Source organism: Ruditapes philippinarum, unplaced genomic scaffold, assembly GCF_026571515.1.
Source record: "Ruditapes philippinarum isolate M1 unplaced genomic scaffold, ASM2657151v2 ctg1066_1_1_1_1, whole genome shotgun sequence".
Taxonomy (NCBI): Eukaryota; Metazoa; Mollusca; class Bivalvia; order Venerida; family Veneridae; genus Ruditapes; species Ruditapes philippinarum.
In genome coordinates this window covers 1-72089 of record NW_026858147.1, presented here as the reverse complement: position 1 = coordinate 72089, position 72089 = coordinate 1, and the positions used below count along the sequence as shown (strand labels likewise).

The 72089-nt window shown below is 30.4% G+C and overlaps 3 protein-coding genes and 1 non-coding gene across 5 annotated transcripts; 1 reads left to right on the top strand and 3 right to left on the bottom strand.

Annotated features, from left to right (window-relative positions):
• Positions 1-2374: 2374 nt before the first annotated feature.
• Positions 2375-2476, bottom strand: LOC132752285 (U6 spliceosomal RNA). Its single transcript, XR_009628796.1, has one exon. It is a non-coding gene; the product is annotated as a U6 spliceosomal RNA (small nuclear RNA).
• Positions 2477-49707: 47231 nt separating this feature from the next.
• LOC132752282 (ribitol 5-phosphate transferase FKRP-like) lies at positions 49708-57453 on the top strand. Its single transcript, XM_060742598.1, has 2 exons — positions 49708-49840; positions 52400-57453. The coding sequence occupies exon 2, from the start codon at positions 52447-52449 to the stop codon at positions 53929-53931; it is 1485 nt and encodes a 494-aa protein (XP_060598581.1). The 5' UTR covers positions 49708-49840; positions 52400-52446; the 3' UTR covers positions 53932-57453.
• Positions 54658-56134, bottom strand: LOC132752283 (uncharacterized). Its single transcript, XM_060742599.1, has 2 exons — positions 56024-56134; positions 54658-55584 (listed from the first exon to the last, which is right to left on the bottom strand). The coding sequence occupies exons 1-2, from the start codon at positions 56132-56134 to the stop codon at positions 54658-54660; spliced, it is 1038 nt and encodes a 345-aa protein (XP_060598582.1).
• A 94-nt stretch (positions 57454-57547) lies between the features above and the next one.
• On the bottom strand, positions 57548-72074 carry LOC132752281 (dynein intermediate chain 2, ciliary-like; the record flags this gene model as incomplete). Of its 2 annotated transcripts, none has more annotated exon segments than XM_060742596.1 (14): positions 57548-58181; positions 60911-60962; positions 61583-61716; positions 62293-62392; positions 63004-63128; positions 63582-63727; positions 63927-64014; positions 64730-64819; positions 65194-65438; positions 65794-65955; positions 66464-66551; positions 68661-68744; positions 69160-69261; positions 71968-72074. In XM_060742596.1, coding segments are annotated over 14 exon segments (1646 nt in total), but the record flags the coding sequence as incomplete, so codon positions are not given.
• Positions 72075-72089: the final 15 nt, after the last annotated feature.

The following is a 72089-nucleotide window of genomic DNA, read 5'->3' as shown; positions in this document are numbered from 1 at the left end:
GAAATCGGATTTAATAAAGTTACATAGATGTTACAAGGTTGTTACATAGTTGTTACAGTATTGTTACAAGTGTTACGAGACTTTGGAGTGAAATGAAAATTTCACAGATAATTGTTACAAATGTTACAGCTTGTTACAAGTGTTACAGCACAAGCCTTAAAAATGATCAGAAAACGGAATTAATAAGGTTACATAGATGTTACAAGGTTGTTACAGCATTGTTACGGCATTGTTACAAATGTTAAGAGGGTTGAGAATGAAATGAAAAATTCACACATTATTGTTACAAATGTTACAGGTTGTTACAAGTGTTACAGCACAAGCCTTAAAAAAGGTCAGAAATCGGAATTAATAAGGTTACATTGATGTTAGGTTACTTAGATGCTACAAGGTTGTTACATAGTTGTTACAGCATTGTTACAATTGTTACGCCAACTGGGATTGTAATGAACATTTCTACTTACTTTTTACGATTGATTTCAAAACACATATAAGTTACCTTAAGGGTTACAGCCTTTATATGTGTTACATCGATGTTACGTACATGTTACTTAGAGTTATACTTGTAACATATTAGAAGCGTTTCATTAAATTGCGCCCATTTTGTGCCCTATCTCGTTTAAAACGTTTAAAGTTTCTCATAAACATCATTTTGTCATTTTTAACATGAAACCAGTGGAAAATAAAAAATTATTAGCAGGGTTGTTTCATTTTACGCCTTTCCCCAACAGAATTTCAGTAATATAGGCGGGTAGTTTCCTAACCATCGTTCCTGAAGAGTTACACCAGTACTAGACTACCTTCCTCCGCGCTAAACTACAAAAGCATCTCCCGGGGATCGAATCCACGCCAAAAAGGTGACTGGATTAGAAGTCTTTGACTCTAACCCCTCGACCACGGAGGCGGTTGAGAGACGCGCTTAAATGCACCTTTGATATACGCTATTTAAGTCAGTTGTCAAATATTCGCGTTGAAGAACAAAGACAACATTGTTGCAAAATACGCCCGTCACAAAAGCTTTTGACAGAGATGTCGGCTTTATAGAAATACATATAGGATAAATGCTATGGACAATATCCGGACAGTCTCTGGATATTATAAAATCTTTAGTGGCCTTTACCTTGCAAATATTAACCAAAATTTTACATGTGTCAAACTTGTTGTCATGATAATTATTATCTTTGTTACAATCCATCAATAAATAATGACTAAATGGTCCCTGTACACACCTTCTATTTATCTCTATGTGGCATTGACTTTGAAAGCATGGGGTCTGGATTATGCGCGCAATACTCAATACTCAGCATCACAATGGTAAACATTAATGCCAAGTTATATTAAAATCCCGATTTGTACGCCAAAGTTTGACCTAGACCTTTGACCTAGATACGTGGTTCATTCTCCCGACACAGTTTCTCATAGTGATGAACATTTTCTGTGATGTTTCATTAAAATTCTTTTATGCGTGTAGCAGATATACTCCAGACAAAATTACTCCAGACAAAATTGCATGACGCCTGCCAAGGACGAAACTATAATTCCATCCGTTTTTCAAACGGGCGTACAAAAGTAGGGCAAATACTAAAATTATTCTTGTACTCTTCGAATTTAGTATCCTTCTTATCTGTTTTGTTGTACCATGTATCCGGAAAATTTTCCTACTTATCCGGAGTTGTGTCCAAGCCAAGACTTTTTTCTTATAACAAACAAGTATTATTATTGTCTTGTTGTTCAAAAGAGACGGAGACGCTTTTTAAGTAGACGATAGATTCTTTAATGTATACCGTCTTTACATAACTGATAAATAAATATATAGTTCTTTTAGTGTGATTGTTTACGTTGATGAGGTAAAATAAATATGGTTTCAGGATATGGCAATGTTCGTTTCCTTTCATCTTCTAAACAAAGTAGAATTTCCAAGACATAATAATAGTACGAATTTCCAATAAATTAAAAGACATACTGATCTGAAGCAATAATATCGGCGGCAATCCGTTGAACTATTTGGCCGTTACGCAATTGCTTCATTGTGGCCAGGCAGATGTAATTAGTATATAATAAGTCTCGTAGAATCCCAATTATGATCGGATAATCAAATAACAAAACATTGACAATAAGCATGTTGTCTTGTTTCATTACATCATCAGCAATTTTGTTAATGATGTTGATCTAATAATATTCTTCAGACGAAAAACAACATACTCAATACAGATCATCTTATACCAGGATTTTACTTTTTTATATACAATGTTTTATGGTTTTTTTTCTTTCTCTTTCTGCAGCGTAGGAAAAACATTGCTGTAAGATAACATACGTGAGACATATAATCAGCATGAACCATGTTTTATATAGCTTCGAACAACCACTGAATATAATATGGAACGAACGTCTCACGAATGTGCGTGTCATCTATGTACAGGGGTCATGCTTATCCTCCCTTTTTCATCCAATTTAAGTGCATGTCCTGCCAAAGAAAGTATATAAAAGTTAATATAACATACATTTAACTTGCAAATTAAATTGCCTATGTTTTGACTAATGGTGTACTTGTTAAAAACTTTTAGTAGTAAAAATATTCTGATCATTACAAATATTTTCAGAAAGGACTATAATGATCAACAGACAATCTGTTTCTTGCGATGTATCTTGATCAAAACCATTATTATAATGAATGCAATCCTGTGGCATTTTTGTTCCAAATAATCTAGCAAAATTGTTTTAATGAAAATCTACAATGCATCTAATCATTTATCAGGATACATACAACATTACCAACTTTGCCTTCAAGGCTGTTTCTTGAATAATTTTCAAGGAAAATAATAATCTTGCACTGGAATTTACTGGAATTTCATAATTAAGTAAAATGATTAATGATGGTAATTTGTCACAATAGTAATCTAGTTCCCTGTAAAGGAAGAAAATCATTCTTAATAATTATTGCTAGTGTTGACACTAATTAAATAATAATTGTGCTGCTACTTAGAGATTTTTTAAAAACGCCCATGCATTTGTAGAGCGCAAAACTAAGATTGCGGAATACTGAACAGCGTTAATAACAATTCGTGAAACCGAGGTTTGGATTGAACATGTTATGTATGCAAACATTGTTCATGTCCTAAAATCCTCGCTTCATCAATAAAGGGTTTCTGAAATATGAAGTCCTGTTAAAATATGTTTTATTTTATTTTGCTTTTATTTCCGCTTAAAAACGCATTTTGTTTTGCACCTTTATTTGATGTGATTTGCATTGTAACGGCTTTTGCTTTGCGAGATTACGCCTTTTCTTTTGAGATATAACGTCTTTAGTTTCTCATTTTAAAAGTTTAAATCGCGTTAAAGGTATTTATTTGCGTAATTATATCATTTGTTTTGCGCCTTTGTTCGCTTGACCACACGCGTTATTACTCCCGTATTGGGGTTATTACACCTTTTAAATGTTTTATTTCATTTGATAATATTACGCTCTTGTACTATTAAAATGTTGAGGAGCAATGACAACTAGCAAACAATATAATTACGTTTATGAAGATAAAGCTGTAACCTTGTTCTGTGAAATTTATTTTTAATGATCTTGCCTTTTATTTAATTTTAATTCCCGTTTGATATGCTACTTACGACACATTGAAATCTCATGATACTTAACAATTTAAAATGAAATCATGAATCCCTCTTTACAATCCTGGCTATGGCTTCAATCATTAGTGAAACTTTGTTTGTACGTTACATGCAACATGTATAATTGTTGTTTATACGATTCTACAAACGCCGAGTGATACACATATAAAGATATTAAAATTATCAAAATGACAAAAGAAATGCGTATTCAAATTTATCACGAAAATTGTAAAGCAAAGAATATACAGTATATAGGATGCATAAGGATTCGTTCGTAACTTTTGTTTGAATTATACTTTTCTAATGCTAAAAAGCTCTCAGTCACACAGGAAATGTATTTCTGGAGAAAACTGAAAATGAATATATTTCAAATTATAAGTTCAATTATGTTTGAAATGATTTGTAATTTTAATGATATTTATCTGTTTTGTATGTATTGCAAGGCCTATGGTGTGCCGAAAAAAAATGCAATAAAATTTCAGTTGAATTCAATTGTAAAACTACTTAAATAAGGAGATAAAGTCAATGGATGGAAAATATCAATTGATCGCCACGTGTTTATTGAACATAGAAATATCTCACCAAGCTTCGCAATAAACTGTTGTGATGCTTAATGAGGTTTATAAACTTTAATATTAGCATTGCTCCATTAACTACAGATTCAAGAAGCTGTTTACCTAAGTTACAAATACACTAAATTATTGATTTATGTCAGAAATGAAAAGTTAAATATGTGTTGATTAATTTGAATCTGATGTTTTCAAATAAATAATTCATATTCATAGATATTAAGTGATAAACTCGATTATTAGTAAATCATACTGCACATTTGATTGTTGCAATGTATCTATAGCGAAACTGTGTATTTTCTTATATACAATGCGCAATATTTGCGATCAAGAGCTACGCTCGTATTGAAGTATATATATAAAACATCATTCAGTTTTCACAACTGGATGTTCCATCGTTGTTCTTTTAAGTTAACCATATTTTTTAGTCTGATACTTAATCTTATTTAATACCTTATAAAAGGGAAGATAAAATAGAACCCCTTAAATGAATGCTAGTTAAAGCTTAAAATGCCACCAGCTTTCATATTCGCCAATACAATTGTGACATTTGTGAAAAACACTAGACCCAGACAGGATTAAATAAGCTTAAAGCATTTACTTCTATGCTGTTTTGTCAAATCTTTGTCGGTGTCATATGCAAAATCCTTTTTTAATTTCTTTATGCCGATTATTACGCATTTTGTTAGAATGACAACTCAGTGTGACCCTACTAACCGGCTTTCCTGTATAATAAGAAAGGAATTACCAGTTTCTCCGTGAGTAAGTTCATATCTCAACTGTAGATATATTAACAGTCGTGATGTTTAATATATTCCAAAATAGTAATAATAATGGTTGTAAGTAGGGCATACATGATAAGTCGTGCATATTTTCTTTAATGTCCTCATTTTGAACATTTGTCACTGTAATTTGATTTTATGCTCTCCGAATGATGAGCATATAGTCGCCGCTTTGCCCGTCCGTCAGTCTGTCCGTCCGTCTGTTTGTCGTTCTTGCCCGGGACATAACTTTGAAACAACAAGAGGTATCAACATGAAACTTTGTAGGTATATAGATCTCATCGAGTAGATGTGCAGTGCATAAGAACCATAACTCTGTCTTGCCTAATTTTTGAATTATTGCTGTTTGTCTATTAAACTTTGTCCGGATCATAACTCTAAAACTAAAAGAGATATCAACATGAAACTTTGTAGATAGATATATATCATTGGGTTAAAGTGCAGTGCACAAGAACTGTAACTCTGTCTTAGAATTATTGCCCTTTGTTTATTTTAACACTTTGAACTTTGTCCGGCACATAACTCTTAAATTATAAGAGATATCAGAATGAAACTTTGTGGGTAGATAGAAATCATTATGTAGAAGTGCAGTGCAAAAAAGAACATAATTCTGTTTTTTGCCTAATTTTGGAGTTATTGCTCTTTGTTCATTTGTACACTTTGTGCTAAAGAATCATAACTCTGCCAAGCCTAATCTTAAAATTATTGCCCTTGTTCATATTTACCTTTTGAAATTTGTCCGAGACATCACAACTTTAAAACTATAAGAGATATCAACATAAAACTTTGTAAGTAGATAGAGCTCATTGGAGAGAAGTGGATTGCAAAGGAACCGTAACTCTGCCTTGTCTTATTTTGGAAATATTGCCCTTTGTTTTTTTTGTTTTTTTTTGTTTTTTTTTCACTTTGGATTTCGTCCGAGACATAGCTCTGGCATCATTAGAGGTTTGTAGGTAGATTGATCTCATTAATATAAGTGCAGTGCAAAAGAACCTCAACTCTACCTTGCTTAATTTTGGAGTTATTGCCATTTGTGCATTTTTTTTACTTTGAACTTTGTCAGCGACATAACTCTTACACTTCAAGAGGTATAATGTTCTATGTCCAAAACCTACTCGGGGAGCACTACCCGGTTCAACCGGTTCTTGTTACTAATCTCTCGAAACAAGAGCTTCAAATGAACCCTGGCAATTTTAAAAACAAGATTTAGAAAAAAAACATATTTTGAGACTCTATCTTGTTTTCTATAGGATATCATTTTGAACATTTGCCAAAGTAAACATTACAGACATATTTTAAAGCTAATTCATTAAAATGTTTTGTCATACCTTTTAGATTGACATAAGTATTAGACGAACTGTTTCTTTAAATATATTCTAAATTCTTACAGAGTAATTGCATGAATACAAACGCATATTTTATTTCTAATTATTTTAAGTGTGTTTAATGGCGACAAAAGCCTTTAATCCATCATAGTTATTTGAATTCAAATTGTTAAAATCCCGTTTAATATGACTTTTTTTGTTATAATAACAGCATATGAAAAACTCGTCGATTTATGTTTTATTGAGAAGGAATTAAATCTATTTTTTATAAAAAAAACATATTTGATATACAAATATTGCAAGAAATCTTTTGATTTGATTCATGAATATTTCTTTAATAAATTGTTCATAAAAATATTTTGGTAGAATATTTTTCCGAAGCTAAACCGGCATCTGAGATGGTTTTTTTATATTCCAGATAATTTTGCTATTGTAACGGAATTGAAACCTGTTTAATAATATCTAGCTAAGGGATTCAAACATGATGCTTGCGTCAATGCTACATAATCTAACTGAATCCAGCACCCGACCATTACAAGCAGCTAGAAAGAACTACTAGAAAACCGCCCAATAGTGAAGATGATTTCAGTTAATACATGTCAACCTTAAGATGCCGGAGAAACGTTTAAGACGTTATCATTGATCATCTGATTGTCCACAGAATACTGTTTGCTTATATTTGTAATAAAATAACAAATACTTAACTAAAGTGACGTCCGTGTCCGAGTGGTTAATATTAATGACTTCAAGCCGCTTTCCCTTCAAAGCTGTGGGTTTAATTTCCGCCAGAGAATTTGGATTATTTCATGTGCTAGCTTTTTGAACGTCAGTGGTTCTATTTTGGTGCCCATTGGTGTATGACATAATGCACGGAGAGGTACCTGAGGTCTTCTTCACAGGTGAAGCTGGAAAGTTGCCATAAGATCCATACTGTGATGGTATATATGTGTAAACCCCAAAAAAACACAAACGAAAATAACTTTACTAAAATAAAAGAGTCCAGTATATGTTAAATATTTTTGTCAAATGAACAGTTTCCATTTCTTTTCAACATAATAACATTATGGATACTTGGATAGTTTTTAGGCCAAATTCGACAGAGAGACTGAAAGTTTCTATCAATTTGATAAACAGCTAACGAGCCAATGTGTAGCCAGGTTTATCGATTTTGGCGCTAGTAGCAGATCCAAAAGCTTGTTTTGTAGATACTCAAATAAAACGGTTTTTTAAATAAACACATGGGAAGAAATTTTGTCCTTATATTTCTAAAGATTTTCAGAAAATTGTGCAGTTTGCATAACAAAATAAGATTTCCATGTGTAATGTGAAGGCAGAAAAATTAAACGGCTATTGTATGATATTTGCAACTTCTTATTAAGACTGAAAAGCGAAAGACTAAAATGGATTCATAACTATTTGCTGATAACTTTTTCCATGAATCAACAGAACTTAAAGTAAGAAAGTTATTTTTAGTACTCAGTCTTCACGTAATAGCTCAGAAAAATCCTAAATGATGAACGATCAGGTAAAACATCCAATCATATTGATTTCATATTTGTTTGAGGAATGGCGTTTTCTCTATTTAGTCATTTTCACTTTACGTTAGAACTATAATATATATTGCCAGATTGGAAAAAACATTAAATGTACCAATTAATCGTTTAATTATAAATATTTACTTACAGTTAATAATTCGTGGTATTTGAAATATCATTGAAATTAGAAGTAGGCATATAAAATGCGGAAACTGTCTGTCACTGCACGTTACAGTATTTCAAAAAAAGACGTAAAAGTATCAAATCCGTACACAACGTTTACATTCTCACCGTTTAAGGTTCATTATGCCCCAGAAATGTTTGTCTTGTAATTTCTTGAAAGCTTTTAATTTTGTTGTAATGTTTTAGTTTTCAAAAAGTTTCTCATTGGTCAATTATCTGAACCATCCTTTGCTTCTGTAACCTTTTTGGCAATTACTAAATTTACGATCATAGTTTAATATTTGTATGTTGTCAAAATACTACTTTGTATACATTTTGCTACTGTTTTTATTTACTAATAATTTCACATTAGCGCTACTATCTGCAGGTGATAACATCAGATAATTATGAATTTTAAACCATTATATAAACGTTATGCAACCATGTTGACCATTTCTAAAGAAAGAGAAAAATATGTGTTTCTTAAGAGTAATGTGCCTTTAACCATTTTGTTGCTTTTGTAAGTTTTAAATTCTTATTCATTGATGCATTACTTACACCAGATCCATTTTTTCTGAGCTTTCTGATGAAGCTTTTGCGAAGGTTGAAACTAAGAACAACGATAAAAACATGAAATGTATTGCCTTTTTATGTTTTTAATAACATTACATAATCAACGTTTCTTTGCAAATAGTTAAAAGAAATGTATGGTGGCTGATTTTACGCTATGTCGTGTTTTCGCTTCTTCGCTTCAAAATGCGAAGTTGGACCCTGTCGTTTCGCTTTTGTGGATTTTCGAGGCAAAAAGCGAAAATACGACAGACGGAGGGCAGAAATACGACACATAAAATATGTAGTATATTAGTATTCCATCTGTCTTATTTTTGCTTTTTATAGTTTTATAAATATATAGTTTCACCAATAGATTGGTTTTGATCTGTCATACAATATGTATTGTACTATCGTTTTATTATAAAACAGAGCAGAACTTGATTTGTCTGAAGTCTACAGCAGATTGTCATAGCAATCTATTCATACATACAAATCATATTAAATAAGAATTTACATTGAAATAACAGTATTAATATTGAACAAGTAAGAGTGATCTGAGTAATAGTACTTTCAAATGATAAACAATTAAAGAAATGATGGTAATATTAGAAAAATATGCCACAATAAAATGCATTCATAAGTTATTTAAATGATGATTAATTGCAAGACTAAATAGAAATCAGTTCAATTAATCTAAACCTATCCGTTGGGAAATATAAATTCTTGCTACATGTATATACCTTGTTAACAGTGAAAGGTAAAACCAAAACAAAATGGTATATTTAGAATTACAAAAATGTGCACAAAATGAAGTTTTCTTCCAATTTTATTCTGGCGACATACAAGTATCAATATTCAAATTCAGTCTCAATTTAGCAATTATATTTCTATATTTAGCTTTTAAAAGAGCATGCCTCCAGATTCTTTCTAATTTTCATGAAAAAATTGAAAATGTGTTAAAATTTAAAACATTCTGAAGTGAACATAAAACGTAATTTACAGTGTGCAAACGGCACTAACAGTCCATTTAATTTGCCTAAAGTGGGTCAAAACATGCAAAGAAAACCCTAACAATTTGTTTGGAGAACACGAAAAAAATGAACTGTTGAATCATGATATTACTGTTTACTGGTTGTGTATTTTGTAATATTATTTTCTTGTTTTAGTTTTATAATTCAGAAACAGAACGCTTTTAGATATTCGTACAGAAAATGAGATTATGCAGGAAATATTTTTTAAACATTGTTTTAATTCTCCCTCTGCGTACAAAAAATGCCGTCAAGCCTTTAACTTGATTTGTATTCAACAGATCTCATTCCACTTGTCTCTATTTTCCACTTAAAAGAATTAAATTGCTTAAGGCGTGCATAAGTTTTGTACTTTATCCTGAAATTAAATTGCGCAACAATCAATCTTTACAGTACATCAACTGAAATATAAAAACTATAATACATTGTAACAATTGATGAAATAGGTTTGGTCTACCGGTCAGTTTGCACTAAACTAAAAAGATTTGTTTGATCATCTTGATGAGATTATTGTGAGTATTGAGTGGTAATACTTTACGAAAAGATTATTTGCATGAATTTCCTCTAATAAAATAACATTTTTTATATTTGATGACGTAGTTGTCACTGTTATTTTTTAAGTCCCATTTGATGAAAGTGTATGTGATGATTCCAATTTGTATATGATTACCTTTTGAACTTGCCGCGTTGTGTTTATATAACATAGCATAAGACTAGTAGTATCTAGACTCATGTCACAATTAAACAAGAACAAATGAGCTGCATCATGACAAAACCAACATAGTGCGTTTGCGTCTGTTGTCTGACAAAAAAGATTGTATCATAAGGCATGGTTGATGATTTTTTACACAGATATTTTGGAATAAAACGGTTTCAAAAATCATAATATCATTCGTTCATTTTATAAGTGCATGCAGACAGTCTTTTGTTATTATTACAGCAAGTCAACATTCCGGGCGTGTGCTCTTCTGGTCAACTTAACATCCAATTAAGCCTTGTCTGCTTGGCTATCAATCTATTTTGAAGTAAATGGCTAAATGTACTTTTATACATAATAACTGGACGGGTAATTGTCCGCCTCGTTTCAATAGTCAATTGTTATAAGATCAGATAAATTTTCGAAAGGTCTCTCAAATACATATAATACATGTATTGATCTGTGATGCTAAAACCGGCGTCGAGTGATTGTATTTCTTGACTAAAAAGGGGTATTGTTAAAAAGAAACATTTACGAATCAACTTCCGTTCAAGACTAAGTTTCAGCTTTTATCATATTCGCCTGACATCACGGTAAAGCAAAAAACATATTTATAATATTGCACTGAGGGACTTGTCATTAAGAAAAGGATTTGATGATGCATGTGCCTTTTTACCTCAGCTGAGACATGTTTCTGTTGTTTGTTTTTGTTTTTTTGTTTTTTTTGTTGTTTTTTTTGTTGTTGTTTTTTGCAACACTGATATTTATACTGTACCAAAGTATGCAAAATAGAACACGTCGTTAGATTCAAAATTAAGACAGACATAATTTGCATTGAAAATACGGTACAACGAGTTTTGAATATTAATACTATAATATTGTGATTTATGATTGGCGAAATATTCTACCTAACTTGATGTTAATTCATCTTAGAGCTTGTTGCTTTGAGAAAAACATTGAATGAAACATATGAAAATAGGTTCGCACTTATTTTATTTCAGTGGCAAACGTAAATAAAACAATATATGTAAATTATGATATGTTTAAATTTTATTTCTGACTTTACAGACAGAGTTCTTCTATTTTCAGAATACATTACATGTAAAAAGTTATACTCGATATAGATTGATATTTAAAGATTGTTGGATTCTCGATTCGTATTCGACATTGCTTACAGTCGTGAACCTCGATAAATTTACTAAATACGAATTGTAAGAATGTTTAAGTGAATTATGAAAACTCAGCTTTGTATAAGTAAACAAACACTAAATATTATTACAATTTATCAAGAAAAATGTATGCCTGTTGGTTTTTTATTCAATAAAAGAAATGGTAAAGGGAAATCGTCGATAGAAAAGAAAACCACACTATGAAAAAGAAAAACAGAATGCACCGGTAACACCGGTAAGTGCAATATAAGCAGTATTTATTTTCAAATAAATACTAAATAAGTACTAAATATGCTGGAATCAATGATTTCAGAGTACCACAACAGCCGTTAAAATCAGAAATAGAATCTGTTTAATGAAATCTCATAAAAATCAATGCAAAACGAACTATCAGGAGATGTTATATTTTCAAATATTTTTGAATATGTGTTTCAAGGTTAAAAAATGACAAATTCTTTGTTGAAGAATTACAATTCAGTTCAGTTACATGAATGTATTTAATATTCTATTTCACAACATGAAAATGTGTTTCTGTGAAGTATGTTTTATCAAAATACATGTATATATACTCGTTTATCGTATTTGTTCAACATATCTTAAATTGTCTAATCAAACCTAAATAAAGATATGTAGAGAGCAATTACAATACTAGTAATGCAAATAGAAGTGACATTTGCAGATGTCAATTTATTATCTACAATATACAAGATTTACAATTCACTCCTTCGCACTTGATTAAAGAGAGAAAACTAAGTGTTGAAATCAATACATAATTCAATATATCCTAAAGAACAAGGAAATATACCAAACCCCTGTCAACTGGAAAGGTGCTAATTAATGTGTATTTTATCTAAAAATATGGCTATTTAAAAAAAAGTACATACAATATCGTTATTTCATTAAATAGAATTTCAATCAAATCACCTGTCAATTACGTTTTAATGGAAGTTTCGATTTTTTAATAACAGGAATATTTTGTTTGTTTTGAGAGAGCATATGCGTCAATAAAACCGCTGTCTAAGATATTTTCTAGTATAATCGTTGAGACTTCTTTTGTTTAATTTGCCAACTTTCCATTAAATTTTAGAAATAAATGTAAATTTCAATTGAATTTCATATCAAATTTTCAGTTTATGTACATTTACATTAATATTTTCAAAGAAAATTTGTATTCGTAGTCGTTTTCTATTAATGGAATAAGTGAATGTACAGTAATTGAGATATGTAACTGCCAAAATATAATTTGAAACTGTCAGTTACAGATTTGTATCTACGTTTTGACGCGTCCATTTGAAATGATTGAATTTACATGGCTCTGATTTGGCTGATTATTGTAGACGTGTGGATGTGGGTTTTGATAAAATGTACGCTATTTTGTTCAAATCATTAATTTGTTGGTAAGGAAATTTTTCAATATGTTTAAACTTAAAGTTTCTGTCACCATGATTTTGTGTCCTACCTGGCCATTAGAAGTTGAAATCTATAAATAATATAAATCTATAAAAATGTGTAAGTAATGGAGGAAATGAAACGAAAAAGTTAATATATTTTCACTTATCTAACAATAAATCATATCTTCTCATTGTTAACTGAACAAACAAGCAAAGATGTCAACATTGAAAACCGCTATTTAATGAAAATTAATATAAAAATATGTAATGGTATATATCAGTGTCCAAATCATATCAGTCAACACCAGTCGATGCCTTCTTTATAATGGCAACACATGAAACTGTGTTGGAAGGAATGATAGTTTTGTGTGACTACGATTAAAGTTTAAACTGATTTACATGAAAAATTGTGGTGTTGGTTTTGGTAGTTTTTCACTCCGGATCATGGCAGTAAGCCACATTGGATTCACCAGAGCACAGTTCAGCCACCGCAAAAAAAGGCTAAATAATTTCGTTATATACCAACTACGAGGTTATACTAGCATAGTGTTCATTTGGTGTTTTTTTTTAATATTATACACTGAATTAACAAATTAACTTAACAGTTACATATGAATTTGAGAATTTAGAAGAATTCTATTTATCTGAATGGTAAACTGTATATCCCTAAAGCCAAAAAATGAAGATTTATCGTTCACTACAGACAACAAACTTAATCTATCAAACTTGTGATTACTTCATCACTCTTTAAGACCTTGAATGGAGATTTCCTTCTAGATATTTAAAGCAATGATGGATAGAAATTGTCCTTTAATGTCTCTTTCATAAGAATAAGACTTTTGTTGTCAAAGAGGTCTGGCTGCTAATGCCACAATGAAGATTATGCTTGTCTAATAACATTCAGTTATACCGATTATAACGGAAGGAGTAAAAATTCGTTCGAAGCTTTCTAAAATCCTTTTCATTAGCAATGCCAGCCTGACTTTAATTTTTGTTTAATAAGATGGCTATGAAGCAATATTCTTAGTCGTACTGAACTTTGCATTTATGATTCAAATATTCAACATTTATTCTTAACGTAAAATCTTTTATATTTTCAAATGTCTGTATGATGAAAACAAAGCTGTTAAGTTTCATATAAAAAGCCTCGTGAAAAAGTCAGTATATCATTTGTGTTGCTACGGATGATGTCTATGTAATGAAAATGTCATTCTATTTACGCTAGACATATATTTCTATAAGAGTTATTACGCAAATTATACAGATCTTATACGTTTTCTACGGTTTGGTTATTTTCAATCAGGCTAAATGTTAGTTTGTATCAATTTATACATTTGCTTTTCTCTTGTTATTTCAAAACTGACCTAAATTATGTTGTTGAAACAATATTTCAAATTGTTACGAAAAGTTATAAACTCGCAAATGTGTTAATATACAAAATAAGTGAAATATTTGTAAACTTTTCGCATTTTGACCGTTAAAAATGCATAAGAATATTATTTTTTATCTGCATCTAAAGTTTGTTAACAAAATGTAAATTATACAATTATTGTATGACAATGAGTTTACGGACCTAGCTAATGTGATTTTCAAGGAGGCCGTTTGCCGTTGTAAATTACATATTTGCTCAGTCCAAAGATTTGGATATTTACTAAAATATTCAAACAATACTATTTTATGATGTGACCAAATAAACATTCATTTTGTTCGTTTTCGAAGTCGTACAAGTTTATTTTACACGCAAACAAGTCTTGAGTAATCGGACGGGAAGCGCAAAAGTTATGATTTATATTATCGGCATTCGATTTTATTTTAATGCTATACAGATTATTAGAGTATGCTTAAGTAAAAAACTAACTTACACAAAATGTTTAAAGATGTAAAGATCTTTCATTTAACTTGTAAAGTTTGGTAATCGTGGGATTCTTTTGTATTAAAAAATAAAATGCTTACTCGAAATTTGAACTTTTAACAGAATATATATGTGGTTTACCATTTAAATATCTACTAGCTATACAGTACAGATTAATAACTTGACAATTAACTGTTTTACTTTTTGTAGAAATATACCACCTTGAAAAATCTCTCTTCGGTTTTATTTCATAGTATAAACAGCTTAAATATATAATTATTGAGATTGTACAAATAAAGCTTTGTCACATTGTATTAAACATTTATTTTTATCGAGTCTAGCTTAAATAAATAACATTATGATTCTGACAATAGTTTCAGGCGTTTAAAGCTGCACGCCTCCAGATGAGCAAAAATATTTCGATAAAATCAAACCTGAGAAAAATGTACTATTAAAGATTTTTGGTCACAATTCTTGTGATCATTTACATGTTGTGTACGATTACATGCCGATTTTTCAGTATTCATAACTATATTTCTACTGCGTTACTAACACAGTAAGGGCTATTTTTGCATATGTTGACCTCTTTATGGTAATTCACATGGGTTATATGCAGTACTGCATCAGTATTAAGGGTGTAGTACTTAAGTACCAGTACCAGTACTTGGCAAATTATGCAGTACCATTACCAGTACCAGTACTAGATTTAAGGTCGGTACTGCAGTTCCAGTACTCTTTTTGGTGAAGTAATTAAGTATCAGTACCATTATTTTTATTTCTTCTTCAAAGTTTGAATAAATACACAGTGTCAAACAAATAATTGCAAATATTATTCAGCAAAGAAATTAAATCATAATTTTCTTTAATGTTAACATAACATTTTTGCAACTTTATAGTTTTGCAAACAATATTTACAACATATATTCATGTCATATTTGATGGTTTAGTAACCAGTCAACTGTAATACAATGCAATCATCTTTCATTTAAAACACAACAGTCTTTTGTTGCTTTTCACACCTTCACACATCTGTTCAATTTATACCACAGTAAATAACAACTTTTTATGGTGCTAACAATATCACTTGAAATAGAATTATTTAAAATAGAAGTAATTAATTAGTGATTATTTTGTGCTTTCACTAGTAAATACAAAGTAATAAAAAAATTTAATAAGGATATTTTAGGGTAAGGAGTTATTGAGTCTGTTTATCTCAATTTACTTTTTACTTAAAGTCTTTGGAGCCTTTTATGATGAATACTTTGTTAACATTTGAAGGAATATTGCAGCAAATTATCTAAAAATTTGATAACTTTCTTTTTCACAACAATTAAAACTATGCTATTTACAGCTTTATTTTATGAGAAAAATTGATGCTATTTTTATCAAAACCAAAAATACTGCCTAGTAATGCAGTAGCAGTATCACCTTTTAAGACAGTAATGCAGTACAAGTACCAGTAGTAGCAAAATTTTGTAAGAGTAATTCAGTATCAGTACCAGTACTTGCAAAATCACTGCAGTACGTACTGCAGTACCAGTACCTGTAATGCAGCTCTGGTTGTATGTGCCATTGATAAATTGTAAATTGCATTATTTCGGTAACTTCACAATATTATACTGTTTAAATACATTTACAAATTTTCATGAAATTTAGTAAGAATCTGGAAGCGTGCTGCTTGAACGCTGCGTAGTTTTTTTACGTTAGACATGCATGAATAACATCTATAGAAAGAGATTATGCAACTGACTTAGCATAAGTCAACTGTTATAACATAAGTCATTTGAACTCCTCCGGTAAAGTTATCAAAATGCATCATTTTATTAATTTAGTATTAATCTGTAACGTTTGATATGTTCATTATAGGCAACATCAGCTTTATATATTTTCAATATCACTGGATATGTGACAACATACTAACTGTTTCCAATATAGATTATATACAATGATTTCTTTATACGACAAAAAGCTAGAAAACATTTGTTTTTACAACCCATGAAATCGATCTATAGTGTCAACGGATTTATGTTCAGACTATGATGATTCAGTATTTTACAGTTTTCAAATATGCATACAGATTTTATTTCGACAAGCACGAAATGTCGTGTATATATTAACACCAAATATGGAGATGATTTGGTGCTTAAATGTCTACTACATGAATTATCTTATGAAATGTGTAAATTGTTCTGGTTCTGTTCATTGCTTTAATTTTGTTTATGATCTTTCTTTTGAAATTGAATACAACAATCTGAAACACAATGCATTCACAACTATCTATAATGTAAATACATATCTATTATCACATAATACAACGAAATTAAGGGAAATAATAAATGATTATTCAAATTGATTTAGTCTAATTAAAAAATCATATACGATAAAGTACATTTATACTTACGGGTAAATTATACAAGAAAGCCGGTTAGGTGGAAAATCTGTAACAAAAAAAGTTGTTGCAAAACCCAGAAAAATATATACCAATAAAAACATGTGACACAGCTTTCCTTAGCAAGTAGTAGCTCTCATATCAAAAGTTCAGACGTAAATATCGTATTCTTAACTTTCCTGTAGATTAAGACATTCTTTTGGTTATGGTATCATATAATGTTTAGATTGGCAATCAATTTCTTAGTTATTATTTTAAGTACTGTTCACAACACGGAAGTGGTTAGTTTTATCTGTAGTGAAGTTACATGCACCTGGTTTTTATTCATTATTGTCTAAATAATATAATATGCTAGGCATAGCTTTTGACACAATTCAGTCATTTGAAAAATAGATTAAGACTTTTTTTCACATACTGAGCATGTGATTTATTAGTGCTCATCGTTTTTATTCGTTTGCTGTCTATTACGAAAATCATGGTTTTAAGATTAAAAAACATTTAAATAACATATACAAAAATTTTTCTTACTCCTCAAGAGTAACATAAGAATTAGAAAGTTCAAAAGAAAAATATATGTCTTAATAAAAACAGGATATCTCTAAAAGAATAAAAGAAATATTGCTAAATACAGACAAAAACCTTAATCTATCAAACTTGTGATTTCTTTATCACTCAATAAGACTAAGAATTCCACGATTACATGTTCAAACAGAAACATCTTGACACAGTTATTTCATTGTGTAACTTTACCGGCCTGCTGTAATAGATTGAATAAGCGAGAACAAGATAAAATGAAAAGAAAAGGCTGAGTATCAAATCAAACTTTTTTGATTGTTGTGTGGCCATGAAAACACAATTAATTCATTTTAAAATTTAGATTGAGACTTTCTTTTAACATACTGAGCATGAGATTCATTATCGTTTGATATGTCTGTTTCGGAAAGCATTGTTTTAAGATTAAAATAACAACATTTATATAATATATCCACAAATATTTGTTAGCCCTGAAGAGTCATATATGAAGTAGAAACTTCAAAATATGTATCTTAATAAAAACAAAATATCTCTAATGGAATAATTGAAATATTGCTTAATACAGACAAAAACCTTAATCTATCAAACTTGTGATCACTTCATCACTCAATAAGACTGTGAATGGTCGATTTCCTACTAGATATTTAATGCGATGATGGATAGAAATCATCTATTTCAATAATAAGACTTTTGTTGTCAAAGAGGTCTGGCTGCTAATGTCACAATGCAGATTTTGGTTATGTATAAAAAGTCAGCGTTATCGATTATAACGGAGGAACATACAATTCGTTGGCGCCTTTCATTAGCAATGCTAGCCTGGTTTTATTTAGAAGAAAATGTATGTCAACTATAAATCTATCATGCATAACGTATCAAGCATATCTTTTACAAATTAAGATTTTTATTACATAAAGCATAAATGTTGAAACCACGATTAAGTTATATTTAAATTCCTAGTAATAAATGAAAATGAAATTTAGTTTAAATAATTATCACTTTAACAACACTAATTTTTCCGAATCAATATTGCCATAAAACTGCTATTTATCAATATCTTAAAAAAACTTTAATTTACATAGAACGTGATGTTATAGTTTTCACAAAGTTTCTCCTTGGTCAATTATCTAAACCAGCCTTTACTTCTGTTACATTTTGGCAATTACTACATTTACGATAGTTTAATATTTGTATGTAAGTCAAAATACTACTTTGTATACATTTTGCTACTGTTTTGATTTACAAATGATTTCACATTCAGTGCTATTTTTTTTTTTATTTGGCCTGCTCAACCATTTTGTCAACTAGGCCTTTTATTAAACAAATAATTTCATATATGATAAAACAAATCACAATCTTCAAATGAAACATTCTTGTATCAGAATTAGCACGGTGATAACCTAAGTATCAATTCGATGATATGTTTCCAAAGTTTACGCAATCCGCGTTCTTGATGCTACCAGATTTTGTTGTCAATGAGGATTGTCTTGAACAAAAGACAAGAAGAAAAATTCGTCGATGGTGTCAAGCGAAAACGTCGGTATAACTGTTTCTGTAAGATACAATATCATTTAATTCTTCAACACATATAGCTGAAGGTTATTTTCAACGCAACTCTTATTCGCAGTTCATACAACTATCCAAAATGAATGTTTGCAGCTGTTCAAAACTATTGCTATTATATTGCTCATTTTGTATGATTAAGGGATTAGGCGATATAAAAGTTCAATACATAGTTTCACCTATAGATTGATTTTATCTGTCATCAATTTGTCTATCATTTTATGATTAAATAGAACAGAACAACTTGATCTATCTGAAGCCTACAGCACATTGCCATAGCAATCTATTCATACATATAAATCATATATAATTAGAATTTACATTGTTACAATAGTAATGATAATTAACAATTAAGTGATCTGAGTAATCGTATTATCAAATAATAAACAATGAAAACTTGATGGTAATATAAAGAAAAATTGACAAAATGAAATGCATTCATAGCTTATTTAAAAGACGATAAATTGCATGTCTAATTAGAAGTTAACTCTTTGAGTCCATCAGTTCCATCAATTTAAACGTAACCGTTGGGAGATATAAATTCTTGATCTTTATTGTTTCACAATAAAAAGGTCAAACCAAAGCAAAAATGGAACGTGTCCTCCGTATATTTTGAATAACAAAGATGTGCACAAAATGATGATTTCTTCCAATTTAATTCTGGCGACAAAGATGTATCAACATTCATCGAGCAATAACATTGCTGTATTTAGATATTGAAACAGCATGCCTCCAGGTTCATTCTTGTTTTCATGAAAATTTTGAAAATGCATAGAAATTTAAAACATTCTGAAGTGAACAAAAGCGTAATTTACACAATGCAAATGGCACTTACAGTCAACGTAAGTTGCCGAAAGTAGGTCAAAATGTGCAAAAAAAGCCTTTACAATTTGTTTGAAGAAAACAAAATGAATTGTGATTTGAAACTGAACTGCCGAATTACTGTTTCCTGATCGTGAAACTTGTAATTTTATCTAACAAATAAACAGTTATAGCACGATTACTAAATTTTCATCATAATGTTTATTTTGGACAATCTGCTTAATATATGGAAATACTTCTTAAAATGTTCATTTAACTTTATATAAGACTTTTGCTAGCTGATGCTTCATTAAATATGTAAACGAAATCGAATGTGATCTTGTTTTAATTTTTTAATTCTTTAACAGAATGCTTTAACATATTCGTGCAGAAAATGAGATTATGAAGGAAATATCTTTTAAACATTGTTTTAATTCTTCATCTGCATACAAAAAAGGCCGACCAGCCTTTAACTTGATTTGTATTCAACAGATCTTATTCCACTTGTCTCTACTTTCCATTTGAAAGAATATGAATTGCTTAAGGCGTGAATTGCTTAAGGCGTGCAAAAGCTTTGTACTACTTTATCCTGAAATTAAAATGCGCAACAAGCCATCTTTACAGAATGTCAAGTAAAATATAAAAAAAAACAATATAGTATAACAATTGTTAAAAAAAGTTTGGTTTACCGGACACTATAAACTAAAATGATTTGTTTGATCATCTTGATGTGATAAATGTGAGTATTGAGTGATAATAAGTATTGAAGTATGTGATTCTATAAAAATGATTTTTATATTTGATGAGGAAGTTGTCATTTTTATAGCCACATTTAATACAATTATCTTTGACTATTTCAATTTGTATATGATTACTTTTTGATTACCTTTTCAACTAACAGGACTATCAGAAGAGCCGGGTTATGTTTACATAACATATTATAAGAGTAAGTATGTATTTTCGTGTAACTCTTATCACAATTAAACAAGAACAAATAAATTTACGATTTCGCAATAAAGGTACACAGACTTTGACGATACAAGGATTACTATCATTGACTTTATATAAATTTCCGATAAAATAACATAATATTTGTGTTCTGTTCATTCTGATGAGATAATTGAGTTAACAGTTATATTTGTATTTTACACAGTTGAATTTGTCTTTTGTCTGACAAAGAAATAGGTTGTATCATAATGCATGGTTGATGAAATGTTTTCAACAGTTATTTTGGAACTAAAAACATGATATCATCCGTTCATTTAATAAGCGTATGCAGACAAGCTTACATTATTATTAATACAGCAAATCAACATTCCGTGCTTGTGCTCTCCTTGTCAACTTAACATCCAATTAAGCCTTGCCTGCTTGGCTTTCAATCTTTTTTGTAGAAATGGCTAAATGTACTTTTATACATAATAACTGGTGTAATTGTCCGCCTCGTTTCAATAGTCTATTGTTATCAGATCTGATAAATTTTCGAAAGTTCTTTCAAAAACATATAATACATATATTGACCAGTGATGCTAGAACCGGCGTCGAGTGATTGTATTTCTTGACTAAAAAGGGGTTATGTTAAAAAGAAATATTTACGAATCGATTTCCGTTCAAGACGAGGTTTCAGCTCTCATCATATTCACCTGACATCTCGGTAAAGGAAAAAAAAATATAATATTGCACTGAGGGACTTGTCATTAAGAAATGGATTTGATGATGCATGTGCCTTTTTACTTCAGTTGAGACATGTTTCTATTGTTTTTTGGGTTTTTTTTGTTGTTTTTTTTTTTTTTTTTTTTTTGCAACACTGATATTTATACTGTACCAAAGTATGCAAATAGAACACGTCGTTAGATTCAAAATTAAGACAGACATAATTTGCATAGAAATACGGTACAACGAGTTTTGAAATATTAATACTATAATATTGTGAATTATGATTGGCGAAATATTCTCCTTAACTTGATGTTAATTCATCTTAGAGCTTGTTGCTTTGAGAAAAACATTGAATGAAACATATGAAAATAGGTTCGCACTTATTTCAGTGGCAAACGTAAATAAAACAATATATGTAAATTGTGATATGTTTAAATTTTACTTCTGACTTTACAGACAGAGTTCTTCTATTTTCAGAATACATTACATGTAAAAGTTATACTCGATATAGATTGATATTTAAAGATTGTTGGGTTCTCGATTCGTATTCGACATTGCTTACAGTCATGTACCTTGATAAATTTACTAAATACGAATTGTAAGTATGTTTAAGTGAATTATGAAAACTCAACTTTGTATAAGTAAACAAACACTAAATATTATTACAATTTATCAAGAAAAATGTATGCCTGTTGGTTTTTTATTCAATAAAAGAAATGGTAAAGGGAAATCGTCGATAGAAAAGAAAACCACACAATGAAAAAGAAAAACAGAATGCACCGGTAACACCGGTAAGTGCATTATAAGCAGTATTTATTTTCAAATAAATACTAAATAAGTACTAAATATGCTGGAATCAATGATTTCAGAGTACCACAACAGCCGTTAAAATCAGAAATAGAATCTGTTTAATGAAATCTCATAAAAATTATGCAAAACGAAATATCAGGAGATGTTATATTTCAAGTAAATTCAGTTATTTTTGAATACGTGCTTCAAGGTTAAAAATGACAAATTCTTTGTTGAAGAATTGCAATTCAGTTCACTTACATAAATGTTTTTTACATTCTATTTCACAACATTAAAATGTGTTTCTGTGAAGTATGTTTTATCAAAATACATGTATATATATACTCGTTTATCGTATTTGTTCAACATATCTTAAATTGTCTAATCAAACCTAAATAAAGATATGTAGAGAGCAATTACAATACTAGTAATGCAAATAGAAGTGACATTTGCAGATGTCAATTTATTATCTACAATATACAAGATTAACAATTCACTCCTTCGCACTTGATTAAAGAGAGAAAACTAAGTGCTAAAATCAATACATAATTCAATATATCCTAAAGAACAAGGAAATATACCAAACCCCTGTCAACTGGAAAGGTGCTAATTAATGTGTATTTTATCTAAAAATATGGCTATTTAAAAAAAATACATACAATATCGTTATTTCATTAAATAGAATTTCAATCAAATCACCTGTCAATTACGTTTTAATGGAAGTTTCGATTCTTTTATAACAGGAATATTTTGTTTGTTTTGAGAGAGCATATGCGTCAATAAAACTGCTGTCTAAGATATTTTCTAGTATAATCGTTGAGACTTCTTTTGTTCAATTTGCCAACTTTCCATTAAATTTTAGAAATAAATGTAAATTTCAGTTTAAGTAGCTAACTAACGTACACAAAAGTTTAATTGATATACATTTCTTTAGTAGTCGTGGGCACTTGAGTAAAACACTTACTCATAATTGAACTATTTATTAGAGTACTGTTTCGATATTTATATAACAACATAAAACTGTATCCATAATCGTCACCAACATTTAATACAGGTTGATTTTATCTATAAATGCATCTGGTCTTTTTATTCGTTGGTTTATCAGACATAGGCTATTAGTTGTTGGCTTTTGAACTCTGAAGTCTACTTCGCTTTTAATCAACCTGGATATATTTGATAGTTTGGATAGCTTTTTATGTCCTGTACAAACTATGTACTATATATAATAACTTTGCTAGAGTTCTGTACTTCAACGAATATTTAAGTATTTCAATAAAAAGAAACGTTTTGTTTTCATTTTTCATTTTTAAGTATATAAATTTATCAGTTCAGCAATGAATAATTGAATAACTGAATTTAAGTATAATTATTAATAAGATAAACTATTAAAACGTGTATACGTAGATTTCTGCATTATCATTTAATTCAATTCATTAATTCACACAATTGGTAAATCACTTCTGAAGAAATACACGGTACGATACACATAAAAAACGCGTATACTTTTAGACATATACTTCGCCAAATTGAGATGCCAACTAAAAAGATTTATGTTGAAAATAAAGCCAAAAACGTTCGTAAGTTCGGAGCAAGTATACAAAGTATTCAGGTGGTTTGCATTGTATCAATTATCACGGACATAAACAGCTATATTATGTGCTTAAATCAGGATAAGGAAACAATGTCTGTACCATTTATTTATTGCTGTCATTGCATCTTGTTACTCTATATCCAAATATTAAATCGTAGTAACAGACATCAAAGCGAGGAAATAAGGCGACCATTTTTTTATTTCTGATTAATCTCATTTAAATCAAAATGCTGAACTGTCAATAAAATATCACTTTGTGAAAGTTACACTTAACTCTTTGCAATATATATGCAAATAAACGTCTCTCTTGTTTCGAACTGATGCATAAAGCAAATTCCATGATTGCATCACGTACATGTTTCGTAACGTAACTTTACCGGCCAGCTGCAATGTATTGAAAAAGCGATAACAAATTAAAGTTAAAAGAAAAGGCTGAGTATTAAATCAAACTTTTCTGATTGTTGTGTGGCCATGATAACACAATTAAGTCATTTTAAAATTTAGATTAAGACTTTCTTTTTACATACTGAGCATGAGATTTATTATCGTTTCATATGTCTGTTTCGAAAAGCACTGTTTTAAGATTAAAAAAAAAACACATTTATATAATATATCCACAAATTTTTGTTAGCCCTGAAGAGTCACATATGAATTAGAAAATTCAAAATCAAAATATGTATCTTTATAAAAACAGGATATCTCTAATGGAATAAAAGAAATATTCTTTAATACAAGACAAAAATCTTAATCAATCAAACTTGTGATTACTTTATCACTCTATAAGATTATGAATGGTCGATTTCCTACTAGATATTTAATGCGATGATGGATAGAAATTATCTTAAACGTCTCTTTAATAAGAATAAGACTTTAGTTGTCAAAGAGGTCTGGCTGCTAATGCCACAATGAAGATTATGCTTGTCTAATAAAAGTCAGTTTTGTCGATTTTAACGGAGGAACATACAATTTGTTTGCGCCTTTTAAAAATCCTTTCCATAAGCAATGATTTTATATAGAATATATATGTCTCCTATAAATCCACCATGCGTAACGTCTCAGACACATCTTTTACAAATTTAGATATCTATAACATAAAGTATAAATGTTGAAACCACGATTAAGTTATATCTTAGTCTGGTAAAAAGGTGATCCTTCGGAAGCAAACCACAAAGAAATACATGAAAATTGAAAACTTGGTTTGATTGAGTTTGCACAAGTGAGATGATGAATAATGAATAAGTGCAACATCGTTCAAGCCCCCCCCCCCCCAGTACTTGATTGATCAGTACTTAGTCCTTTAGTCCTTGTATCAATGATCGCAAAGGATCAGACTGTTAAATGTTAAATTTTATAAAGCACGGATATCACGATGCGCAGAAGGGCGTGGTGTGGTTCGTCTATCTTTAGTGTGGTTTTTCAACATTCATTATAAATGTTAACAGGTGAAACTCGAGCTGTGTTATATATTAAATGTATATATTACATGCACTAATTCCAAATCATGTACGACTGGGCTTCAAAAATGACGTAGATTAACATATTTTTCTAGTAATAAATGAAAATTAAATTAAATTCAAATAATTATCACTTGAATAACACTAATTTTTCCGAATCAACATTGCCATAAAACTGCTATTTATCAATATCTGCAAAAACTTTAATTGACATAGAACGTGTGTATCTTAATCTAATATTCAATCAAAATGCTATAAAATGAATGACAAATAAAAATTTAATCTATATTTAGATAAAGTTTTATATCTAACTGACGGGAGATGCTTGCAATGAAAATAATAAATTGATTTGATTGTTAAATGCGCCATGGACACCAAAATACAAAATATTTGGTATATTTATTTACTAACTTTAAATAGCTAATTGTCATGACCTTCGCGTGCATTTGCCAGTATCAGTTTTCATTTATACAACAAATCTTTGCCCCTAAAAAGGTAAGATAAATTATTTATCAAAGACGACATTGATAACAAGATGCAGTGCTCTCACAAATGTTGTGTTATAATTCTTGTTTCAAGAATAATAAAAGAAGTGAAACCCTTAAAATGTTTTATAAGAACCAATGATTTTTATAACTGCATGTAGAATGACTCTTTCAATCTGATTTTTTATCTCTGTTTTCAGTTAATAGAAAGCATATGTCATCTTTGCCATGTACCTTTAAATACAATTATCGAAATGTTATAAACTTAAAAGGTAAATATAGTTTTTAATCATTTTAAAAGGCGCCATGTGCCTATGTCAGCACGAAACCATTCGTCAATCATTAATGGACACGGACTTGTCCATTTTCGTCCTTCTTTATTCTATAGTAAATCTGTCACATTTACAGCTTCATTCTGGACTTCTTTTAAACTCAGCAGAATTATGTATTTCATAACTTTAAACATCAACACTAGACAAGTAAGTCGAAGCCCGATATGTCCTATGGTAGCCATCTAGATTTCACAATATTTCTTAATTTGTTAAGTCACTGTCAAATTATCAAAGTTTCAAATGTCATGTATGCTGGCGTGTAGTACTTTTCGAATCCTTCCACCAAAAAATGAGATCTTGCAGAATACACAAAAAAACAACTTTTAAAGTCATCAGAAATGACACTAAATGTACATTGTTACAATAAATACCCTTAAAATGTAACCAGTCACATCAAAAATGACTTGAAATAGGGCACTTCAAAATTTCAAAGAACTATTTTCTAGCCTACAATGGGCTGGGTCTAATTCCGTACCGGGGTGAGACCTAATATGATTCACTATATAAGTGATGGTCACTTCTGCAATCATTACATTTACAAGTCATAATATCAACTAAAATAATATCCATAATAAACAAGATTTGGTATTGATAGGTTATATATAGTTACTTTATTTCTTTTTAATATAAGCGTGCTGAAGCCTGTCTAATACACCTATGGCGCTTTTGTTTTTACAGTACTTTTCCAACAAAATACAGTTGCATATGACATTCCGCGATTGTAGATAACAACATTCGAGTATACATCCGCTGTGAATGGCATTGATAAGCTCCTGTTTATATTTTGTTATCATAACATAAATTATTATTGAAAAATTATTTCCCCTCTTTAATTCTTGTCAATTTCTGCTGCGAAATAATAATTTTTGTTTCCGTTTCAAATCAAATTTGAATTTCTTTAAATTCGAAACAATTTTCAAGACCTATACAAAATGTTAGTATGCTGCTTGCATTGCTGAAACAATGGATTTATTGCGTTACATTTCATAAAATTTAATGTATATGCTTTTAAATTGTATGGCGTTTATATTGTAATGTTATACATGTATAAAATCTATGTCGTTTTTATGAGTGTGTATAAAATGGAAAATAAAGTTGAATAAAATTGATGAAATAAAATCAAAATGCAAAAATATAAAGGCTTTGTGTTTTATTTTGAATAAATGATAGCACTAATCATTATGATTATGCTATGTATTGGAAAATACCATTTTATAAATGAAAACATTCATTTCCCTAGTACGAACTTCACATAATTTTGCGAATTTATATTAAAATATTTTTATGATATTGTTTGCCATACGACATTAATGTGATATTTTCAGGTCTTGATATTGCTATATTACTCCATTTGGGCTTTGAACGTACAATATCAAGTTCATACTATTGTTGAATAAAAACGGCTTGTGACCATGTAAAGATTGATTAATTTGGACAAAAAAAAAACAAAAAAATGATACATAGCTTCTATCAGTGAGTGAATGATTCAGTTCTATTCTATTTCCTTTCTTGTAAATACAATGTATAAAGAAGTCACGCAGACTTTACACGAGTCTAAAAGATTTCCTCTTTTTTTATTACAATATAACTGTTTTCTGAAAAATAATCCAATTTCGTTAACAACGATCGTGTTAAGGAAACTATTTCATTCTTCCTTATTTCACCGAAAATCACGTTTGTGTTGATTTGTGATGTATTGTATTACAGAAACCCATTTGAAACAGCATATGATTTATAGGTTCCCATCAAACAATGACGCAATTTATCTCAGATTTCGTGTTTGCAAATTTTGGTGAAACAACATAAAATGAATGTCATCTAAGGTTAATAGTAATGTTGAGAATATTGTAATCACACACATTTGGTACAAGTTGAGACGACCAATGAATATTTTAAGTATATTTTGAATTCATAGTTGTGTATGTGTTTGTATTTTTGCCTGCTAATATATTCTTATTACTAGTAAAATTTGCATAAAACAATTCATTTTCACAAACTGAAGGTAACTTTTCTAGACGAATTCAATACGTTCAATATAGAATTACTTATTTCATTTGAAAGCTTGCAATTTCCATTTCAGAAATCTGCAAAACTAATTAGAAACAACTTTGTCTTCTTCTGATAAAATTCTCCTCAAACTTGTTTAGCCTGTAACATTTTAAATTTTGTCGTTTTGGGGTTTCTTAAGAAATTCTTTTTTTTTTCTCTATAATTTTAAAATCGAATTTATCATTCATTTGTCAAAGTTTGTTTTGATAAAAACAATTAAGGTCTCAAAGGTTGAATAAACTTTTTTGAAAACACATAGCGGGATTTAACTCAGAAATTCAGTCGCAGTCATGTTTACAAAGATGATTGCTAGAATGTTATGTGTACATTAATGTCATTATACATGAATATTAAAGCGACTCGAACCCGGGACCTTAGGAATACCGTTCTGTGGCTCTACCGACTGAGTTATCCGGCCGCTACACATAATCTCCCCCCTAAATTGTGAACAGTTCTGAACCGTGACATTATCCCCTGCTATATTGAAATTCGTTGTCGAATTTCACAGAATTAGAAAGTAATTTAAATAAAACTCTGTGCTATATTCAGTCACGGTGCCCCATTGGGCTTCAAATGTCACAGGGTGAGAAAAACGTGCAGCCTGACCGTGACTTAAACCCGGGACCTTCGGAATACCGTTCCACGGCTCTGACGACTCAGCCGCTTATATATCATCTCCTGTAAAAGGTGAATAGTTCTGAACCGTGAAATAAGCAAATGACAAATTACATGTCGGTTTTAAGGTCAAAGGACAACAAACCAATCCACTCAATAATTTTCTGTTGGGTATATTTCAAACCACACTACATTTTTCTAATGTTAATAATCGTTTGTTATTCAAGACAAACTAATAGAAGATTTAAAACAATATCGCAGAACATTTAACATAGCATTTCAAACGTGTATCATTATCCTTTTAGGGTAAAAAATTCTGAAAGCCAATGCAACGTGAATAGAAAATATAAAGTTATAAACTACTAAGTACATTTTAAATAATCAGATACTCTGCAATTAGGGAGAACTTCGACAGATTCTTCTTTTTTAAGATATAACTAAGAATAATGACATAATGCTTTCGATCGCGGCGAACAAGGTCGTCAATAAAATTGTCTTTTTTCGTGAAGATATATCTATTTAAAGAATAAGATATCGCTTTTGGCAAAGTGCAAACCGTTATTCAATTGATTTCAGTATTCGCATCACATGTTTAACAGCAGTCTGCATCTTTTGCAGTGAACATTTTTGAATAAACTTCAGGCAATAATTTTGCATACATTTTTGGATGAGTTCTCTTAAGCTGGGTGCAATCTTTTCAGTTCAGCAATGTTAACATTTTTATTTTCAAGAAATATATAAGGACTATTTTGAATTTATTATCTTTTTAAACTATATAAACAAATACAGAAAACAGTTAACTAATATTGAGAATTGTTAATGCGTACCACATATATTTATCTATAAACATCTAAAAACGGTTTTGATCAGTCTACTAAAAACATTTATACGAAATAAAACTAGGATTGCTGCTTCATAAATATTGCGTCTACCGTGAAGCTTTGTGAATATTTTATAACTATAAATGACTCTTGTATGATATTTATTATGAACAGCACGTTTCTCCTTTATGCGACCAACGTCAGTACTCTTTCAGTGCTTCAACAATAAACAATACAGTAATGTAAAAAAATGTTATTGTTAAGCCTACACATACAAACAGTTAATCAAGGTTGACAACCGAATTGTAATGGAATAGATCTGAAGTTAATTATACAAGTCTCGCATAATGATTTAAGGCGTACGTGTTCCGAATCAACAAACTGTTAACAGGTCGAAACCTTTAATGAGCATGCTTACAAATGAACAATGTAAAAGTTTCCACTTAAACATCATTTTGTAGCAATGATTGTTGTTAAGATTTCTTTGTTGTTCAGGCAATGATTTATATTCAGATTCACATTTAACGTTTTTCAGTTTCTGGAGGATATACCCGATATTGCGTCACAATGTCAGGATCTTGTCATATTATGTTAGATATATAGATTATAAAACATAAATTATTCCTAGAGGCTAGTGCTCTTTACTATTCATCTTTTTATAATATTATTATAAGAACTGATTAAGGGAAAGAATAAATGGTCGTGAAGTTTGCCACAATTCCGGCAGTGCAAAGATTTTCTGGTGGCTGTTATACATGTATATGGATTCAGATATAAATGTTTTAGGCTATAAACCATTGAAGTACATAAAACAGTATTTAACGTCAAGAAACAATACGTTAACTTTTAAAGTATGATTTAAATTCTAGCTATCAATTCTATATTAAGATTTCGTTGCACTGAATAGTAATATTGTATTGCTGGTAAACACAACATTTTAACTACTAATTAAAAAATAAAATATTCATCATGATTTAATTTGATATCATTTTGTCTGGTATTATTCATCGATTTATTCTGTTAGTATAAGATAGTAACAAGCCTTGTACCTGTGTTACATACATATACAGCAAGTAATAAAAATATACATAAACATATTTACATTTCTGATAGTTCTTACACCGTATTGTCCATAAACATTGATTTCGTAAAAAATTCAAGCACAGTGTATAGAAAGAAGCAAAAAACCTTAAATTAGTAAAATTGCGTTTATCAATGTAAAGTGTTCTATAATTAGCTTAGCATTTCATTTCCCTAAATTTAAGAATAATGGACCGTCTAAGCGTTATTGACAGGTGATTGACAAAGTCGTTTGGAACACAATTGTTGAGATTGATGTTCATTTCTTACTGAAACCATGCAAGAAGTTTTTGCTTTACATTTAATTTTATGAAAATAAAATCTAAGTAATGTCATTTTACTTAAGTAACTGCACTAAGAAACATGAATCTAAATAATAAAAAAAAATTTCAAATCTGTGTGAAAAAAAAACTGAAATAGATATTACTTTGTTCCAATCACTTATATATTTCTAAACTGAATTAATTATAAACTGTTCGCAATTTCGCTTACTATGCTAGTAAACCAAAGAGAACGTATTCATGAGTAAACGTATCTTTAATTTGCCATTACTGTTACATAAAATGTTTTATCCAAAGTAAAGCTTTTGTGTTATTGGTATTTTACGGTTTGTGTCAAGGGAATAACAATCTCGGTCCCACAGAGTCATTTCTTTATATACAAAAGGCAGTAGTTTCTACCAGGTTATTATGCAAATAATGAAAATCAGCATAATCGTTAAGGTTTTGTAAATTCCAATCAGACAAGATATAACGATATGATAAATTGTTTTGGCTGTAACGTTCTATGCTGTCCAAAACCGATTTTACTCACATATTTGACATATTACTGTTCGAATGTAAAGGGATTTGGACATTAATTGAATGATTCTATATTTTACTTTTTGTCATTTATTTATTGAACCCTTATTATTAATGGAAAGTGAGACTTGTTGAACTATATATTATGGACAGAATACTTTTGCTTGTGAGAAAAAGAAATACTGTTTGAAATATATCTGAAAAGTATAACCATATATTGTTAATAACCCCGTTTTCTTCTATTGTTTAAGTGAAACATGTTCTTCATTTGCTTAAATTATTTCTAAAGCCAATCAAGACTTTAATGAAACATATACAAAATTCTAAATGAAAATAATTTTAAACAATTGCAGTTGAACATAAATGCTGATAAAAATATTCTTTCTTTTAACTTCAAATATAAGATAATTGAACTTGTATGTCATTCCCGTATAATAGCTGCGTATTTTAAAGGAACATGCCTCCATATTAGACAAAATAACCCAGTAATATCAAGCTTTTGAAAAATATTTCAAGATTTTAAGAAAATTAAAAAAGATAAGATTCAAGTAATAGTTATGTGCTGTAAATGACTATTTTGGAAATTGCAGTATTTTTCGCAATTTGCCTAGTGTACGGGCTATTTGTGCACATTGTGGGCTTCTGATGAAAAAAATCAAGTGTCCTTTGCAAATCGTAATTTACGTTCTTTGTTCACTTTAAAATATTTTAAATTTATATGCATTTTCAAAATTTTCATGAAAATTAGTATGGAACTGGAGGAATGCTGCTTTAATGATTTGGTATCATGAGTAATTACCTTCTTTTCAGATAAGTTTTTTAATGGTGTTTTTATTTTTCCAACACTCTATAATTATTTATAGTATAGATATAGACCATATTTTAGACTTTGCACAAGTAAACAAATGCAAAAGATAAAAGGCGAATGGACTTGTCATGTTCGTATTCAAATAGAATTCAACTTTTAAAGCCATATACTAGACGTAGATGTCTCTAAATATACATATATAAGATTGGAAATTTTGAAATATTGACTATCTTTGTTGTTCTTTTTGTTGATTTCTTTCCTTTGTTTTTTTTTTTTCGGGGGGGGGGGGTGTTGTTGTTGTGTTTTCTTTCCTTGGAATGTTTTTTTGTTCGTTTGTCTTTTGCTATTTGTTTGTTTTGTTAATGTTGTTTTTCTGTCCTTGTTCTTTTCTGATTTTACAACGGTGATAGACATTTGACCAGCCACCCATGGATTATAAATCCGATGCTCTACCTAATTAGCTTGGAGGGCTATGATGAAACTGCTTAGATTTACATAAATACAAGTTATGTATAATTTTGAGCTCTGTCCTTTGTTATAAGGATGCCTTTTTAATAACAAAAGTTTCATGAAATTGTTTAACAAACTAATCCTAATCAGATAACGTGACTTGTTAAGCTCCTAGGTTTGTAATATGTCAGCACTTATATATAAAGTATCTGTAAATGTTTCAAAAATAATCATGCTTTGACAGTCACATTGTGCCAGCACGATATTTTGTAGACAACCATTTCCTGTCATGTGACAACACAAGTATAATTACAAGAACAAATGTGTGGCATATTTTCAAATGAAGTGGTGCGACAAGATATTAGAAAAAATTACTTGCTTGAAAATGAGAAACTTAAATTCAAATAAAGTTACTTCTGGTGTTGTTTTTTTTTCTGGGCTACTATTTAATTTGTTTTGAAGTTTTTAAAAGTTCGTTATAAATTGGAGTATTATTACCAGTATTGCATGCATTTTCATTGAATGCTTTTTTTTCTTTTCATACGTTTGTTTGTTGTCATAAACTTTATCTTGTGAGCCACATGGGTATTACGTAAACTTCACAAAACAAAAATAACTAGCATCCTCGAGTGGAGAGGGAAATAAACTGAACAAATAACAAAGGATTGTTAAGCAACAATTAATACGATATAAAAATTTACAAAGTCCGGCCTCATCATGAAAGATGAAATAACACTGATGTCCAGTCAGAGTAGTAAAGCAATGGAAAGACCTAACCACCAATAATCAACAGTTCTGTTCTACCACATATTTTCGACGCTATTAACGAAATTTGCGCACATGCAATTAGAAAATCCTAAATAGATGGTTTTGTTAAAAGAACAAACCAAACTACATACACTTTGCCTCATCAACAAACACACCGTTTAGAACAAGAATTAGAGCTTATTCCGCCATTGGTCCATTTACGAGTATTACAATGTTAGTATACAGCTTAGAATTAAGATCTATGAATATTGATATATAACCCTCTAAGCAAAATAAAAATTTGGTAAGGCAGGGAGTTACTCTGTCAAGTCATCACAGAAGTGTAGGAGAGGTCAATGACCATACATAATCAGAAAACAGTAAAGGCACAAAGATATTAAGTATTGTCAATCAGTCTAAATTCGTGAAGAAAATTTGGCAATTCGTCAAATAAATCGCTCTAGCACCTGGAAAAGATGAACTGGCAAAATGTTTTTGATATGTCAGGTAACAAAATGAGGAATTACCGTATTGAACGTGTAATGCAAAAATAGCGCTAGTGCACCTTTTATATGTATGTTTTAACATTTACAGGTGCCCCCGGACTTATCGAATTCCTGGAGCTCGTGTTTCTGCACTTGTTAATGCAGTGCAAAATGTGAATTAACCTTCTCTTGTTAATAATTATTCGTAATAATTCAATTTCCTGGCTGGTTAAATTGAAGGAAAATATATCCCGTATCTTGTGTAAATATGTTGATAAATATGTTTTTTGGAGAAAATAGCAAACGTTGGTGCTTGCAAGTTTTATTCATGAATAACAATTTTAGCATTACTTCCAGTTACGAAGAACGCATAAAGAAAGAATGAGTTGAATTAAAATGTCAGTGATTTCGTTCTTGATGCAACTCACCAATTTCTTGACATCCCCCCGAGATTATGTCCTGACATTACTTTCAAATAGTTTTGCAAATTGTAGTAATTAATCAAATTAGAAAAAAAATCATTGAGAAAATAATTAATTTAGAGAAACATTTATCTTATTGCTCTAAGATAAAATTTCTTCAGAACAATTTGATTGGAAATAATTCATTCGAGAGAATATTTCAGATAGTAAAGAAACAAATGAGGTCAAGATTTTAATATGAAAAATATTTTGTATTTGTAACTTTTAAATGAATCAATAAATAATGTGTAAAAATACTTTAGAAATAAGAATAATTTAATATCAGGCACGTTTTGAATATTGTATAATCATGATTTAGTGTTTTACGGCTATATTTGACACGTACATAGGCTTTCGTTGGCTGGTTTACAAAGTTGACACTACTCACTGTTTTATATATTATCTGCAAACAACATTTTATAGAATACTTCTTGAATTAAAAGCATAATATATATCTAAATTAAAATATACCTGTGTTTGTTTTATTAAGCAACCTACAAGCTATAAATTTCAATAAAAAATGCAAAGGTTTCTTGACACGCGATGGGCAATGTTGAAACTATATAATTTTGTTAATCCGTGGGAAAATTAAAAATAATATGGTCAGTCGCAATATTTAACACTTCTAATACATAAATAACACCAGACTTAAATACTTTGGTTAACAATGTAAAATGTAAAAACTGAATTTTCTTCACGGTACATTCATATGATTTTGAAAATGAGAAAACGCACATCTATTCTCTTTCCGCGTGAATAAAGAAATACTTAAGAGGGGCTTAAGAAATGTTCTTCATTTTTTTAATATTTGGATTAAAGTTATGTAGATTTGTTTCAAAATTTTACAAAAATATTATAAATGAACATTTTAAAAAGAATTTTTAACAAAGATATCTTTTACAGATGTGGGTAATTGTTAAAGGAGAAAAAATGACTCCTTGCATAGCCTCACATATACAATGTACGATGGATATTCTTGAAAAGTTACTGAAGCCTTTAATTGACAGATGAAAGTAGTCTACGTGAACTAGGATTCGAATGATTGGCGATGTGAAACCTATTATCTAAGCATAATCAGTACAATAGATGTTTGTTAAATGTTACCCTATTAGATTTTCCCTTGGAAATTAGCGTAAAGACCTACTGACCTAATGCCCGACTTACGGCATTATACATTTTCTCTTTTGATTAAGAAAGTTTGCATGTTTAGCTGCCAATATACTTGCACAGTAAACTCCGCTTATAAAGAACTCATCCGGACATTCAAAATATGTTCCTTATATCCGGAGTTCTTTGTAAGCTTATAGCGAATTAGTTCCTTGTTTCAAGAGTTTTTAAAGCGAACAGATTTACATATTACGAACTGATTGTTTACTATCGTCCGCCATTTTAAAAAGCATTTGATTAAGAAAAATTAGAAATTTATTTGGTTTAAACGTATTTATTCAACAAAGCATTTAACAAGTGAACAATATTTACAAAGTAGATTTTGGGATTGGGAAGAAAGCTATAAAGTTTATGAGTGTCCTCTCCAAGTTATAATAATTTACATTAACACAGTTCATGGCATTATTATACACAACGGTGAGTTGAAGTATTCAAAGACATTCACATAATAGTCAGGCATTTTACAATTCAACATATGTAAGAGCAAACAGTAAAAAGAGGAAAATGATTGAAAAATAAAGCAACGCTGTACAAAAAGACAAAGTGCTATTTAAGTATTTTTTTCGTTTTAGAATTTTACAAAACTAGCAAAATAATATCTTATTTGATTGCTTATAGTTGTATATTAGTAGATACAAACAATTCACAACTTTACAGTATATAAAATATACAGTCATTTATTTCTATTTTTGACACAATACCCGAGAGCGTACTTTTTGAAATATGAAAATCCTTTGCTATTACAGTTTTAGTTTACTCCTTTTCTTAATTTCTCTTATGTTTCTAAACTCAGTGCTTTTTGTTTTCTTCCCATGATAAAGAATAAAAAAGATTTTCAATTTTTCCTATATTTTCTATTTTACGGGTGACTTTTACTAATGAAAGATATAAATTTCTTTTCATTTCAATGAAGCGTACTTTGTAGTTTTCAATGGATTATGCTTGCAAGCATGTGTGATTATGTTGAAACCGATTGTAAATGATCATTATTATTTTACTCGAGCAAAGCTATTAAAGAAATAATGGAATAAAAGGAATAACCGTTTTATCTTGGTGACAAGAACTCATGCTAAAAATATCCTAAATTGAAAACTATAACGTACTGCTGTATAAATTCATTTTAATATATGTCTTGAAGTGTAAGCAGAATTCAACATTTAAACACGAAAATGGTGATATTTTGAATTTAGAAACGTCCGCAGATGTGTTCATATGGGGGTTATCATGTAACCTTCAATTTGACACAGTAGTGCCATTCCTTGAAAAGCGGCGTATGGTCCCCAAATAAAAAAGATGCGTATGCCCTAAACGAGAAAACAATGGGTGGAACTAAAGAAATGGAATTTTGAAAGGGGATCTGAGGTTATGAAGCCTGCATATTACGAATAAGACGTAAAAAGACAATTTACAAAGGAGGAAACACATTATACGGTAGTCAAGTAGCAACTTGTTTTTTATCTCATGCCTAAAATAAAATATGGTTATAAGAATGGTAACTGGAACAGTTCATTAAAAAACAGCAGTTAAAATACTGCACGCGTCCAGCTGAGCCAAAATATTTCAAGAAAACCAATATTGAGAACAGTGCACTAAACTTTTAAGAAAGGTTTAAACATTCAAGATCCAAGCTATATTTTAAATGTTATATGTAGGTTTAAGACTGATTTTACAGTATTTTATCATTATATTTAAAATTTTTGGTAATTTTCGTTGATTGTAAGTGCCGATTGCAATATGCACATTACTTTATTTGTTTACCTCACATTATTTTACTTTATAATACATTTCCAAAATATTTAATGAAAATTAACATGAATCTGGAGGCGTGCTGCTACATGTATATAAAAGTAACTATATAAAGTTGATATTAAGTTACTCGTGGCTAAATATACTAGACAATTTTCATAATCTTTCCATATGTTCAACTCTTATGATCATTTTATATAAGTCTATATTAAGTCAATTTCATGTATATAAAAGTAACTATATAAAGTTGATATTAAGTTACTCGTGGCTAAATATACTAGACAATTTTCATAATCTTTCCATATGTTCAACTCTTATGATCATTTTATATAAGTCTATATTAAGTCAATTTCATTTTTCTTGTCTCACAGGTAATGTAAAATTAACCCATTACTTCATAAGATTTTGTGAAAAATGGCTGTTTTCATTGAAAAGTATCCCGTTACAAGTTCAAATTTTCAGCGTTGGTTACACGTTACCTTATAATCAATCTGGGGTCATTTACAGCCTCTCACAAGTCCAAAATGTTCTTGGCGATGAGGGGGACTCCGCCCCCTTCAACCCCCCCCCCAAACAGAAGGGGGCACATCCCCCTTCTGGCAACCCCCTGATGTATCTTTTGGTTGGGGGGCCGCGCCGAAAAAGAGGTCACTTTTTTTAACAACATTTCTCAAACAAAAACAAGTGTTTGGGGCCTAAATAAGGCATTTTTTCATCATTTGAGACAACAAAAAGGGGAGTGAAAAAGGCGTTAAAGGCGTGTATATGAAGTAATGGGTTAACAGAAAATGATGAAAATACTTGAAATTACCCTTAATCGCGTTTTTTCATGTTTAAACATGGTCTGTCATATAAATTTGAAGAAAAATTGTTGTTTTGTAGATTTTTTTATTTTTTTCATTAACCCATTACTTCATGAGCATTTTGTGAAAAATGGCTGTTTTCATTGAAAAGTCTCCCGTTACAAGTTCAAATTGCTATAATACTATAAAATCTGCTTCAACACTAATCAAACTTGGCACAAATGTTGACTGGACCATTGCCCTTGCAACAACATGCTCAGGCTTAAATTTTCTGTTACCATGGCAACGAGGGGACATCTCAAAATTGCCAAAATCACTATTTTGCGTTGATTTTTTCCATCAAAATTGATTTCAAAGTGCTGCAACTTCTCAATGGATTGAGATAGAGTCAAATGCTTTTCAGCGTTGGTTACACGTTACCTTATGATCAATCTGGGGTCATTTACAGCCTCTCACAAGTCCAAAATTTTCTTGGCGATGAGGGGGACTCAGCCCCCCTTCAAACCCCCTCCCAAACAGAAGGGGGCACATCCCCCTTCTGGCAACCCCCTGATGTATCTTTTGGTTGGGGGCCGCGCCGAAAAAGAGGTCACTTTTTTTAACAACATTTCTCAAACAAAAACAAGTGTTTGGGGCCTAAATAAGGCATTTTTTCATCATTTGAGACAACAAAAAGGGGAGTGAAAAAGGCGTTAAAGGCGTGTATATGAAGTAATAGGTTAACAGAAAATGATGAAAATACTTGAAATTACCCTTAATCGCGTTTTTTCATGTTTAAACATGGTCTGTCATATAAATTTGAAGAAAAATTGTTGTTTTGTAGATTTTTTTATTTTTTTCATTAACCCATTACTTCATGAGCATTTTGTGAAAAATGGCTGTTTTCATTGAAAAGTCTCCCGTTACAAGTTCAAATTGCTATAATACTATAAAATCTGCTTCAACACTAATCAAACTTGGCACAAATGTTGACTGGACCATTGCCCTTGCAACAACATGCTCAGGCTTAAATTTTCTGTTACCATGGCAACGAGGGGACATCTCAAAATTGCCAAAATCATTATTTTGCGTTGATTTTTTCCATCAAAATTGATTTCAAAGTGCTGCAACTTCTCAATGGATTGAGATAGAGTCAAATGCTTTTCAGCGTTGGTTACACGTTACCTTATGATCAATCTGGGGTCATTTACAGCCTCTCACAAGTCCAAAATTTTCTTGGCGATGAGGGGGACTCAGCCCCCCCTTCAAACCCCCTCCCAAACAGAAGGGGGCACATCCCCCTTCTGGCAACCCCCTGATGTATCTTTTGGTTGGGGGGCCGCGCCGAAAAAGAGGTCACTTTTTTTAACAACATTTCTCAAACAAAAACAAGTGTTTTGGGCCTAAATAAGGCATTTTTTCATCATTTGAGACAACAAAAAAGGGGGTGAAAAAGGCGTTAAAAGGCGTGTATATGAAGTAATGGGTTAAGGAGATGTATGTGAAAATATAGTTTCAGTAATTACATGTACTCAGAACATCTCCGTTGTTATTATATATCTAGATCTCACATTATTAAAATAGTATCATTTCTGTGAAAAGCGGAATTTTCTCCAGTTTAGCTTTGTATTTACCAGTGCCTCTAATTCAACCACTACAGTCTGGCAAATGAAAGGAGCTTAATTCGTCTAACCAAAGGTTAAATTTAAAATGAGTTTGATTGTTAATGCAAACAATATATTTTACCGACGTTAAATTTAATATGAAAGAATATACGATTACAAAATGGTCAACTTTAATGCTGACCGCATCAAAATTGTGATACATACAGAATGATTTTTAATTATTGTAGAACATGTGTGTAAATCTATTTGGAAAATAAATATTGTTTTGTTATGGTTATTGGGTTTACTTTTATATGTTTCTACATGATCATTTTGGTGTTTTACTTATTTAACCTTTTGTAACCATAGCAACTGTTAGAATTTCACTTTGCGGGGATTCATTTTATTTATACTGTCTTGTTTATAGGAACATAGTGGGGCTAAGAGCGAGGTTTGGTGCACCATTAACCGGTTTAAACTCCCCAGTAGTCATTATTATGCTACTGACCGTTCCAAGACGGCGCCCCTCTGTGTTCCTCAGATGTATGTCTATGTTGTTTTATACTGTTTTGGTGACACTTTTGCTTGTGTCTCTTGTTGTTTCTCGTCTACGGTAAGTATCTTCCCCTTTGTCCCTATTTTTTTTTATTTATCCCCCCCCCTTCCCCGTATCTCATGTCCCCTTCCCCTGTGCCTTTTGACTTTATGGGCCTAATATTTATTCATTTATTTGTTTTCTTTTAGTTCCTAATCAGTTACTAATTATTTGCCTGCCCGTGCTCTATCTTATGCCCTGTCCTATTTTTCTTTGGGGTCCTCCTGGGCTCCTTACCGATGGCGCTTGTTGCTGGGTCGGGTGGGGGCTGCGTTCATTGAACGCGGCCTTTCCTTGTCGATCTTGTTCATCATATTTTAACCAAAATTGTGATTTAAGCAAAGCGAGATAACCACAGGGTTTTGTTAAATATATCAACCCTAAAGTGGTCTTTTCATTTTTTACTATTGCTTATTATTATTATTGTTATTTTTCTATGATGTCAATCATAAATCTTTGTTATTGTAAGTGGAAAAACTTGATTTCGTTTCGTTTCTTCCAAACAATTTGAAACATGGATCTTTGAATTTTGTTTTTGTTTTGTAAGTTTTGTATCAGATTTTAGATAAAAAGTGAGAAAATATTTTAAGAACAAATAACTGTCTAGCAATTTACGCGAAAAGGTTCTGTGTTGACTGCTTTAGAACATTTATTTTTGTTAAAAATCGTTCGTTTCTCGAGACGAACTACTGAAACGTTTAAAGAAAACGCAGAACGTTTAATATAACGTTACATAAGAAATTATCCTAGTAAGACAAATAAAGCAATTCTTAAAGAAATTACGTGGATAAAAATAAACTATAAAAATTGAAATCGGATATACTGCAGTTAAGCAGAACTTCGGCAAATTCATTTTAGGATACAATTTAGAATACTGACATCATGTCTTGACTCAAATGGTTAGGTCTCTGCGAACAAAGATGTCAACAATCGTAAAGTAAAGAAATACTCATATAAAAACAGATATTATATTTTGCAATATACAAGACATTATTCATTCTTCTTAGTCATTTTAGATATTGCTGTATGTAAGTTATCTTCATAGTTCAGCAGTATTAACATATATACTACTCAACTTTTACTAAGCGCCATAAGTTAATTTTATATTTTTACAAGTATAAAACATATTAATTTCCAATGTTTGAAAATTCTGATTCAGTAATGTTTTCAGATAGTCCCCTGACATGAATTCGTGTTGACTACTACGTTACAATTCGTCTAGGTAGCATAGAAAGCATGCACCCCAATATTTTCTTGTGTTGATGGAGTGTACAATCTCATGGTTTTTGTTATACGGCGACATTACCGGCTAATTGTTATTCAGTGTGTTAACTTTCTTACATCTGTCACTTCGATATGGCAAATGCTAACATAAGGTAGCATTTGAGAAAAGCAGAGTTATGGAGGTATGTAAGGATGGTGCAGCAGGGGGCAGCTTGGAGCTTGGTGTGCACCACAACGTCAACACAAGAGCTTTGGAGAGATACCGGCTACATGGTACACCCACCAGGAGGCATCCCAAAGCTTGGCATAGGATCACAAAACCATCTTAGGATCAGGTCGTTCAGACACGTCCTGCAAGGTTTTTGACATTTAAATCAACATTTAAAACCTTTCGTACGGCGTTAATAAAATTATCAAAAAAATTTCACATTCAAACATATGGTGCTTAGCAAAAGTTGAGTAGTATATACATATATAATATAAAAGGAACTATTTTGCATCCATTTTCTATTGATCAAAGTTACAGATTGAAAATTTTATCCTTTGAATAAGACGTAAATCATTTGTGGTAAGGTCCTGATAAGTTCAGATATATAATTATACATGTAGCATGGATTTAGGATAGTAAGTCATTTCGATTGGTTTTAAACATTTTAAAGGATATTAAACTATCCTTATAAATATACACAGTTCACATACAGAGAACTGTTAATTCATTTCGAAGAATTGTTTAAGCTACATCATATTTAATCTTGACCTATAAAAATAATTTGAGTTTATAATGTTACGAGCGAGGCGTAACGAGAAAGAAAAGCCAGCAACAAACTTGTAACAATAACACATTCATTACAGAAAAATTATTAAAGAAAATTAAAACAACAAATTATGTGTACAAATACCTGAAGTCCTAATATAAATGTAAAATTCAAATGTCTAGTCTGATCCTGGAATGATCCCTTTTTGAATAGCACAGTTAAATCCAAGTTAAATCCAAGAACACTTTAGAATAAATTCCCACAATAAAATCGACAAGAATAATTTTAACTTTTTAAAAATAATCCAAGCTCCAATATATCACTTAATATCCAAGTTGAAAAATACTCCAAATATATTGATGACTTTAAAGGTAACTGATGACTTAAAAGATCACTGATGACTTAAAAGGTACCCAAATGAAAAATATCCCGTATTATATTTATATAAACTAGGAACATTCCATAAAAGTCTATTATGTTCTATCATAATCTAGCAACTTCAACAATAAAGATCATTCCCGAAATTTCTATCTTAATATAATGCATGAGTTTTCTACAACAGTTAAGAAAATTCTAGTACATACATGTAGTTTATGTTCTAAAAATAGAACAATGATAATACTGGAAATAACAACTGGTCAGATATAAATTATATTTATGTAATATGTTGCATACATAACAGTAGGAAGCACCACTCCATAAAAAAATCTAGAATTGTTGCTTCATAAATTCTGCGTCTACTCTAAAATATGGTAAATATTTTATAACAATAGATGAGAATGGGCGGCATGAAACAGAATTAGCTTTCTTTTTTTATGTTCCAACGTCAGTATTCTTCCATACTTCAATAATAATATAGAAACTGTTAAGCCTACACACACAAACAAACAGTTAATTAAGGTTGACAACCGAATTGTAATGGAATAAATCTGAAGTTAATTATACAATTCTTGCATATGTACGTGCCCCAAATTCATAAAATGAAAACAAGTCATTTGCATGCTTACAATACAACAATTAAATACAGCAGAACTTCCGGTAGTCTGTCTTTGGAACTGAAACATTATTATCAGTAATGATTGTTTTTCAGATACCTTTATTGATAATGAGATAATAATGAATTATATTCAAACTATACAATTCACATCGTTTTGCAATTTATTGACGATATGTCCGAAACTGTGTCACAATGACAGGATATTTCCATATTATATTAGATATATAAGTACTATATTTGTTCATTCATTGCTATAAGCTTATCCTTAATATATCTGGGCCGAAATATAAATGCTTGAAGTTATAAAACATTGAAACACATAAAACAGCATTCTATGTCAATATAGAATATAACTAAATATGATATAATTTCTGTATTAATTTATTCTTTGCAAGGAATTGTAACATTGTAATGCTTATAAACATATCATTTGATTTATTACTATGATAATACTCCCAACTCAAAATGGCAAGAACAAAGCAGACAGCTAGAAAATCAGAAAATCTGCCGGAGGAAAGGCTCCACGCAAACTGCTGTTGTCTTCGATTTTTTGAAGAAATAGTAATCCATTTGAGTCTTGGATAAAGAATGCTGGATTTAGTTATGGAGACTTTGTAACTTTGTGTGACAAAGCAGCTTAAGCTGGTATGACAATATTCATGCACGTGATCTATCATCTGATATAAGATTTGGTTGTTTGTGAGGTCGATACTTTAACAAAAGATATTTTCTTAGAAGTGAAGCTTCACACACTCTTATCAGAAAATAACACGAAAAAGACCTGGGGAAAATACAGTGACATTTCAGAGTAGTTGAAGTGAATTTATATATTATAATAAAAGTTTGGTCAAAATATGAGAGATTGTCATTATTTATCTATATACATTTAAATCTAATAACTATGTAAAAGTCTACTCCATCAGGCTTTGATTAATATTTGTTGTTAATATTGAAAAAGTATTTGCAGTCCCATCATGGCCAAAAGCTAAAAGGGGTCACTTTAATTTCTCTTTAAATTGGTCTTGATTTTGAATAGATCATTTGATCATTTGAAAATATAAATTGATAATACAAAATTACAGCCAACTTCTCATAACAGAGATGCTGTATCAATTTTCTAATTAAATACACATGCATGTAGTATTAAATGCATAATACTTCACAGCCAAAACCAAACAATTTTTGCTTTTTACTAGATATTTTCATTAACTGTGTAAATTAGAATACCCTGTAACTGTAGTAGTTGGGTCCATTTCTACATTGAACGTAATAGTTAAAACCTTGTTGTTTATTACAATATTTGAACAATTAACCAAATCAAATATAATAATTTCAAGTTTTCTTAAAGCATGTCTTAGTTTAGCTAATTTAAGAAATGTGAATAATCTGAGCTTTGATATTGCTATGTTTCAATTGTGTAGTGGTTTAATAATACCCTGTTAGCATTTACGCTTACTCTTCTAGTGAATCAAAGAGAACATATTCATGAGCACGAGACTCTTTAATTTGCCATTACTGTTACATAAAATGTTTTATCTAAAGTAAAGCTTTTGTGTTATTGGTGTTTTATGGTTGTTGCCAAGAGAATAACAATTTCGGTCCCTCCGAGTCATTTCGTTTTATACAAAAGGCAGAAGTTTCTACCAGGTTATTATGCAAATAATGAAAATCAGCATAATCGTTAAGGTTTTGTAAATTCCAATCAGACAAATATAACGATATGATAAATTGTTTTTGGCTGTAACGTTCTTTGTTGTCTCAAACCGAGTTTGCTGACAAATTTGACATATTACTGTTTGAATGATAAGGGATTTGGACATAAATAGAATGACGCTTTATTTTACATTTTGTCATATATTAGTTGAACCCTTATGATAAATGGTTCGTGCGATATTATAGTTCCGTATATATCATGGACAGATGCGGGGAAAAACAATGAAGCGATGCCTTTTTCCAATTACATTGCATTTGTTTATTAACAATATATATGTATACAACGAGAAGGGGTGTAACAAAAGAGAGAAGTAGAGATCATTTTTTTGGTTGAAGTTTCGCCACGTCCGATTATCGAACCAGCGACACATGTATTTCTAATACAATGAGCTCCAACATTACCTAAAGTAGTTAAATAAAAGTTCAAATACAATATATTCATGTATTGTTTTAGTTGTATATTTTTATTTAATAATGCAAGGAATGTTTTGAATTACAAGTCGAATACGATAACGTTTACATTAATAGGTCATTCGTACCATTATGGCATAATGGGTTGTGCAAGTTATTCAGCTATTAGATTTTGCAAATTTTTTTTGCCCTGTAGAAAGTAAATTGAGTATGGAGACGTAAATCCGAATAGCGTAGCGGTTAGAGAGTTCACATTATGAAGAGTTCATGTTAAGAATTTCATTTAATTTTCGGGTTCAAATTTGCAATTGTGCAATATTTTTTGTGTCTGTATGTTTTTTGTTTGTTTGTTTTTTGTTTGTTTTTTTTTTTTGTCTTTGATAAACCTGTGATTTATTTGATATTTTGTACAATTTAAAGTTAACTTATATATTTAATGAGAAAAATTTAATGTATTTGATTTTAACTGTCATTGAACAGATTGATAACAGTATTGTCAATTTGGTTATATTTAAAACTCTATTTAATTTGCTACATTTTTTGACAATTTCGGCTCATTTGTATATTTATATACCATTTCACAGTTATTTCTCTAATCACGACTGTGTTGTTTCTAACTTAACCTGCTGAACGCGAATGTGCGTAAAACTAAATGTTTCAGTTACGTGACTTGTTAAGCTCCTACAGGTTTGTGATATGTCAGCACTTACATATAAATTATCTGGAAAAGTTTCAAATATAATCATGCTTTGACAGTCACATTGTGCCAGCACGATATTTTGTAGACAACCATTTCCTGTCATGTGACAACACAATTATAATTACAAGGACAAATGGGTGGCATATTTTGGGGCGTTGTATCATAGGGAAGTGGTGCAACAAGATATGTCGAAAAAAAATAGTTAACTTGCTTTATGGTGTTTTTTTTTCGTTTGATGATATTATCAATCAAATTAAACGTGAGGTTAATAATTCCACGCTGGTAACCTTTCTGCAGCAAAACAAAGATCATAATAAATCTTAATAGGAATGTTAATTCATAATCAGTTTTTAATTAACAATGATGTATTGCAAAATTATATGAAAGTCAGTGAGGGCATAAGACGTCATAAATCACTGCTAAAATAGCAAAAAAGGAGGCGTTATTCTAACTTTGTATTGGGAACATGCACCAAACATAAGTGTCAATGAGGGAAAATTGCGTGAAAATGAGGGAGGTAAATCTGCATTGTACAACAGAATAAAAAATTCAAATCTTGAATGTCCCAATGGAACATGATTAGAATGTACATCTTAGAAAAAGAGAAAAGGTAAAAGTTGAAATTTAATATTTCTTAGTCAATTTCTTTATGCTGGTGATTTACTGTCTATGGTGATAATGGATTGTTTTTTTTTTTTTGGTGTTTTTTTTTTACTTTGCAGTTTAAATAAAAAAAAAATTTCATAGTCAAATTAATATCTAAAACTAGAAAATGGACGTACGTCGATTTGGTAGTGAATTCTTTACCCAGACAACATGAGAGACGACATCGGCATGATGACCCTTAAGAACCTATGTAGTCAAGTGGCTTTTTCTGAGTATCATCACAAAACACAAATACTTCAAATCTATATCCAATTTAAGAAAATGAATGTATGCCAACTTTGTAGTGAATTCTTCTCCATTATGGAATATCGTTCAAAACTTCACATGGTTCGAAAGTACACAACAAAGAAAGAGACAAATGTTAACATTCAGATTTGAGTGATGTAGCTTGGCTTTCTTTAACAGCGAAGATCTTACCGACGTGAGGACAATTTACAACATAAATGCAGAAAGTGTGGTAAATCATGCAGGGAATGAAAGTTACCTTTACCGACACTATTCTCAGAAATTCTTTACGGGAAGGAGTTTCAAACCAAAGCATCTATTTCGTCTAATCTCTTATATGTACATGTAAGTAAAATTATCGTCATGTGCAGTACAGAGGAAACCCTACTTAAGACCACCACTCTATCAAGAACGAAAATTTCTATTTTATAATTATGTCATTCACAATTATCCATTATTAAGACACTAGTTTCAGTTCAACTTATTTCTTTTATACTTATGGTCCCACTATTGAGACCACTGATAATTCAGTAAACACCTACAATATATGTACTAAGTATTTAGACAACAAATTTGCTGTTATTATCTGCTTTTATGCACAATGTCTTAAAACTGTTAACATTGAAGTCTTGTATAAATCAAGGTGAGAAAATAAATGTAGGGATGGTAAAATGTCAGTGTCTGCACATTTATTTTGCGAAGAATTGAATTTTAATTCAATAATATTTATATACATCTTCAATAATGAAACTAGACAAAGGAGAAATTAACATTTAACGATGAATTTTCTATAATTATATTCTGATTTCCTCCGATTAAATAACTTTTTATAGCAGTATGCGATTGTAGCAATACAACATTGTTTGAACACTATGATCATAGAATATATACGCCGTGAAAATAATATCCACTATACTGTTGAGACCACCTCGCTATTAAGACCACTTTGGTCCAGTCCCGTTTGTCGTCTTAATGGTAAGTTTTTTTCTTTATCAATTTTGTAATAAAAAAAAATATTCAGTTATGCCAAAAGCTCTAAAAACAACACATGCAAAAATAAAATTATAATTTTATTAAACATAAACACATACCGTACGTGGAAACAACTTAATTTAAGACTTTTCTAGCATTAGTTCAACCACGGATTTATATTACAATCCGTGGTTCAACATAATTTTATTAATTTCAACTAAACTTCAATTTAACAAGTAATGCATTTGTCAACGGATCAGGAACGGAAATAGAATTATATGAGATGTTATATCGTTGTTTGTATCAATCTGACTAGGGGCATATTTTAATCATAGCGAATATTTGGACAAAACGATAGCGAACTGAGACAATACGATGGTGACAGTACGATGGCGAAGCGCGACTGTGTGCCACTGTCGCCATCATACTGTCGTACTGACACAATCGCACAGTCGCGCTTACCAACCACCGCATTGTCACATTCTTTATAAACATGCGCATAATACAAAAATGGAGCAAATATTGTCCATAGGTCTTATTTTAACATGGCCTCTCATAAACTGGAATGCTTGCACAGTTGGGAATAGAGCAAGTGAAACATGTGATGTACATGTACTTTGTATAGTTTGATTATCCTATTTGAAAGATTTTTGAGTGGGATAGAATCAATTTTAATTCTAATCACAGAAATGTTAATAAAACATTTAACAGTTCTTTAAAACAAACATTTTTTTCGAGCATGAGAAAAAAATACCAAAATATACAACTTATTTAATAATCAGTTTCTGTTAATGACTTATGTAAACACGCCTTCCAGATTCATATTAATTTTCGTGAAAATTCTGGAAAAGTATTCAAAAGTAAAATATTGTTAAGTGAACAATTAAGGAGAGCATTAAATTTACACATTATGAAAAGCGCTTAAAATCCACGTTAATTACTTTTTTCAGGGTCAAATATCTTTATTTCTTTAAAACCCTTACTGCGTCAAGTCACTCAGCAGTTGATAAAGTTGATATATGTTGATAAAGACATATTAATCGCACATAATATATACATTTTTGCTACAATGGAAAACTGACGGTTTAAGAAAAGAGACATCAACGTATGTAACAAAATCGTTACATTCAATCAAATTTGAGTTAAAAGAGTTTTTATCCCAAAACCACGTGCCTATGTATCAAAAAGAAGCTTATCGTCATTTGATGAATCGTTATTAATACTTTTTCTATGCAAAAGACGGCTTTTTGAGAGTATTTCAATAGCTTATAGCTTTCAACATAATCTAACTAAAATAAATTTGTATAAACTAAACGACTGTCATACTTCTCAACACGAACAAAGGATCAAACCATCAGATTATTATTATTATTATTATTCAGTCATGTCCGGAAAGAACAATACATGTAAGGTTTTATTTGATTCATAAATGCTCACATGCTTGTTATAATGGATTGAGCTTAATGAAGTTTATGTTGTTGTTGTTGCATTGAGTCAATCTATACATTATAGATAATTATATATATTGTGAGTTGCCTCCCTTTAATAAATATACACCATGTACCTGTCAATTTGTCGCAAGTCAAAGAAACAACGGTACCGTTAATTGGCATCCTCTAGCTTACCAAATGAAGAACTTAGAGGAAGGTTTACATGGTATCTAACTGACTAAGTTTTACAGTTTATTGCCAGACTAAAATAGGTACGATATAGAGATAACGTGGGCTACAGATAACGCATTAAGTTAATGCGTTATTATTAACTAAGTGGAAATTTTTACCTGTTGCCCGGTGTCAATTTACCAAACTATTTCAATTGATAGATCTGAATGACATTTCATCCCTATTTATATGTAACAATTTTTATATATCCCGGGACAACCAATATTCAATCAGTTAAGCTGTTTTTAGCCAATAATAAATGGAAGGGGAAATTATACTTTAAATTTATTTTAGCTATTAATGCATCTATTATCACTTATTCTTTTTCAGGTTGGTACATTTTCAACAAGTTTTGATCTTTCTTAGAAATTCAATAAAAACAATATGACCCTCTCGGGTTACTCCCAGGAATATTTTAACCTAAATTCAAACAGCAGGGTAATCACCTTGAAAAATTTGTTAAAGATAAATCAGGGCCACTAAAAACTGTAGAAAATTTCACAATGGTCTATTCAACGATTTTCAACAGTTTTTTTCAAGATTTTAAAAAACTTACACTAAATTTTATAACATATGTACAGCACAATGCATTGGTATGACTAATGTTAATGTGTATAAAAAGGCAGTTAAAGGTGTCTCTTCTTAGTACGCCATTTGGGGTGCAAAATGATAAATGCACCCAATCTTTACAGCCATTTTACCTTCCTCACTTAATAATATTAGCACATATGGAAACTTGTGTAGGTCTGCAAGCTGGTATCTCTTACAAAACAATTATTCTACAATCATCGCATGAAATTATTTGATAGCAATATAAGATTTTATTAATAAGGACCCCCATGTAAAGTCTGATGAATATTTAGTGGTACATCATATAAATACTAAGTAAATGTTTTTAAATACACCTAGGACTGAGGTAAATGGTAAAACTCTTTAGCCAATACTTAATAAAAAAAATTAACTTGCTTAGAAAATTTTTTACCACTATTTTAAACAAGTGAATATTTTGGAGTGTAGCACAAAAGCCCTCCCGGACAAAAGCCCTCCCATTAAAAAGTGACAAGGCGGACAAAAGCCCTCCCGTGAAAATGACAAGGCGTACAAAAGCCCTCCCGTTAAAATGTCAGGGCGGACAAAAGCCCTCCAGTAAAAATGACAGGGCGGACAAAAGCCCTCCCGTGAAAATAATAGGGCGGACAAAAGCCCTCTCGCAGCGATTATACATATATGTACGTTGAATAGTTTTTATTTTATTTTCAATGCACTCAACATATTAAAATTGTAATCATGAATATTTTTGTTTTCCATTGGCATGACCGTGTTTGTACGGGCTTGAGCACATTCCTGAGAAATTAGTGCTAGAATATGTAAGTGCATATTTATTCACATAGATATGAAGGATTACTCCTATGTGAAGTTAATATTACATGTATTAGAGTAATAAATGATGAAAAGAAGTTAAAATAATCTAACTTAAAGTTAAAGACATTTATAATGTGCCTTGTAATTAGTCAATTACTTTTAAAAGTGACTTTGTTTTTAACGACATTCGTGTAAAAAGTTACCTCGTTAAACATTTCAGGAAGGTATTTTCAGAATAAAAGGTGGTTCTAGCTCATACACATACTTAGGCCAATTGAAAACAATAAGAAATATATGTAACAATTTTAATATGTTGAGTGCATTGAAAAAAACACAGGTATTCAACATACATATTCATTTTTGTTACGGGAGGGCTTTTGTCCGCCTTGCTAATTTCACGGGAGGGCTTTTGTCCGCCCAGTCATTTTCATGGGAGGGCTTTTGTCCGCCCTGTCATTTTCACGGGAGGGCTTTTGTCTGCCTTGTCATTTTTTGACGGGAGGGCTTTTGACCGGGAGGGCTTTTGTCCGTTTCCCAATATTTTGATATAGTGAAAGTTGGACAATTTATATTGTGTCACTTAAATCAAACAGTTTCTTATTGTTTTTCTGAAAACATCTGACAATTAATTAAGTGTGGCATTTATGCAAGTTTTGAAGTTAATACAACATGTGACTTTATGCAATTTAGTCAGGCATGACATCAGTGCCACAGAATTAAGAATGTGTTTGAATTTAGGTTGTGATTGAAAATTGGTTGTTTCGGGATACATGCAAAATGTAAGCAATACATTATAAGTGGGCCAGTGCTTTAAACCAGGAGTATATTGTCACCTTAGTGCAGTAACGGGTTAAGTCCTTTGTAAATTTAATAGGTGTAAATCAATTTTTGCACTAAGATGACATGTTGTAGGCTTATTTGATATTTGCAATTTCTTACTGTATAAAATGTAGACAGTAAACAAAGGGGATTACTCCACTCACAGGTTATTTTTTTTTTACAGTTAACAGTTCTTATTTTGGATATGTGATGAATAAAATATTATATTTGTGTAGCTGAATTACTTTGATCTATTATAGATGTAATAATGTTATGCTTGCCAGTCGCTTGCATAATACAATTTTCTCGACTTGTTAAATAAAAATAGATATATATAAACTCATTCAATATCATCTCAATATTAATTAAAACCTTTATTTTTTATGCTATCAGTCATAACAATGGTTTGTTTGATTCAGATTGTTTCAAGACATTTATATCGATATTCTTCCGGGAAACAGAAGTTATGACAAGGAGGTTCCGTAGAAGATTTAAAATTTTGATCATGTTAGTCATTGCCGGCATACTTGTGTACATGATCCACAGTTGGTACCTTGATGATGACCCACCACCAGAGGAAAATTATGTCACAACAAGAAAAACATTGGAGCCTACACTTACTGTTGTCATACAAGACTTTGATCCATTCCATAACAATATGTATAACACTGTTAATTATATAGCATCAAATTTTACATCTGTAAAAGTTCTTATAATTACTAAAACACTGCCTTATCCACCAATGAAATTACCAAAATTACCAAATGTGAAGTTAGTTGTGTTACATACCGACGTGAAGAGCATATTGAATGACAGTAGACCAGAATATCATATTGACAGTAATTTTGTGTTGTTTCTCCCAGATGGTGCTATATTAGATGATTATTTTATGAATAAGTTTAAGCACTTTGTTCTGAAGCACAATTACATGAAGTATGAAGCATATGCTATACCTATGAGATGGACAACTTTAAAATGCCATGGAATTGTTTTTTCTGTAAAAACATGGACTCTAGAAATAGGTGGAAAACTATTAACTAATAAATGTGGGTATGTGTCGGGTGAACATGGAGTTCTGTTGAGGACTAAACACCTATATGAGTTATCAAACCCATTTTTAACACCAACTTTCATGTCTATATATATCCAGTTATCTCTCATATACTTTAAAGTTGTGATATTAGATGATCTATATTTGTTACCTGCTAGTAATGTTAAACCTGATGCTCAGACTATATGGCAACAGAAACAGACTCATTCCCAGAAATTGAAGGCCTTGTATTCAGATCTTGGCATAAAACTTGTTTTACATGAGAATAAAAGAGAAGAATGGTATGGGTGTCACAAAGAATCATTTCGATGTTTTGATACAGTCTACAACGATATGCCTGAGTTTCTATATACAGGACGATGGACCCCACCCTGCTGTTTGAAAAATTTAAGGGAAACTGCCAAACATGTTTTTGCAATTCTTGATAAATGTAAAGTACGCTATTGGCTAGAAGGGGGCAGTTTATTAGGTGCAGCACGTATTGGTGACATTATTCCGTGGGATTATGACATAGACATAGGTATTTACCAGGAGGATATATTCAAGTGTGATCAACTAAGAAAAGTTGTGAAAGAAGGATTTATTGATGATGAAGGCTACTCATGGGAGAAAGCCATTGAAGGCGACTTTTACAGAGTACAGTTTAGTGACACTAATCATTTACATGTTGATATATTTCCTTTTTATCCTAAAAATGGAATAATGACTAAGAATACCTGGTTTAAATCCCATAGACAGGATACAGAATTTCCAGAAAGATATCTTAAACCATTGAGTAAGATTAAATTTGCTGGTTTGAGTGTGTCAGCACCAAATCATGTGAGAGACTTTTTAGAATATAAATTTGGAAAAGGAGTCATTGAAAGTCCAAAATATCCAAATACAGAGATTGCTGGTTGATTCAGTCTCATAAGTTATATCAATGAATTTTTTTTTTGTAAAATGTTTATATTTATTTTGAATATGGAGATGAATGAAACAAATTACATAGGATCTCTTATGAGTTGGCATAATCATTGTATAATTTCTTAAAATGGTATAAAGAAATAAATACAAAGTGAACTTCTTGTAAGCTTTAACATTTTCTTGAAGGAGTTAAATGAAAATTTTTATTTCACATCTCATGAAATATAACCAATGCACTTTCAGCATTTGCACCATGTAATATTCAAATAGAAATCATTAGATCCAATCTAATCAGTTTAGCCTCATTTTCATTTCCAGAGTCCAAAAAGTCCATATCTAATCCACATCACACCCCATATAGCCTTGTTTTCATTTCCAGAGTCCAAATGGTTTGTATCAAATTCATATTGCAGTCCATCTTTTGATTTCGTTTCCAATTTTTGAGAGTCAGAAATCCATATTCTAACATGCTTCATAGTAGTCCTCTATCAAACAGATAGGGAAATCAAGTTCATTATTATACGATATATACCTGTAGGATGATGATTCTGGGCTCTGATGGAAGGGCCAAGCCCTTTTTAAGCCCCTCTTCTTTTGACAATCTTTCACTACTTCTTCTTATTGCTCTCACCACTTCTATGTTTAATTATATATACTTATATCTATTTCTGTTCACTCTGCTGTATAATTTTAACAGCATAATTTTTCAATAATAACATTTTAAACTTTATATGGAGTGTCTCCGGTCCAGTGTTGGTCTAGTTTTATTTTAAATTCATGAACACTTTTTGAGTCTACTACATTTTTTGGCAAATTATTCCATGTCTTAATTACACGTCTGGAAAACTGATGTAGGCAATGAGTTGTTCTACTACGAGGCATTTCTAGTTTTAAATTATGTCCCCTTGTTGATGCCGAATAACTAAAAAAAATTTCAAACACACAGTCATCTAAGCCTTTTACTATTTTGAACGTCTGAATCATGTCCCCTCTTAATCTGCGATGTATTAGACTTGGCAGTTTAAGCTTTTTAAGACGGTCAATATATGTCAGATCTTTTAATGATGAAATTAGTTTTGTTGCTCTTTGTTGAAGTCTTTCTAGACTTGATATATCTTTTATTAAATATGGATTCCACACAACATTTGCAAATTCAACATGAGGACGAATCAAAGCTGTATACAATTTCACAAAGGTGTATTCATCTAAAAATTCAAAAGACCGGTTAATAAGGCCTAAAATACTATTTGCCTTATTAATCTTAGTAGAAATATGTTTGCTAAATTTAAGATCTTTTTCAAAAATAACTCCTAGATCACATTCTTCTTGAGTATCCGATAAAGTCTTGTTATTCATAACATACTGTTTTTGAAGATTTGCATGACCATAATGCATCACCTTACATTTATCAACATTAAAGTTCATTTCCCATTTTACTGCCCAGTTCATAATTGAGTCAATATCATTTTGGAGGACATCCGACTTGCTAGTTGGTGTATACAATTTTGTATCATCAGCAAATATTTTAATGCTTGATTTGACATTATCTGTGATATCATTCACATACACAATAAAAAGTACCGGCCCCATGCAACACACTACCTTGCGGCACTCCACTATCCACTGCTTTCCACAATGATGTACTACCTTTAATTGATATATGCACAGCAAAATAACAAAGAATACTAATATGTCATATTATGTCACATATGATGTCAATAAACCAAATGATGTCCGGAAAATTACTTTTATTCTAAATATATTCAACATATTTTTATTGATTCTCTTTTTTAATTAGCATGTTAGAATGGAAATAGATATTAATTATTTATTGCATTATAGTATAATATAGCAGAGTTTATGGTTCAAATGCTTTGTTATCAATCACTCGGGCCCATCAGCCATCATGATTATATACCTACGCATTTAAACTTGACCCGTGCATAGTTGTAAAGTAATGTACTCAAAATTGATGCTTTTTCCCCAATTGAATCCTTATTGTAACAGAAGTAATGAAGTTCTGTTAAAATGTCAAAAACTGGTGGTGTGAAATAAAGAGGTCATTAATCATGGTTGAGGACAATACTGGTTCTATTAAACTTTTACACAGCTTCAAAATCTGTATCAGACTTGGCTTAAGCACCTTATCAAATGTAGGTTTGAGAGCTGTGTTCTGTACTCCACAAATTAAATTCATTATTGTTCTGAAGAATGTTTAATAATAACTTCATATCATTACTTCACTTTGACTCTAATTTTCAGGTGTAGATATTTATTATAAGTATAGGTATAGGTTATAATTAATTTTCGAGTGAAGAAGTGAAACGAGAAAACAAGTTTCTTAAAACTCTGTATATAACCTATATAACTGATTTACATTTAGCCCTGCCCATTCAAATCAAATGAATTATGTAAATAGGCAGAGTCCATTAACTCGGTTCATTTAATGTATAAATTTAATACACACAGTTGAGTTACAGCACTGAATGGTAAATATTTTGATACAATTTAAACATAATAGAGCGACTTCATTGGCAGACAAACTTTGGCAAACTGTAAATTAATTATGCTAGTTCAATACTGTTCTTTATGTCAATTGATATGTCAGCTGTAAAGCTTTTGATATTTATAAAAGACCATTCTGCATAGTTTTTATTGTCATTGTTTTTCTGTTAAAGTGTTAAATTTCATGTAAGACCAAGATTTTCTAATGTTTCACACTGTTGCTATAAAATGTCATCTACCACCTTGCCTGTATAAAATATGCACATGTACCTGCAACCTGTGTAAAATTGATATATTTATCTGAGGTACAAATGTATATTTTCATAAGTGATATAGCTGTTGTACACTAGTGAAATATAATTTCATATGGCATTTTTTCTATCTAAGCTTTTTTAAAGTTTACATTCATATTTATATATTTTTATTGCATAATCTCATATGCTTCCCTTCATGATGACATAATATTCATTACATACTTTAAATACAATTCTATGTGGTTTGAAGATATGCATACATTTCTACATGAAGTGCACAAATATTTATGTATCTGAAGTATTTATGTAAAGTATATTTCTGCTACATTTTATGCTCCCCAAAGGGAGAGCATAAAAAGAGGTGCCACTTTGTCCATCTGTCTGTCCTCTTTTCTTGTCTGGGACATAACTCTGAAACTACAAGAGATATCGGCAAGAAACTACTTGTCTGTGTCTAAATCCTATTGGGGAACATCACAGGGTTCAACCGGATCACCAGGTTCAACCGCCTCTTGGTTTTATTTTATGACATGCAGTTATACAAATGCTTTTCTTTCAGTATTCAAATATAGTTTGGTGATTGGTTAGAGTGAAATTATATTATAATAATTTCACAGTGAAATTATCCAAATATATAATTTGCTGTTATATTTCAGTTAATTACTGTTATGTACTTATAAATATACAGGTATGTTATATAAAAGTGGGACTAAAAGTATCTTTGTACTTTGTAATCTTGTATATTTATTTATTTATTTATAAATAAAGGTTTTAAACATTAAAACAAATCCAACTTGTGTTTTTTTCTGATATTTTTAATCTCAAATATGCAATAATAATTTTTTACTTTCAAAATTTTAATTAAAAATGCAGGAATTATCATTAACATCACAGAAATGCAGCATGTTTGCATGTATTGAAGAAAAAAATCTGTGTAAACAGCAGCATGTATGTACATAAAATATAATTATATTAAACATAAAACTTAACTTCAGTATACAAACAATGTTGGTGCTACAGATGTTCTTGACACATTTTACGAAACAAGAGATGTTGATTTTTTATTGCATTTCTTATTTACATTTTATATAGCACCTGTACCACACTGTATGATAGTAATTGCCAATTAACATTCAACAGTCTCCTGAAATAATTTCTTATTCTTAACTGTATGGACAATGCAAAATTAATAATTCTTTTATCAAGTAAATTTACTTTAGAGACCTATGTATGATCATTGTCTAAATGTCTGGTAAAGAAACATATATATCAACTTTCTTTTCATCTGAAGGTTTCATAATTTCACAGGTACAATGTTTTAAAGATGACACTTGACAGTTTTTTTGTTGTTTTTTTCACAGTTTATGACGCTTGTTGTTGTTTGCTGTCTGTAGGTTCTCTGACCATCGTAAGGATTTTCTCCAGTTTGGCGATTTCTGCTTGCTCACGGACGGACGGGTCAGGGGCTGCGACTCCTTTCTTCTCCTGTGAAAAAAGCAAAGAGTTACGTGAATATGAATCTGTGTGTAAACTGAATTAAACATTAAGTGAAGGGTTAGACATCGGTGAAACATGATTTTATAACTACAAAATGTACCAAATGAGACTTTCTATGTGGAGTAAAATATTTCACTGTACTTACTTCATACTATGCTCACTTTAAATGGTGTATTCAGAAATAATTTTAAAACATATTTTTTTGCATCTTTAGTTCTTATTAGGTTATTAAACAAGAGGTGTCAAATGTCAATGTCCATTTGTTAATTTAGTGATTTTTTTTTTCAAATTAAGAAACTGAATTATGTAATTTTGAATATAGACCTTAATCTTGAAATATTCATACAAGTATATATAAAAATAGGAACAGATTTCATTTAAGGACATAAACCTATTCTAAAACTAATACACTATACCTCAACAGACTGGAATTGACAAGTAAATAAATACATTTGATACAGAGAAATCAGAAATAAGGACACAATACCTGTGCATTTCATCTTACTTTCACATTTTTTATAAACATACAAATATCATTCATAACAACATTAGGGAGGGGGATAATTATTCACAACATTTCCTGTTCTTCAACTTACATGTTGTATATGATAGTCAAACTATAAAATAAAGATTTTAAATACTGCTTAATATGATGTAATGATACCTTTCCTCTAAAAAGAAAATTAATTTTAATTCTACAATTTAGGAACCTTGTTTGAATCAAATGATATAGCTTGTATATGGTAAACACTTCATAATACTTTTATTTCTGTAGACAGGCTATGAAAAAATACAAAAAAAATGCAAGTGATACACTATTCTACAACTTTTAAAAAGCATGCACCATGCAGTCCTATAGATGAAAACTTATCAAATTTGCCGAGACATGGTCACCTGATTTAACAACCCAACTGCATTACTGATTAAAAAAAGATTTAGTGTGTTTGAATATGATAAAGTTTAACAGCTCAAAAAGGTTTTTTGAATGTATTTTTATAGGCACAGCATGTATATAGGACAACCCCTATCCCCAAATAGCAGTATGATAAAAGAATTGAACAGACCATGTTTGATACGAGTTCTCAGTAAGGTGGAGTTTATGAAAACTTTTCAGGGATTTAAATATGAAACGCGAAGGGTATTTCAAGTCAGGTGTCTCTAAACTTGGGTATACGGCCCCTGGATCCTCATGCAGAATAAGGTACATGCACTATACGACTACAACAACTTGTATATGCTTCAGTCTAGTATTGCCATTATAATAATTTTTCTTACTTTGAAATAAAATGTGTGACTTTTAAATAAGAAACATAATCACTTCAATCATATAATACAAAAAAGAATAATATCCTTGGCTCTAATCTCTGTGTGTAACTGTCAAATAATTGATTTTAAGTAACTTCTACACATACATTAAATAATGTGAAAATAAAAGTTCATGAAGAAAAACAAACCTTGTGTGATTTTCCAAAACTGACTATTACATGCAGTGGTTTAACGATGAAATTGTTAACTTACAGTTAGTTTAATATATAAAGCTGTTATAGGATTATCCAATTCCTCGTCGTCTGACTTTATATTATATAACAAAGGTAAAATCTTCATCTTCACCAATTATTCTATTTGTTACATTATGTATGTAGCCTTAATCTTTAACTCCAATGCAAAATTATATTTATATGGCCATAACTTAAAACCTCAATGAAATAAATTAATATGCATTTGGTCATAAACTTAACCTTTATGAAATGAGCCCGACATGACAAAACCAACGTAATGCGTTTGCGACCAGCATGGATCCAGACCAGCCTGCGCATCCGCGCAGTCTGATCAGGATCCATGCTGTTCGCTATCAGTTTCTCTTTTTGTAAGAGAAGTGAACAGCATGGATCCTGATCAGACTGCGCGGACGCGCAGACTGGTCTGGATCCATGCTGGTTGCAAATGCATTATGTTCGTTTTGTAGTGTCGCGGCTCATATATGTTTATATTATTGATGAGGCCACAACCTTTAACACCAATGAAGTAGATTATTTATCATTATCTGTTAGGCCTTAAACTTTACCATCAAAATTCATTTGTGGCCATAATATTTTAACCTCAATAAAATAGACTGTATAGGTTGCCTTATAAACTTCAAGAATAATACATAATAATGCGAGAATGTTAATTAGAATTGCTTCGTGTTATATCATAGTTGGCATATAAACAATAAAATATAAGTCATTAGTATTTGTATTTTTATTTCTCTTGGATATGTCTCATTAAAATTATCGAAATAAAGAGACATTTAAGGCCCCTGTGACCTAGACCTTTGACCTAGTGACCCAAAATCAAAAGGTGTCATCTGATAGTTATTCCTTGAATTATGTAGCTACCTCACATCATTTGAATAAGTTACATGTAGTCTTAACCTTGAACCACAATCAATCAAGCAATTTTTGTGACCTTAACATCTTAAATGGAAGATGCACATCACTTACATTCCTTTAACCTTTCAGGGCAAGAAGATAAATATTGTTTGTTAAACAAGGTAAAATACTAAAACATTATCCATAATTCTGTTAAAGAAGGTGACAGATATTCATTTACAAAATTTAGTGGATTAATGTTGAAATAGAATACTTCAGTTCATTCCTGTTAATGAAATTGAATATTGATTGTAAGTTGCATTAGTATAGAACCACTATAATAACAGTTCATTAAAATAAGCTTACCTTTGGTTGTTTTCTCAAGTTTGGTGACAATTTGCAGCTTGTAACTGTTCCTCTGAAGTGAAAAAAGAAATTGACAAGTGTTAGTATACTAATATTGAGAGTAGATATTATAATAATGATAATTTAATATTAGTAACAGTAATCATATGAGCAAAGGCACTTGCTAAACAGAATATCACATTGAATATTGAACCAAGTTTATGCTATATTTAACTGTACCTGCAACATGTCTTCAATTTGCAATGTTCCATAACCTTATAGGTGTCCTTTTTTAATATAAACATATTTATTTCAAGCTTGATTGCAAAACAAGTACTTAGACTTATATGTATCACTAGAACCCATGTTCCTTGGGTTTAGAGGCAGACACTTTAACCACTAGCTCATCCTTTTTTGATTATAGTAATACAAATTATGTTTCTAGTTCACTCAATTTTTTGTCTATTAACTATGAACAATTCAGGACAAAAGAGAATAAAGATATGAATTTAACTACATGTATATTCGAATATATTTGCCATAATCTACATCTACAAATCATCAAAGTACAAGTGTACTATGTGTAAAACAGCTATACTTGTGTTGTAGACAGCAAAAAAGGTTAATTATCAAGTAATATGTTAAAACTATCCTTTTGCTATTTACATATATATAAGTGTGGTTATAGCATACCTATCATCTCCTACAATAACTATTGGATATTGAGGATTGAATTCTAGATGTGTGAGTTTTGTCTTCTTTTTCTGTGCTACCACCTGTTCACATAGGGGCTCGTATTTGTTTACATTCAGATCATAGACAAACACCTGAAATACAGTGGCATATATAATTATACTTCCAGTAAAGTTTTAATAAATTATAATTTAATGCATACATGCTGACAATTGAGTTACTTTGAAGTTTTAGTTTTTATACCCAGTACCTAAATCTATAAATTTCTGATAAATGTGAGTTAACAAGCAAAATCATAACAAAGCCTTCTAATAATACAAAAATAGTGGTTATTTTGTTTGGGAATATTTTCTATTTTCATATATGTGCATTAAAGTACAGATACAATTTTTGCCACAATGATCTTAAGATATGACACAAAGAGTATGAAAACAATGTGACTGTTAAAATTTTTATAAGATATTTCACTAGTTACAGCAATTTTCCAGCTTTAATGACACAGTAAAACTTTTGACATTTCTCTCTGCAATACTTCGGGTATGGGTAGTAACTCTTACACCTTCTTGCTACATAACTTCATACTTCAGGGTCTTAGGAATTTCTCAAATCTATGGGGTATTAGACAAGTGACTTAAAGATTAATTCCGCTTTATAATATACAAAACTATATAAAATATTTAGAGAAGAAAACAACAGTTAATTGTTCTAACCTTTCCATCAGCAGTAACAGCTGCAAATACTGTGGATGAATAAGGTGCCCATGCTACATCACCTACTGAGTTATTCAAGTCAAAGGTGAACAATGGCTTCCTGAAAACAGTAAGGAATTAAAAAGTAATAATCTTCATGCTTCTCAAAAAATACCAATTGTTTCATCAATGAATAAAAATTGACTTTGAATACCACTGATTGCATTCTACACAATAATCACTTCAGTATACAATTCATTACAAAATATACAAACATTTATCTCATTATACCACTCATTGTAAAATAAACAGACATTCATCTTATTATATCGCTCAATGTAAAATTTGATGGCATTTATTTCATTATTCAACTTACTGTAAGCAACTAAAAGAATAATGCCTTATGTTAAAATACTGTAAAGATGTGAAAGTTGCTGTCTAGACTTAACATTGTGGCACAGGTTATTCATTACCTCTACTGAAACTCAAAGAAACACAAAAAATCTTTGCCACTCAAAACTTCAGTAACTCTACAGAAGTAAATTTTCTTTTCCTAACAATAGCTTTGTGTTGTTTGATACTGCAATAGTCACTCTAGATTTTTCTGGTACAAGACCCAAGGTGCACTTCCATGCATTATAAAAGGTACAAATGGGCACCTGTGTAAATTCACTGATCTTATTAACAACAAGATTTATTAATATTAAAAAATCAAATCAATATTATACTGACCTTGTAGCACTATCAGGATTATCATTTTTGTCACTAGCAGATTTATTTCCACGTTCCCAGATTTTGACAGTCCAGTCAGCACTACAAGTGATGTAGATATCAGGATGGTACGGGTTCCAGCGTACCTGAAATATACAAATATATTCAAAAACACATACAAACATTTTGTCAAATTAATTTACATTAACCTCTTCACTATCTGGTTATATACTGTGACTTACATATATTCACTTACAAGAAGGTTTTCCTCCGAATTGATAGAGTTTAAGACTGTACACCTTGACATATAAAAGTGATGCAAAAAACAATGTTTTATGCAAAGTAGTAAAAAAACTCTTTGAACACAGTCGGGCCAGAACTTTACTGTTGCCTGTCTAAATTTAGAATATGAATATTAATAAAATTCTCTCAACTAAAGCTTGACAATTCCAAATTGAAAAACTTGACATTTGTTAAGTTTATAACCTTGACTATAACTCCACTGCAGCAGGTTTTTGGAATGAATGAAAGAAAAAAGAATGAAAGGAACTAGTAAAGACACATATAAACTATAGAGTAAAATCAAGTTTTGTACAAACCTTGTAAACAGCCATATTGTGAGCATCCATTGAATCAAGGAACTGACTACTGTAGGCCTTTGAACATGTGTGTATCTTTCCCTCCTCTGATCCAACAACAAACATATAATCATTCTTCTTATGGAAGTCAAATGCAGTTCCACAGCCTGTAAAATAAGTGCAATATGATGAAAACATAATTAATATTTGATAGCTTTAGTATTCAAAATAACAGCTGTATTACTCTCACATTCTTTGATTATAAATAAAGTTTTTCCAACCACAGCCAGGGAAATTAAAGTAAGGTCAGTAACCTCCAATATTATGCAAAAATCTTTAAAGAGAGACAAAACAAAAACATTTTACCAATTGTTTGTATTTTTGTTCCATCTGGACCTTCTGCTGGAGCTTCAGGCATGGCAAGTTTTATAACATCTTGATAGGTCAATTCATTCTGTAAAGAAAATTAAAAAATACTTTATTTTCTTTTCAATCAGAAGTTTTGTATCACTACACGATGTCACCTATCTCTAGCTTAGATGAATTTGGTCAAATGTTCAAATTTCTTTTTAAAATATCTGTCACTTCAGACTGAGCATGAAAGGTTAGAGATGAAAAACATTTTCACAAGCACATGACATTACTCTTGTTGCTGCATGTCTCCAAATTTCAATGTTAATTCCAAAATCGTTCTAATTTGTAAAACTAAATAAAGACTTAACCTAGCCTAATGGACAGAGTTTTACATCTCAATATATACAGAAACAGACACTTCTCTGTTGGGAATAGGAAAGAAACATGTTGATAATAATTATAAATCGTGTCATATATGTATAATCTTACATTGTTAAAATTCATACATTTCATAAACAGATAATAAAAATTCTTCTTCTCCTTTTTATTCAATTTGTTTTTGTGTTTTGAAATATGTAGCTTTAAAAAATATAATATATCACAAATGTGTTGTATTTTTGGGCTAGTGTGCATTCTTTGTCTTAATTTGATTTACTTTGCAATAATTACACTGTTTTAATAGCAAATGGTAAAACCAGCATGCATTTCCCAAACTTCTTTCATATCTGTTTTGTTTCTTCTCCCCAACAAATTTTGGACATTAAATTTAAAGAATAAGCTGTTCCTGTGTTTGCAACAAATAACAATGACCATACCTTAATGATTGTCCAGTGTACTATACGTCCATCTGAGGAGATTGAGTAGAAATTATGATTATTTTCTAGGTCATCTTTCTGCCATCTCACCTGTAATATATAGACTTTAATAAAAAAAAGTATGAAAAAAAACCATAAAACTTTCAAAAAGTAAGGTTCCAATTTGCCAATATTTTTTTATAAAAATCTAACTATTATTTAACTTTAACATTTTCCCTCTATGGTATATGGTTTATCATTTTTCAACTTTTCAATTTTGTATCCTATTTAAAACAATTAAAGCTGACTTATATATTATTCAAAAATATAATGTCACATATCAATTAAAAGTTTCTTAGATTCATGACATAATAGCTATTTTTATATCTTTAATTTAACACCTCATAAAAAGATTATTGATAAGAACTAGTGTGATTTAAAGCTGAATAAATTAGATAATGAAAATATTGATATGTCATTCTAACCTGCCAGACTGGGTCTGTATGTTTTCCATTTTTGGCTGTACATCTATGCATTGGTCCATCTTTCTTTTCTACATTGTAAACACCTACACTACCATCATAAAACCCAACACAGACCATATATGGGTGCTCAGGGTGTACATCAAGGCACATCACTCCACTATCTGTCTCGTATACATTCTCAGGGAAAGATGGGTTCTTGAGTGAGTAGAATAAAATCATACCACCAGCTTGCTTCATAAAGTCATCTGTTAAAATAATCATAATAACTTTATAACATTTTCTAGAGAATAGTTGTTTGGGGCTTATTCACTGAAATAAATCAAATTATTACATGAAAGTAACAAATATTTTTTCTTCGCATCATATGACATAATACATGTGTTACAGTTGTTGCATTAAAATTTATATATCAACAACAAATTAAATAAAAAATCTGTCCTCTTCATTACACAGAAAAATAATTTTGCACACTTGAATATTGCAGTCAGGTGATATATAACCCAAATAGGGACTAATACATTATGATGATATATATTATTTATTCATTTTTGTTATGGTAATAAATTAACAAACAAATCTTCATTGTTCATATATACTTACATGATCCGAAGGACACAGCAAACAGATCCTTGTACTTTGGGTTCCAGCAGAGAGAGGTTACAGCCAATTTCTTTGCTTTCTCGTAGGAGAATCTCCAGAGTGGAAGTAAGGTACCCTCGTTCTCACGATATTCATCCGATGGATCTTCCCAATATCTGAAGTCTGTACAGAAATATGTTTATATTTATTAGTAATCTAGTATGTATAAACTTAACATCTCCTTCAACAATTTCTTACATCTTAATATATATAGATGACAGCTTCTTTTTGTAGCAGCGACTACAATGTACAACTATAGTATACAAATATTTGAATTCCTAAATCATACTGTATGATTTACATAGAGTCTATGTTATGACCTTGGATCAAACCAGTGACCATCAACTTGTGTACCTTTAAATTGGCATCATCCCAACAATGAGGTATGTCAATACCTATTGCCCAATTGAGAGACATTTCATTGTGTACAAGTTTGCATAAAATTGCCATTTCATTAATATTAGACCATTAATGACACATATATTAGATGTATTACTTTATATAGTTGGAACTGTTTTCTTTGGCATCATTGGAAGAAACTTTGCTTTATATTTTTAATTTAGGAAAAACATTTAGTTTTTGAAATAATAATTTTAGATACTTCAAAAATTTGAATAAGTCAAGTTCTTACCCTGTGCAATATCATCATATGTGTTTTGATTGACCATACGTTCAATGATCTTTGATGCTTTCGAAATTCTTGAAATGTCATCTCCCTGAAAACACAATAACAGGAATGTTAAATATTAACTTACAGATATAGGAACATAATAGTAGAAAAATAATTACAGATGAAAACTCAATACAACTGACAAATAAATGACAGCATCACACTCTGTCTGAGCTTTAATTAACTTGTCCAATTACACCATCATATTTTCAGTTCATACTTAAAGCATACGGAAGTAATGTACATGAAAGTAACAACACAAAAAGTAATCAAACAAAGAATATAAAACATCTATTTATTTATGTCTGTAAATGAGAAAAAAAATACTAGCATGTGCCAATCTTATTGAAATAAAATTTAAAGCAGAAAAAAAAATGTTCTTAAGCGTTTGCAAAAAATTACTTCTCAAGCCTTTGGTAATTGAACGTTCCAAAGCAAATTCATGAAAAAGCAAGCATTTCAAGTGTTAACAGAGCAATGTTTGACTGATTTGTTGTTACTAGTATATCAGGCTCCCCAATGATGCATTACAAAGCTAGAATATCGACTTATAATGAGGAAAAGAAAAAAATGTTATCCACAGTGACCTTGACCCAATGGTAGAGGTCAATAAAGGTCTGATATATCAGTCAATAAATGAAGATGATAAGCAAATTTGTCAAAAAATTTGACAGAAGGGCAAAATAAAAGGCAAACTGCCAACTTTAATTATATTCAGTCAAATATTTAAAGGGCTGCAAGTTTTTTAACTGGTACATGTCAAGAGTTGAAGTATCAGTCTAAGCTACATTAGCATAAGCCCGAATGCAAGTATGCCCAGTAAAGTACAATGCGTAAACATTTATGCCATGTGTTTGTAAAATAATGATTTATGTAATGGTCTGAAACATTCTGAATATGTCAAGTTATGTGTTATTATTCACAAAGAAATAATAAAAATTAATGGCGCAGACAAGAAGTTTCTGTTACATTTAAAAACTTGACATTCTGTTTTTCAACCTCAGAAATCTACAGATACAAATCTTGATTGAAACATATTGTGTCATCATGATAAACAGGTGAAGTTTGTGAATCAATTTGTTAATATCAGACTTACAATTAGAACAAGCAAGGTTAGGTACACTAAAAATTGGACTAAAATTCAGGCGTTACCATGGTAGCTTTATTAACAATTCACTCAAAATCAAAAGTTTTACTGGGAAAAGACTCAAAATTATCTATTCTTTCATTATAAAACTGATGAAGCATTTGTTACATGTATTTCTATTACATGTATTAATTTTAGACTACTATTAAGTAATTAAAGTTATCACATGATACTTCATAATAAATTAATTTTTTTAAGATAATGCATTTTATGTATTTTCTTTTTATAACAATGATTAACTATGCACAATGTCATTTTATTTTCATAGCTTTATATATTCTGAAATAATGATTATAGTCCTGCAGTATAAATGATTGTATGCTATAAACTTAGGCTGCTAGAGCAGGGCTGTAACATGGCAAATAATCATTTATTCACAAAAATCTGACATGTGATTTTTAAATTCATAATTCATAGCAACAAAAAACAAATAGATAATATAAACTTCAGGGTTGTCCTTTGAAAATCAACATCACAGTTTGCAGTATTTATAAAAATTTACCACACAATTGGAGTAAGTTCTTGTGTTAAATCACTCAATATTAGTCTAAATTCAAATAAGGTATAAAAAAATGTTATAGTAAAACAAACTTACCTGCTGTAAAGTTTAAATTTTTAAAAAAAAGATGGAAAATGTTTTAATTAAGGATATAATAATTTACAATCAGTAAAATATTTGAATTAATATTACAGCTTAAAAATGCTTCAAATCATTAACCAAAAATATGCTGGACTCTTTGTTATCAATTTTGTTCATCAATTCTACTAGACAATATTTCAGAACTTATTCAAACAAGTACACAGCTGAAGAAACTACATGTATATTCAACAAACCATCCTTGACCAGTGTACAAGTTCAAATATTTAGTAACGTTTAATCTGCATTGTACAGAACAATGTTTAAAGCCTTTTTATACTCTATACTCATTGACATATTTCTTTGCTATGATTTTTCTAAAAACGCAATGTTTATTGGCCATTTTTTTTATAAAAAGTATACATATAACTAACCGATGTTTCAGTAATTGTGAGCCTCTTTCTTGTCTTATCTTCCTCCTTTCTCCCAGGTATAACTTTCTTCTCTTTATTCTTCTCCTGAAATATGTAGCAAAAGTAGTACATTTATAAAGACTATGTCAATACATTTATATTCGAAAAAATCTTTTTGCTGAAATGCCTTTTCAAAAAAGAACAAACTTCATATGGGAAATATGTAGTCAATGAAACTTTTGTTCAATTCATTTTTTTTTATGTTCAACTATGTAATCAAGATATTCTAGTTAGATTTATCACTTTCAAATCTGTTTCTTTAGGTGGTGCCTTACAAAAATAAAATGATCATGACCCCAATCAAGCTAGACTTCATGACCACTATGGTGGGAGGCGGATACCTTTACATCTATCCGACAGCTGAACTTTCATCTGAAGTTATTTTCTGATATGCTCAAACCATATTACTCATTAAGTTGTACAAAATTTACAGTTTAGGTCATATTGTATGTTTCTATACCTGTTTCTCAAAATCTTCCTGGTAAGCATCAAAGATCTCCCATTGTGTAACATTGGCAGCAAACACAGCTCTAGGTGGAGGTTCAGTGGCAGTTCCACGTTCCTGAAAACCAACATTGCCATTACAATCATTGTTCATGTTGTAATTTAAAAAAATATTATATCTATTAACAAATTTCTATGTATTTTGAATACTTTCTCAACTTTTTCAAGCAAAATCACTCTTCCATCATAATAAGATGAGCTATGAAAAGCAAAGCATTCAAATCTGATAATGCATTTATAGTAATTTGACTGAAGAACCCTTCAAGTCTATTTGCAATTTTTGTATGTAACAAAAAAAAATCACATATTTAATACAAAATGTCATAATTTTTACTGCGTATTATTGCAGCTTTTGCTGTGAAGCCTGATAGATTTAAACACTGGAATAAAAAATATAAAAAACAAGAGCTGTCTGTAGGACAGCACGCTCGACTATTCTAAGTGCTTGATATTAAAAGAGCCTTGATAATGTTAAATTTTTTAAGTTTACAAAAGGGCTAATTTTTTTTGTAAATTTTTGTTATAGGCTTTAGAGAGAGTCTAATTAAACAGAATTGGCTTGACTATTCGGAAGGTAATGTCACAAGGGTGTTTTATTGAGTATAATAATACTAATTACCTATAAATACATAAATTTGACAGAAAAGGTACAAAGGCTTGTTATTAAGATGTTTTATCAAGTAAGTCACTGCTTTATTATTATGAATGCATAAAATTGTCCCAAAAAAGGCACAAACCCTTCAGTAGTTATTGAGATAACAGCTTACAAATGAATTTCTAAGTTGAAAAAGGGGAGAAAAATCAGCCTAAATGCAAGATAGAATTATGGATCTTTGTAAGTGACCTACAATTATGACCCTAAATGCATAATTATGTGAAGTTTTAAATAAATATCTTTAATAGTTATTGAGATATGTAAAACTTGCATGTAAACATTAACCAAGAGACTAAGTAGAAATGGGGATATGAATCAGCCTTAATGCAAGATAGAGTTATGAAACTTGGTCAGTGACATACAATTATGACCCTCCAATTATGACCCTAAGTGCATCTGTAAAGTTGCAAGTAAAATCTTTGAAGACCTTTAACCTTTAACCAAAATTTCTAAGTTTCAAAGGGGCAAATAATTCTGCAAATATTGCAGGCAGAGTTATGCAATTTTGCAAACTGATGTACATTGTTACTATAAAAAAGTATTTTAATTTTCAATTGAATATCTCAAGCAATAATTGAGATATTTGACTTTACAAAAAAACTTTAACCAAAATTTCTAAGTTCCAAAGGGGCAAAATTCTGTCAATATTGTAGGCAGAGTTATCCAACTTGTCAATCTGATGTACCTTGTTACTATAAATAAGTATTGTAAGTTTCAATTGAATATCTCAAGCAATAATTGAGATATTTGACTTTACAAAAAACTTTAACCAAAATTTCTAAGTTAAAAAGGGGCATAATTCTGTCAATATTGTAGGCAGAGTTATCCAACTTGTCAATCTGATGTACCTTGTTACTATAAATAAGTATTGTAAGTTTCAATTGAATATCTCAAGCAATAATTGAGATATTTGACTTTACAAAAAAACTTTAACCAAAATTTCTAAGTTAAAAAGGGGCATAATTCTGTCAATATTGTAGGCAGAGTTATCCAACTTGTCAATCTGATGTACCTTGTTACTATAAATAAGTATTGTAAGTTTCAATTGAATATCTCAAGCAATAATTGAGATATTTGACTTTACAAAAAACTTTAACCCAAAATTTCTAAGTTAAAAAGGGGCATAATTCTGTCAATATTGTAGGCAGAGTTATCCAACTTGTCAATCTGATGTACCTTGTTACTATAAATAAGTATTGTAAGTTTCAATTGAATATCTCAAGCAATAATTGAGATATTTGACTTTACAAAAAACTTTAACCAAAATTTCTAAGTTAAAAAGGGGCATAATTCTGTCAATATTGTAGGCAGAGTTATCCAACTTGTCAATCTGATGTACCTTGTTACTATAAATAAGTATTGTAAGTTTCAATTGAATATCTCAAGCAATAATTGAGATATTTGACTTTACAAAAAACTTTAACCAAAATTTCTAAGTTAAAAAGAGGGGGCATAATTTCTGTCAATATTGTAGGCAGAGTTATCCAAATTGTCAATCTGATGTACCTTGTTACTATAAATAAGTATTGTAAGTTTCAATTGAATATCTCAAGCAATAATTGAGATATTTGACTTTACAAAAAACTTTAACCAAAATTTCTAAGTTAAAAAGGGGCATAATTCTGTCAATATTGTAGGCAGAGTTATCCAACTTGTCAATCTGATGTACCTTGTTACTATAAATAAGTATTGTAAGTTTCAATTGAATATCTCAAGCAATAATTGAGATATTTGACTTTACAAAAAACTTTAACCAAAATTTCTAAGTTAAAAAGGGGCATAATTCTGTCAATATTGTAGGCAGAGTTATCCAACTTGTCAATCTGATGTACCTTGTTACTATAAATAAGTATTGTAAGTTTCAATTGAATATCTCAAGTATTAATTGAGATATTTGACTTTACAAAAAAACTTTAACCAACGCAGACGCCGACGCGGACGCTGACGCCGACGCCGACGCCGGGGCGACTACAATAGCTCTCATATTCTTCGAATAGTCGAGCTAAAAATAAATAAATAAAATCTTTTTACTGTATATTTAAACTAAAATGCCATCACAGTTGCATAATATAAATGTTGCCAAAATAATTAAGTACAAGTAATAATTACCCTGTATGGGTTATTGTAGGTCTGGGAAGCACGTTCACTGAAGTTAAACTGATTTGTTAACTTTTTTGAACCGCCTCCTTCAGTTTGTGCTGGAGCTGGGGTTGTTGCCTCTTTTTTTTCTT

Excerpts from the sequence above, each read along its gene's own strand:
- LOC132752283 (XM_060742599.1), bottom strand. The coding sequence starts at position 56,134 with ATGAATTTAATTTGTGGAGTACAGAACACAGCTCTCAAACCTACATTT. Across the intron at positions 55,585-56,023 it reads GTAAAAGTTTAATAGAACCA|GTAGTACATCATTGTGGAAA; the intron begins GTATTGTCCTCA and ends TATCAATTAAAG.
- LOC132752282 (XM_060742598.1), top strand. The coding sequence starts at position 52,447 with ATGACAAGGAGGTTCCGTAGAAGATTTAAAATTTTGATCATGTTAGTC.